Raw genomic sequence first — 72,089 nt, 5'->3', positions numbered from 1 at the left:
TCGGTCAGCTCAACTGCTGCCATATGCAGTTGAAGTTCAGATTGGAGACAAAATCACCATCCCAGAACGGACCTCACAATTCACAATTAAAGTAAAGATTAAAAGAGGACAGAAGCTGCAAAATCCTGACACATATGTTCACCTCAATGCCCATTTCCAACAGCAAGGGTTGGGGTTAAACCCAACACCACTAGTCAATACAGAACATGACACCATTCCAATACTGGTGGATAACAGCGACTTTAGGAGTATCACTCTGGGCGCAGGCACCATTATTGGAATGGCGGATGTGAGCAACATTTTTCCATAGATTTAGGTAATGAACTGGTAGGACTAATCCCCAATGACTGTTTTGACAGTGATGCGACAATGACACAACACCAGACAGGATCTTCACCCGGCATGGGGGGAATTTCCTGGTGTACTATTCCTGCCCTTATGGTAAGGAAGAGGTGACCTGTGACTTCAGGAGGGATAAGGTGATCTTTTAAGTTCACCAGGACTGCCTTCCCCACCTGAAGCCATCAGTCCAGGTCAGTACTTTAACCAGGGACTTCTCCACCCAGATGGAGGAGGCCGCTGAGATAGCCAAACCAGAAGTCTTTCCTGGCTTCAGGCAGGTGGTTGAAGAGAGAGTCAACATAGCTGATGCCTGTGGGACTCTGGAGAAAAAGCAAAAATTGAACCAAGTTTTCTTAGATTTTCAAGATCTCTTTGTAGTGGACTCCTATGACTGTGGTTGCACCAAAATTCATACAACAACAATTCCCATGGACCCTGGCATGACTCCAGTGTTTCTCAAGTGATACTGCTTGCCTCTCGCATCAATGGAGTGCCTTACAGAAATAATTAAAAACCTTGAGTCCTGTGGGATAATTCATCCAGATCACAGCACCTTCAATAATCCAGTGCTGGGGATTTTTAAACCAAACGGCCAGTGGAGACTCTGTGCTGACCTAAGGGAGCTGAACAAATGGGTCCACACTTCCCAATGGTCCCTTCCCTACATTGACCAAGGGCTGGCCCAGATCCAGGCGTCAAAGGTATACACTGCCGTTGACCTGACCAATGGGTACTGGACTGTACCTGTCAGTAGGGAGGACCAATACAAGCTGGCGTTTCCCTTCGGGGGGCACCAATACACTTGGACCCGGACTCCCTTCAGATACATCAACTCTGGCAATGAAATTAATATCTTTTTGCATAAGGCCATGCCTGAATTGCGTGAAAGGGTAACCTGGCCTATGTAGATGATGTTCTAATCAAAAGCTTAACTGTAGAGGAACACATAGCAGAGATCTGTTATGTTCTGACACAGTTGAGGGCTGCCGGAGCAAAACTATCTTTCCAAAAGGCACAGTGGTGCAGGACCCGTGTCAACTTCTTGGGTCATGAGATTACTCCTGAGGGCCTCTGTCCTCAGGAAAAGAAAGTAGAAGCACTCCAGAAACTAAAAGATCCCACAAGTCTGCGTGAGCTAAGGAGCCTCCTTGGACTGACTAATTACAGTAGAAATTTAATTGAGGATAAGGCAGAGATCACAAGACCCCTGATCCATCTGTTGAAGGGGGGTCAAGTGGGAGTGGGGTCCAGAACAAGCCGAGACAGTAAGACAACCCAAAAGAAGCCTCTCACAAGCGCCTTGCCTAGCTTACCCTGTCAAAAACAAGGAGTTCTTCTTGGAGACAGGATTCTCAAATACATGCTTGACTGCAGTATTATAACAAAAGCATGACAAGGTCAATAAAGTCATCTCCAATGTGAGTAAGACTTTATCCTCTGTGGAGGAGAAATTCAACGATTGTGAGAAGGCACTTCTGGAAATGGTGTGGGCATTGAAAAATTACCACCCGTTCATCCAGGGGGAACACATCACAGTGGAGACTCCAGACCAGCCTCTGCAATATCTTCAAAGTGACAGAATCCGGCCCGGAAATGTGAGTAATTACAAAATTACTTCCTGGATTCTGTCAACGCAAGGCTTTCCTGTGGAGGTCAGATATGGCCAAAACAAGAAGAGTCCCCTCGCGCAAGGTCTGGTTGACTTGCATGAGTGTGCCAGAGAAAACTGTCTCGAGGACGAAAGTCTTAAAATCAAGGACAACATGGAGGCGTACCTTAATTCCCCACACAAAGTCTATGAAGAAGACAAGTGTGAGGGAATGCCCACTGTCTATGGGGATGGATGCTCCTACCATGTTGACAACAACAGGGAAAAGGTACTTGTGGCCGGCGTGGGGAATGCATGGGTGAATGATGTCCCAGAACCCTCCGCTGGGTACAAAATCGGTCCCCGTAGTAGTCAAGTGGCAGAGCTGATGGCTGTGCATCAAGCGATCCTCCCTGCTGTCAAACACCAACTCCACGACCTGGTCCTAATCACTGATTCAGATTATGTACAGAATGGGTTCGTGGAGAACCTGGTTAATTGGAAAACCAGAGGCATGCTATGTGCTAACAATAAACCACTAAAACATGGAAATGAATACACAATATTGATGATCTGGTCACCTCGAATGGGATGACCATCTACTGGAAAAAGATTAGGGTCATTCTAAAGTGGAGGGACCAGACAAAACTGGAAATTACCCACCTGATGAGCTGGCCAAAACCAGAGCCATCCAAGGGGATCTACTTGACGTTGAGTCCCTGTTGGGGGAAATCCAGGTCACTGCTATCACGAGGTCCCAGACAAATGCTCTCAATGAACTTTCAACTGCCCAGAAAAGTAAGGAGACCCAAGATGCTGATCTGATTACGGCTCAAAATGGGGATCCAATAATTGTTAAGTTTTATCAACACATTGAGGATCCTGAGAACTTTCCCCTGATGGATACCGATTGCATTGGGAAAGAGGACCTCAGAGTGTTGATGAAATGTCCAAAAATGTTCCAAATCCAAGACGGTTTGTGGGTGAGGAGATCCATATCTGGCCATGACCAGTGGGTGGTCCCTACCTCATTCCAAAGCCTGATGCTAAGTCACGCCCATGATGCGGGCACAGCCGATCATCGGGGGTTTCATACGACATTAGAAATCTTACGAGAGGTTGCATACTGGCCATTCATGGGGCAGGACCTCGACCAATATTTGAAGGGGTGTCTTGTGTGTGCACAATTTCAGCCAACATCACTCACACACTGTGCTCCTGTCAGGCTGAGATCCTGGTGTCTGCAGAAGCTGCTGAGCCCCCGACAATCCACCCAAAATGTGGCACTCTGAGCTGATACTATAAACTGCTCAGTTTACCTCACTTCTAGGGGAAAGGGGGAAGGGACAAATTAACAAACACCAGGCTGGAAGCTAAGACTAGCTGGTTCTTCACCTGTGGTAAAACATAAACATATAATACACCTTGTTATTCATGGGGCACTATACTAACCTTAAGTATCAATATCCTTTACCAAATAAAGTAAAAACCATACCTGGAACTTCTCTACAAAATGCCCAGAGAAGTGATAAGCTGACTAGACTTCCTTACTAGTTGACTTGAATCTCAACGATCATTCAGCCTTCTTAGTAGGTCCATGAATGTGAAATTAACTTTGCAGGTAATCTTCTTTAAACTCAAGAAGCTTGAACAAAGTCTTAAGTTCATTAAAAGTAAATGGAAGTTCTAGTGTTTCTGGAAAGTATTTATATTTCTTCTTATTAATTTCTTTTTAGAGTGTTTTTACTTAAATAAACAGTTCTTGAAACTTGCGTCAAAAATCTCACGTGGAAATCTCTTGAACTCGCATAGGGATCCAAACTGAGTGAAGATCGCTGAAGCGCTGTAGATTGAACCGCAGGAAAAACCACACACGCTTATCCAAGGAGCGAGTAAACTCACACGCGCTGAAATCGAACCGCGAGAGAAAAAACCACACGCGCTTTGTCCAAAATGCGAAAACACTCACACGCGCTAAGTCGAAACCGCGGGAAAAAATCCACACGCGATTAAACAAAAACACGCACACGCGCTGAAGTTCAACCGCGGGAAATATCCACACGCGCTTAGTCCAAGATGCGAGCCCACGCACACGCGCTGACGACAAACCGCGGGTAAAAATCCACACGCGCTTAGTCCAAGATGCGATCACACGCACACGCGCTAAAGTCGGAACAGCGGGAAAAATCCACACGCGCTTAATACAAGATGCACACGTGCGGAAATCCAACCGCGGGTAGAAAAAACACACGTACAAAAGTATCACGCGACACCAAAGAGCTAGCGCTAGATACTCAAGCGAAGACTCTCACGCGCAGGCTTCTGTTAACGGAAAAACCAGCGCTTGATAGAAAACGTAGCGTAGCAAAGCCAAACATGCGACAGCAATATAGTTCTTAGTAAATATTTTTCATATGAACTTGAAAATCAGATTAAATCTTCTACAATGAAATTATAGAAAGAGTCTTGAGTTTTAAAAGGACTTATCTTGTGAAGAGTCTTTGAAACTTTTTTCTTTTTGGATAACTCGAAATCTTCTTACTCCTGTTCAGTGCCAAAATGAATCTCCGCAAGATTCCTGTTTGCTTTTCCAAATAAGCCGCTCGACCGCTTGAAACTTGAAACCCCTGAACAAGTTAAGCAGGAGCAGCTTAATACACGACCTCTCAGCTGGGCAAAGACGATGAAAGGCAGTTTAGAATGTTCACTGTCTTCCCTATAAACAATCACCAGCCAATCAGAACTTAGACTGAGGACCTCCATCTTGGCTTGGGGCATTCTCCATAGACTGCAATGAATGTTAAGAGCAAAATTGGCTGTTTTAAAATTAAACTCATAATAACTTCCAAAAACCTTTCTATACTAATTTTCCCCAGACCTAATGTCTCAGAATATGTCACTGTATCCTAACAGTACCTGAGAGTACCCCCCTTCTAACGCCCAGTCCCTGGGCCTTTTTTCAATGGAAATTTCTTATGGAATTTTTCAACCAAATGAGGAGCATGTACATCACTTGCTTTCTCCCAAGTGCGTTCTTCAGGACCAAAACCCTCCCAATCAATGAGATACTGTAGCTTTCCTCTCACTATTCTAGAGTCCAAAATTTTCTTAACTACAAATTCTTCTGAATCATCTTCCTCAAATACAACTGGTGAAGGAGTAGGTGTCAATCTAGTTCCTTTAACCACAGGTTTCAACAAGCTAACATGAAAAGTTGGATGAGTTTTCATATGTCTTGGTAATCTAAGGCGAACAGCTACTGGATTTATCACCCTTTCAACAACAAACAGCCCTACAAAACGAGGGCAAAACTTATTTCTTCCCTTAATTCTCAAAAATTTGGTTGATAACCATACCAAATCTCCCTCCCTATACTGGGGACTAGTCTTTCTTTTAAGGTCCGCAAATCTTTTATATTTTTGTTTACTCTCCACCAACACCCCTTTAGCCTTCTCCAAATTTCTTTTCATGATCTCTAGTCTCTTTTCCACTTCCGGGTTTTCAGCATCATAATCGATCTCTATACTAAGAAAACGAGGATGAAAACCTCGTCCCAAATAAAATGGAGACATTGAGGTGGCATCCTTACTACAGTTGTTATATGCAAATTCTGCCACCCACAACATATCTACCCACTCTTCCCCTGTCTGTAGATAACATCTCAAATATTTCTCCAACTCCTGATTTATCCTTTCCACTTGCCCATTGGTTTCGGGATGGTAACCGGATGATAGACATACCTCAACTCCCAATCTCTTACAGAAAGCTCTCCAAAATTTAGAAATAAATTGAGACCCTCTGTCTGAGATGACCTGACTGGGAATTCCATGCAGTTTAACTACTTCTTGCAAGAAACTGTGAGCTAAACTATCAGCGGTAACCTCTCCCTTCATTGGAATGAAATGTGCTTCTTTAGTGAGTAAATCCACTACAACCAATACTGATGTACACCCCTTATCTAGAGGTAGATCCGTGATGAAATCTAAAGACACTGAATACCAAGGCCGCGGTGGAACTGGCAACGGTTCCAATAACCCAGAAGGCTTTCCGATGAGGTTCTTAGATCTAGCACAAACTTCACAGGTCTTAACAAAATTAAGAGTATCTTGTCGAATTTTCTCCTACCAAAAATGTCTTCTGACCAACTCAAGTGTTTTTCGATATCCTGGATGTCCTGCCAGAACTGAATCGTGACATTCCTTCAAAATCTTTTCTCTAAGTTCAATAGATGGTAAATAGAGTCTGTCGTCTAGATAAGGTAAACCATCTTTAATCTTGCGAGCTGGATCCAAACGAACCCAATGTTCAAGTTGTCTCTCAGATATGGATTCTCGTACTTGTTTAAAGATTTCGTTTTCTTTCTCAATTCCAGCAAGAACAAAACGTTCTGGAGCGATCAGAGGAAGTGACTCACAAACCGACTTAACTTCACTTTCTGGAAATTGCCGTGACAGAGCATCTGCTTTTTTATTTTGATTTCCTGGCTTAATAGTAACTATAAAATCATAATCTGCAAAAAATAAAGACCACCTTAGTTGTCGAGGTGTCAGAGTTCTTGCTGTCTTCAAAAAAAGTAAGTTTCGGTGATCAGTTAATACTGTCACAGTGTGACGTGCTCCTTTTAAAAAATGTCGCCATTCTTCAAATGCTGCTTTGATAGCAAGAAGCTTGCGATCTGAAATGGTATAATTTTCTTCCGCTGGTGAGAACCTCTTAGAAAAGTAGGCCACTGGATGCAGTTGTCCAGTAACATTATGCCTCTGCGACAACACTGCTCCCATTGCCACATTGGAAGCATCAGCCTCTACAAAAAATGGCTTGGAAGTATCAGGATGAATCAAGATAGGAGTAGTTATGAATTTCTCCTTCAATACTTTAAAAGCCTCATTAGCCTTAACGTCCCAAACAAAAGGAACTCCTTTCTTCAAAAGTCGAGTAATTGGAGTCACCAAACTGGAGAAGCCTTCAATGAATCTTCGGTAAAAGTTGGCAAATCCCAAAAAACTCTGGATTTCTTTCACCTTCGTTGGAATAGGCCAATCACGAACCGCTTCCACCTTTTTCGGATTCATTTCCAGACCACTAGGAGTGATCACAAAACCTAAAAATTCCACTGAATTCGTATGGAACTGACTCTTCTCCAATTTAGCGTAAAGATTATTGTCTCTCAATTTTCTCAAGACCTGTCGAACGTGAATTTTGTGTTTCTCCAAACTTTGGGAAAAAATCAAAATATCGTCAATATAAACAATAACAAAAATATCAAGAAATTCCCGAAGAACCTCATCGATAAAAAATTGAAAAGCCGCTGGGGCATTGCAAAGACCGAATGGCATCACTTGGTACTCGTACAGGCCAAATCTGGTCTTAAATGCCGTCTTCCACTCATCCCCCTCTTGAACTCGTACAAGATGATAAGCCCCCCTTAAATCCAATTTAGAAAAAATGGTGGCACCTTAAATTTGATTTAACATCTCAGAGATGAGAGGGAGCGGATACCTATTTTTTACTGTCATTCTATTTACCGCCCTATAATCTATACAAGTTCTGAGGGAACCGTCAGATTTTGGCACAAAGAACAATGGTGAGGCAGCCGGCGATTGAGAGTGCCGAATAAAACCCTTAGCCAAATTTTCCTTTAAGTATTCTTTCAAATAGTCATTCTCTTTTTCTGTCAGGGCATAAACCCTACTGCTAGGTAAAATAGCTCCAGGCTCCAAATCTATCCTGCAGTCAAACAGTCTATGAGGAGGCAACTCTCCAGCTTCCTTTTCATCAAATACATCCCAAAAATCTTGATAACAAGTAGGAAGTTCACCCACTAGTGCTCCAACATCAAAACCTATTGCCCCTCTTTCTGCAAGTGAAAACGAAACAGAATTCACAAATCTTTCTTCCTCTCCATGACTTTTCCCTAAGAAACAATGTTCCTTACAAAAAGTTGATTCTAGGGATACAATTCTTGCACTCCAATGAATTCTAGGATTATGCAGAGTAAGCCAGGGCATACCCAAGATTATTTTCAAGATTGGAGCATCAATTAATTCAAAAGAGATAGTTTCCTTATGACCTCCAGTTAACTCCATCTCAAGTACCTCTGTATTATGAGTGATTGGACCTGAAGAAAGAGATGTACCATCAACTGCCCTTACTTGCTCAACTTCTTTCTTAGCCACTAAAGGAACACCTAAACTCTTTGCCAATCCTCTGTCCATAACATTTCCTGTAGCCCCTGAATCAATAATAATTGGCCCAGAACCTAAGATTTTCTTTTCAAACATTAAGGATACGTTCACAGTTATATGAGGAACAGCTGTCTGTATCGTGTTAGCAACTTGTTGTACTCTGCCTGAAGAATTGAAGATCTTCTTGGAGGTAAAAGGACAGTTTTCAAGGAAATGACCACTCCTACCGCAGTATAGGCACAAATTATTCTCCCTTCTTCTTGTCTTCTCTTCCTTTGACAACGGACCTCTCACCCGACTCTGCAGCTCATTTCCCTTTGACTTAACTTCCCTGTTCACCACCTCAACCTTAGATCTCTCTACTCTTCCTGGAAACCTAACTTCCCCCTGAGAACGTCTACGCTCTAAACGTCTTTCGGTTAAACGAAAATCTAACCGAACTACCAAATCAATTAGAGCATCTAAAGTAGTTGGTCGTTCCAAAACACCAGCCAAAGCATCTTTCAATTCATCTTTTAAGCCCCGATAAAATAAGGAAGCCCTCTTCTCCTCTGGCCATCTACTCTCTAAAATTAAAGTTCTAAAATGAGTGATATAAGAAATCAACTCCTTTCCTCCCTGATGCAGCTCCAATAGTTCTCCATCTACCTCTAGAGATACCTGTCTCTTATCAAACATCTTTTTAAATTCGGCCTGGAACAGGGAATAATTATTCAAAGCCAAACTCTTTTGACTCACCAAGAGACTTCCCCACGCAGATGCTTCTCCTGATAAATAAGATAATGTAAATGTGACCTTGGAAGCATCCGTTGAAAATAACTCAGGACGACTTAAGAAATGTAATTCACACTGAGTCTGAAAAATTTGAAACTTTCTCGGATCTCCCAAAAAACGCTCAGGAGCAGCCAAAGGAACTGGCATAACTAAAGTTCCTAAACCACCCACCACTTCCCTTGAAAGTCTATGTTCTTGTTCTTCCCCTACTCTCACCAACTCAGGTGGGTTTCCTGCACCTTCCGAAACTTCCACTTCTTTTTCTTGTATTTGTGTTAACTTTAAATTTAACTCATCTATTCTTTTATTAAGATTTGAGTATTCTAGATGAGCCACCCGTAACTCTTCTCTAATTTCCCTAACCATTTCTCCCAACGCCTCCATGGCTGTCTCGTCGGGGTTCATACAGCTTGGGCAGACTTTTTCTTTTTTTATTGGCCTTTCATTCTGTCAGGCTGAGATCCTGGTGTCTGCAGAAGCTGCTGAGCCCCCGACAATCCACCCAAAATGTGGCACTCTGAGCTGATACTATAAACTGCTCAGTTTACCTCACTTCCAGGGGAAAGGGGGAAGGGACAAATTAACAAACACCAGGCTGGAAGCTAAGACTAGCTGGTTCTTCACCTGTGGTAAAACATAAACATATAATACACCTTGTTATTCATGGGGCACTATACTAACCTTAAGTATCAATATCCTTTACCAAATAAAGTAAAAACCATACCTGGAACTTCTCTACAAAATGCCCAGAGAAGTGATAAGCTGACTAGACTTCCTTACTAGTTGACTTGAATCTCAACGATCATTCAGCCTTCTTAGTAGGTCCATGAATGTGAAATTAACTTTGCAGGTAATCTTCTTTAAACTCAAGAAGCTTGAACAAAGTCTTAAGTTCATTAAAAGTAAATGGAAGTTCTAGTGTTTCTGGAAAGTATTTATATTTCTTCTTATTAATTTCTTTTTAGAGTGTTTTTACTTAAATAAACAGTTCTTGAAACTTGCGTCAAAAATCTCACGTGGAAATCTCTTGAACTCGCATAGGGATCCAAACTGAGTGAAGATCGTTGAAGCGCTGTAGATTAAACCGCAGGAAAAACCACACGCGCTTATCCAAGGAGCGAGTAAACTCACACGCGCTGAAATCGAACCGCGAGAGAAAAAACCACACGCGCTTTGTCCAAAATGCGAAAACACTCACACGCGCTAAGTCGAAACCGCGGGAAAAAATCCACACGCGATTAAACGAAAACACGCACACGCGCTGAAGTTCAACCGCGGGAAATATCCACACGCGCTTAGTCCAAGTTGCGAGCACACGCACACGCGCTGTTGACAAACCGCGGGTAAAAATCCACACGCGCTTAGTCCAAGATGCGATCACACGCACACGCGCTAAAGTCGGAACAGCGGGAAAAATCCACACGCGCTTAATACAAGATGCACACGTACGGAAATCCAACCGCGGGTAGAAAAAACACACGCACAAAAGTATCACGCGACACCAAAGAGCTAGCGCTAGATACTCAAGCGAAGACTCTCACGCGCAGGCTTCTGTTAACGGAAAAACCACGCGCTTGATAGAAAACGTAGCGTAGCAAAGCCAAACATGCGACAGCAATATAGTTCTTAGTAAATATTTTTCATATGAACTTGAAAATCAGATTAAATCTTCTACAATGAAATTATAGAAAGAGTCTTGAGTTTTAAAAGGACTTATCTTGTGAAGAGTCTTTGAAACTTTTTTCTTTTTGGATAACTCGAAATCTTCTTACTCCTGTTCAGTGCCAAAATGAATCTCCGCAAGATTCCTGTTTGCTTTTCCAAATAAGCCGCTCGACCGCTTGAAACTTGAAACCCCTGAACAAGTTAAGCAGGAGCAGCTTAATACACGACCTCTCAGCTGGGCAAAGACGATGAAAGGCAGTTTAGAATGTTCACTGTCTTCCCTATAAACAATCACCAGCCAATCAGAACTTAGACTGAGGACCTCCATCTTGGCTTGGGGCATTCTCCATAGACTGCAATGAATGTTAAGGGCAAAATTGGCTGTTTTAAAATTAAACTCATAATAACTTCCAAAAACCTTTCTATACTAATTTTCCCCAGACCTAATGTCTCAGAATATGTCACTGTATCCTAACAGTACCTGACAGTTCCCCTCCAAAAGAGGGGGATGACACTGCCTTGGTCAGATTTGCAAGTCGATTTTATCGGGCCCGTGATTCGCTCCTCTAGGGGGAACAAGTACATGTTGACCGTGACATGCATGTTCACTAAATGGGTGGAATGTCTCCCGGCCCCAAACTGCAAGTCAGAAACAGCAGCTGCCCTGATGATCAACCACATCTTCTCGCGTTTTGGACTACCACAAAGGATCGAGTCAGACCGAGGTAGTCACTTCACTAGCGAAGTGATGACAAAGATGTGGGAGATACTTGGGGTCAAAAGGAAACTACACATTGCCTACCGGCGATCCTATAGTGGTGGAGTTTAGAGGTATAATAAAACTAATGTGAGCATATTAAAAATGTTTGTGGCAGATACTGGGCCAAGTTGGGATATTTGATTACCCCTTGTCCTGATGACCATCAGATCTACCCCTTCTTCTGCAACAAAAATGTCTCCATTTGAGCTGATGACTGGACGAAGGATGGTGCTACCCCAGCATCTGCTCTACAGAACCCAAGAGCAGACCTTGATAAATGCCTCCACAACTAATGAGTATGTTGAGAATCTGAGAAAACACCTTCAACATGCTTTTGCATATGCTCAGCGGAATCTAGAAAGATCTGCAGACAGTATGAAGACCCACTATGACCTTAAGACAACTAAAAATGAAAATCAAGTAGGAGACCAGGTCTACTTGTACAATTTCCAAAGGAACCAAGCCAAAGAACTCAAATTCCTCCCAAGTTGGCGGGGTCCTTTTGAAATTGTGGACAGAATCTCACCAGTCACCTACAGAATCCGCATCCCCAAGGGCAGTTTGACAGACGGGGAAGACAAGTGGGTCCACATAAACCAACTAAAGAGTTGCAATCCCAGGCATACTTTGCGGCAAATAGAGGAGCCAACTGGAAACCCAGAGTGGGAAAAATAATTATTAAAGGTTCATAGAGTACGTACTAGGAAAGAGTGTTAAGACCAGTATTAAACATAGGTGGGGAATATTGAAAATTGTAATCAATGCATGCATCTGCCCCACTACACCTTTGGGGAGTAGTAGTGGGGACATTTTCATAACCATGCTATGTTCTGTTTTCTAGCACTGGAACTAAAACTCAGCTAATCACCAAGGAGGACTCCTCGGGGACCGGAAAGGAAAAATAACCCAGAGCCCGGAGTGTCGCTCCAAATTTCCAACCAGAACGAGCAAGGAGAGCGTGTCGCATCTATTGCTGATGGGAGAAGCAACCAGATTTTTCCCATGAACCGAAAGAAAAATAATCCCACTTGCCCAACTCCCTGTAACGCTCACCTGGTATCCATGGGGACGTTACTCAGCCTGTTCTGACCTCTTACGACCTCAAACCCTTCCCTGGAGTCTACTCGACTGGAGACTGGGCCTGAAACACAGGATTGGTAGATTTTAACTCCCTATTGTCTCTGTCTGCTTGAACCCCTTCTTCCCTGGGGTCCAACCCTTCCCTTTGATCCATAGCTCACCTTGTTTTCTTGGAAAGTGTGCCTAGTTACTTCACTGGCAAGAGTCTGACAGGTAAGTATAATGAGTCTTTTGAACAGCTCTCTAACTTTGTTCCTTTCCTTCCTTAGATGATGGCCGGCGTCTGGGGATGGCGACGTGCTGCTGAGATGAGTAGCGCTGAAGGTGAGTGAGAGCGCGATGCGCAATGCGACCCTTTCATATTTGTATTGAACTGAGTTCTTTTTCTGTGTCTTTTAGGTGCCACGACATTTTCAGCGTGGATGCCGGTTATGAAGAAGAAATGCGGTGAGTAAGCGCGGTATGCAGCGCCTCTAGATGTTTCCATGCTAACCTGGAGTGTCTTTTGCCTCTTGCAGACGGATGAGAAGTTCCGGAGACAGAGTTCCCTCAGAGCGGCTGGGATTCAGGTAAGCGTTTGAAGCTTGTACAGTCTTTAAAAATAAGCAAAGATTTGCTGAATGCTTACTAATGCCTTTTTTCTGTTCTTTTCCCTTTTCCTTAGGAAGCGGCGTGCCGGCATGGGAATGACACCGCTGAAGATGCCCGCAGAACAGAAGAAGCGATGAATGATGGGCAGAAGCGCCACAAGGTAAGGCTGTTCCTAACAGTGTTCTTGTTCTTGCAGGAGCTGAGCGCAGAAGAAAGATGCAGGCCTACTGGGGAGCGATCCGAACACGGTGTGTGTCACGCTGCAGGTGCAAAAAACACAAAGCATGTTTCTCAGCCTGGGCGTGGCTTAAATAGTCTCTGATTATCCCAGGTATCTCTTGGCTGAACCACACCCAAAATACTAGACTGCACATGCAGTTCTGGGAAATGAAATATGTGGGGGCATCCATCTTGTCCCCATCAATAGACTACAAGTCCAATCCCCAATGTTATTCTATGGGAGTGAGTCAGTCTGGTGCCACAAGCACCAAGTCTGACTCCAAGTGGGTCTTTGGAGGGATGGAGAGGCCCTTGAGGGCCATGTAGGTGACCGTGGCCTGGCTCCAGCCTGACATCTTGGAGGGCTGGGGACATAAGGGGCAGGAATCATGCACTCCCCCACGACTGGACATCATGCTGTCGGGGGGGTATATGTGCAATATTTGTATCCACACCACTGCTCATACTGCACCCCTTTGCCAATGGAGAAAGGCAACTGTCAAAAATGGAGGCAATAACCCGTGGGCGCACTGAATCTGCAAAATTGTGCATGGTCCATAACCATCAAAGAGTGGCATACCCTGCCACATACACAGACAAAGTGGTGTAAAAGCAGGAATCACTGCTGTCATCTGTCATCTGTCAATTGGAACAACCTTCATGAGGGTTAAAATCCGAAAATCCCCTTAAACACAGCTCTCTAATCAATGGCATCCTTCAAAGTGTTGTTTTGGCACTAAATTCTGTCATCTTTCTAGTGAATTATTGAAAGGAAAAGGTGCTGAAACCAGGGATACTCCAGGCAGTCAGAGGAATCCAGGCATCACTGCCTGATGGCTGCCAAAGAAATTGGCTATTAAACCCAGTTTAAATGTACTTTCTTTGTCCTGAAAAATTGCAAAATCCACTATTTCAAGCATGTTTGTGAAGGGCTAATTCTTTGAAAATGTTTAAATCCTTTTTATAATCTGTGCTTATATTTTATATGGGAAATGAAAAGACTTGAATGCCAAGGGGACCAGTCTGGGACCAATCCACAATGTAATTCTGATCTCACAGCCTGGCCTGGGAAAACTGACATCTCAGCTTAACACTTCCTTGAGAACAGGAAGGCTAATGGCTGTTAATGGTTCCCGCATAATCCCAACAAGCCACACAATGGGGCCACATTAATTGTCTGCTGGTTAACCAAAGAAAAAGGACAGGCTGATGCATTGTCCTCTGCAAGGAGGGACAGGATGTGGAGGAGGTTTCTCAGTGAGCTTCAAAGGACTGGACACCTGCTGCCTGAAAGGGGGAGGTTTCCCAGGAGAACCTTGCTGTGAAATTCTTATTTTGATTAAAAATGGAAAACTCTTTAACTGAACAACCTAGAGAAGGAGAAATCTGAAACTTGGTAGACATTAAACTGATTTCAGCCTTGTGATTTGAAGACATTAAGGAAACTCGCACCATGTAAGGAACCAAAGTTATGAGAAATGTTTGATTGTGGCAAAACTATTAATGTTGCAAACTTACAATTGTAGGTACACAATCCACTGATAAGCGCCTAGAGATGTATCAAATTAGAAATGATTAATCCAAAGTGTTATGGGTAAATTTGATGAAAATCCATAGAATGACCAATACAGCTCTCACAAAGACGGGAAGTGAATGTAAATGTAGACAATTGAATATAAAGTATGTGTGTCCAATTTTATGAGGGTACATAATGGTATAAATGTACATTTGTGCAAAAGTATGTTTCGGGTAAAAATCCAGGTGGGAGTTCCTGACTCCTCTCATAAGATGACAGCCCTGTTAAGGCTGCCAACCAAAACAAAGCACGTGCCGGTAGCCACTTACAACCATGGGGGGGGGGGTTTGAAGTTCTGCCCATGCCATAAAATTTGTAATGGATAAATATAGGAGTTTGACTACACATAAACACACACTGCTTCCAGAACAGACTGCTTCCAGAACCCATCCAGATGTCCGCACAGCACCTTATTCCAGAACTCTTCAATTTATAGCTGACTCCAGAATTCTTTGAAAGATCCAGATTTCTTTGAAGAATCCAGACTCTAGCATTGCAAAATTATTGCTAGCCTGACCCAATTGCAAACATCCCAAACCTGAAGATATTTAATTCTGATTCAGCTTGGCTTGCTACCATTAAGGCTTGCCCGCTGAAAACTTGCATTCTGCTATCTACCGTGTCCAGTAACCAGAAGGGGCCCTTCCAAATCCAGTCTGAGGTGCAGTCCAAATTGACCAGAACCACCTTGCTGATCCAATCCCGCTAGAGGTGCCCTGCTGCCGGTAGACCAGATCCAATTAATTGAGCAGAGCTGACGGTCCAATTTAATAACTTCTTCTGTAAGTATTGACAGGAAGAACAGTGACCCATAGTATATCCGAATTGCATCATCCCTAACTCAACCCATCCCATCTTTAATTCAGAACTCCAGTATTGTTAGAATGTTTCTTGCGCTGATTGTCTCACCTGTGTTCAAAAACCATAACTCCCTAGTGATTTTGAATAACTAAAGTAAATTCCAGGAAGAAGTGGAGTATCCACAACAGGACGGGGTACGTTGATCACGTAACTGTAAGATCCATCTGTGGCATTCTCTTTTTCATAGTCATAATATAGTGTAATCAAACCCATCTGTCATTTTCAAAAGCGCATTTCTGTTTTCTTTTTCGCGCCTATTTTGCAAAAACACCTCTCACTAAAACCTCTCTTACTCCTTCAGTTTTAAAGATAGAAAATAAACTTTCTTCAATATCGCATAGTAAAAGTTTGCTGCAAATTTGCTATTTCAGCCAAAGTACACGTGGCTTTTGCCCATTTCAAAGTGCTTTTTCCATCCCATCCTAATCTCAAGTGTGTATTATTGTTTAAATTATGGTTCATGTATGTTAGGACCTGATTAGTGTTGCTTTCTTTAGAACTTGTCTCCAATTAAGCATTTCTGCACCTTTTGCAGTATTTCACAAAGCCATTTTCACCTGTCATTTTCAAAGTGTCATTTGCCAAAATAAGGTTTTCTCTCTTGATTGGGAGGGAGGATTGCCTATAACTCTAGACATTGTATTTCATTCCTGAAAACCTGCTGATTAGTCACATTGGTGTAGGATTGCTCATTTGTATTTAAACAAAACTTTGCAGGGAGAGCATTAACCGAAACGTTATCTGTGTGCAAAACAAACTGTTCTTTTTCCCTGTGTTTTCGATTTTGCCTCCTTATAAGTGAATTCAATTGCTTTCCCTATCTATCTATCTATCTATCTATCTATCTATCTATCTATCTATCTATCTATCTATCTATCTATCTATCTATCTATCTATCTATCTATCTAAGTTCTTTTATTGCGCCACAAACCCAAAGGCCCCAGGGCGCGCACAAAAGAGAAAGTAAGAGAAAGGAAACACATGAACAGTTAAACAAACAACAAAATAGAAGAATAGAAAAACATATAGACATAATAGGCTAAAGTAGGACTGCCAGCAGAGCCTGCACAAAATATCATGGATGTTATAGGAAGCAAAGTGAGAGAAATTGTTGCAGCAGTCTAGAGAGATTAGCCTTGATTTGCATCAAAGAGGTACGTTTTTAACAGTTTTTTAAAAACAGCATTTGAGTTACTCTCAGCCAGATATCCAGGAATGGAATTGCAAAAGGCTGGAGCCCACAGATTGAAACTAGCATCCCCAATTTTCTTCAATGAAGACAGGGGTTGGATCAGAGAGACACCATGATTGGATCGTAATGTACGACCAATAGGCTTCTTTTTTATCCTAGCTGTAAGATAGGAAGGGGCATCGCCCCGCAGACATTTAAATACAATAGACAGGCCCTTGTGCTGCAGCCTTTGTTTAATAGGTAGCCAGTGCAGGCTTTGCCTGGCCTCAGAAATATGCATGTTACGCTAGAGTCCGAACACTGCTCCCACAGCACTATTCTGAACCACCTGCAAAGATTTAAGATTGGCCATGCGATCTGCCAATAAAGCGACTATTACAATAGTCTAACTTGCAGTTCACAATCGATGCTGCAATTAGGGCAAGATTTCCTTTCGACAAGTAGGACCATATTTGCCAAAGAAGCTGAATATAGAAATGGCAAGAGGATTTCAGGTAACTGATCTGTCGATTGAAAGACAATTGGCGATTAAAAGAAGACTCTGAGTGTTTTCACACTTTTTGAGACTTGGATGAAATTTTGGCCAATCAGGAAATTCTCATATTTAGCATCCAATCTCTTTAGTCGTTGGGGGGTACCCAAGATGAGCAGTTCAGTTTTGGCATTATTGAGAGCCAATGAGTTTGTGGCCATCCAGTTCTGGATTTCCGTAAAGATATAATTAATACGCTCATGGTCTTGATAGTGGTCACCGGTTAACTTGATAACTATCTGCGTATCGTCGGCATAGTTTGCAAAATATATGCCTTAGCTGCCAGAAGTGCGCAGAGAAGACGAGAATAGATATCAAAAAGTAATGGTAAAAGGCAAGAACCCTGAGGAACACCACATAAGAGAGTAGAAGCGATGGAAAAAACATACATTTTTGTTACTCTCATGCTACGTGGTCCCAAGAAGGATTTGAACCAAGCAGTCGCTTCTTTAGAGCATTTGCCCACTGTACTTATTGTGTCCGCCAAGAGTTGATGATCAACGAGATCGAATGCGGCGGACAGATCCAAGAGTAGCAATAAAGCAGGGTTACCTTCATCCACCATCCCAGCAATATATGATTTTAAGTCCAACAACGCAGTCTCGGTTCCATAATTTGGTCGGAAACCGGATTGCTGCTCAGCTTGTATATCATGTTCTTCAACGAAGGACTGATATTGACAGTAAGAAATCTTCTCTAAGATTTTTAAGATGAAGGGAACATTTGTGATGGGCCGATAATTACAAGCCACTGCGGGATCCAGGTTTTCCTTCTTCAGTAAGGGTGTCACGCATGCCTCTTTGATACTTTCAGAAACAAGTGATTCACAGAAGGATCTATTAAAAAAGTAGTCACCCATGGAGCGAGAGTAGGATGGACTCTCTAAATAATGCAGCAGGGAAAATATCCCCTTTGCAAGAGGTGGATTTAAGTTTAGAGACCACATCAATTACCTCCTCCATGGAGACTGTTTTGAAAGAGAAGGCAGGGGGGTCAACGCTACTTTCTACATTCTTCATAATAGGGGTGATATGACCAGATAGTAATTTGACCTTTGCCTCAATATTTTTTTGGTGAGTTGCGGTTTTGTTAGAAAAACTATCATGAATATTTTGGCACCAGGAGCTATCAACGTGAGGTTAATCGGGCACATTACTGTCTTTCAGCTCTTGAAGGATTGCAAAGAACTCCTTTGGCCTGGATTTGGCTTTAGCAATCCTGGAATTCAGGTGTATCTCTTTAGCCTGAGCAATAAGCGTCCTATAATGTTTAACAGCAGGCCTATAGATAGAAAGGCTTGCCTCAGATGGATGCTTCCGCCATAAATGTTCAAATTTGCATTTTTGGGCCTGAGCTATCTTTCTGAATTGTATTGTCACCCTTTGTGTGATTGCTGTCCCATATATATCTATATTAAACCTATGTGTGATTAAATATTAAATAAATAAATACATATTTACCTTTACAAACTAGTCTGATTCCTGGTTCAGTGTGACCTGGGGGGTATTTTGAGAAGAGTGTGATATGCCCTTGCAGCTTATAATGGAATTAAATCCCATACACTCTACATAAAAAGGATAATGCAGGTCAGCTTGGAATTCTTTGACACCCTTGATGACTTGCAATATCATTGCAGCTTGCAACTGTGAGTGCTGTAACCTAGATATATATAGCATGCACGTTCTGAAGACACAATACCTCTCATGTAACCCACCTGGGGCCAGATTATCAAAGATGTGTACTGGTGCTAAAAAGTGAGCAAATGCTTTGATAATGCAAAATGGATCAAGCAGATTTTGTCAAATCCATATCATCTAAAAAGCTTTGGACACAGTCAAACATGAATCAGGCTGTTCTTTTGTACTGTGTTTGCTGCATAACCTACAACAAAAAGTGTCTACTAAATTTCGTTTTATTATGTTGCGCAGCACACATCATAAATAAAATGGCCTGCATCTATTTTCCCTAGGAGGAAACCTGTTGGATAATATTGATTGGGAAAAAACATTTGTGCACCCTTCGCTATTAACAAAGTAGCAAAATTGGCGCTAAATTCATTTGCTGTGCTTTTTTGCACAAGTTCAAAGCTTTGATGATGTGGCCTTTGATCGTCCACCACCTCCTTTACACCCCCGAGAGTGGTTTGATACTGGTTGGTCATCTGGTATTTCCGAATTTAGGGCCTAATTCACAGAACGTTTTCCTATGGGATTGCGCCATTATAAAAGGCTTCCTAGAATCAAGTCCTTAACGTCCACCCCTTTCTATAATTCTACAGTTCTCTTGGCTCTCAAATGTTTGTGCAATTGCCTTTGGAGCCCCTTCACTGGCACTACTCCTCCATCGCCTAAACCTTGAGCGTCTCCGCCCTACCACACTGACCAGGTAATATCTGCTTTCCTTTCCCTCTGCCCTCTCTCTGCTGCTTAAACCCGACTTCTACCTCTTGATATGGACATTTAGGCTGCAGACCCTGCTCCCCTCTGCTGACATATCCAGGCTCAGGACATTGGAATTCCCTCTTGTAATATACTGGTCAACACTATTGGGTAATTTGTAGATTTTCCTCTGTTATTATTTATTATTATATTTATTGAGCGTGGACCTAGCTCCGAGAAGCAAATGAGTGCTCTACAGAGGTATACAACAGCACAGATGCATAACTGAGTGCTTTTCAGTGGTAACAACAGAACATACAGCGGGGGTAGAATACAAAGGGACACAGAGTAGGGATACAGTTGTACCAGGGTACGGGGGGGAGAGAGGCGGCCGGTGTCTAGGGAGTCAGGTGAAGCGTGGGGCGACAGTATGGCCTTGGTGTCAAGGAGGAGAGACTCCTTGAAAAGGTGGGTCTTGAGTTCTGTGTATTCATGACTCCTGCTGCTTGAAAACTGAAATCACTAGCTTCTGTCACACCCCTCTGCATACGTGTTAATCTGTGTACTTCTAAATCACCTTTAGCTGTGATCCTGTCCAATGTGCTGCACAGCTTGAAAGAGACGGACTGCTAAACATGCAATGCATCTGATGGTGGCATTTAAACTGCCGTGTGGTACGCATGCTCGTCCCCTAAAACAAGGAAAGGGTGCTTTCTTCATGTGTAAAACAAAGAGATCTGCCTCCGTGAAATCTTAAAAATAAGTATTTTTTTTGCGTAATACAGGTTGCCACTAATGAGGGCTTTCAAGTAAAAAAGCCAAGCTATAGTAAAAGCCATAGCTCAACTTCACAGGCCGGAAGGTCATTCCCCAAGTCTATTTCTTGTATGTCTTATCTTTAATTATTTGGCTCAGGCAGACACGTGTAAAAGGATGAGTGCTAATGTCCCCTTTCCCTGACAAGTCACAGCTCACTGGGAAGGGGCCTTAAGCATTCCAAACTCTCATTCTGCCTATTCTCCACAGTAAATGTCTGCACCACAAAAGCCTGAAACAGTGTAATGTAGGGCAATACACAGAGATGTCTGGTTATTTTGGGCAGGTAAGACATTATCAAGGGTAAGGGTGTTGCAAATAATTGCTGACTCGTTGATTTCGAGAATAAGGTGTGTTTAAAATTAATGTTGAAAACAAGGAAAGGGGGTGTTTTAAAAAATGGAGACAATCATGGGTACAACTTTAAACTCAGAGTGCCACCACCGGGGCAATGCACCAGTTAATGACTACCAGAGGTGCTCTACCTGACTGCATGGCGCGACTTATGAAATGGGCAGTGCACTGTCCCCTTTCTAAAATCTTTGACAGCCTTTGATGTACTAGTTCTGTGCCTTTTCAAGTGTATTGTTCTGCTTGTAATATCACTGGTAGATAGATCTTCAGTGTGCCTGTGAATTACTGTGGAATGTGTCCCTTTTCCCAATGTATTCAGGCCCATAGTGCACCTTACAAGGAGCACTGCCTGTGACCTTCCGAGTGTGCTGCTCTGGCTGTAAAGTGTTTTAGTAGAATAGGCGTATTCAGATAACAAGCCACACCACACATGCCCAGGTGACACCCGATTGTCACCCTGGGAAATTCACCACAAGTTCAGAGCCACTGAGCAATGCATTGTTGATATGCAAATTATCTCAAAAGCATGTATTTTGACACAGAACACTGTCCTTGTTTTATAGGGAAATTCTATTGTTATGATAGCTGTTTCAACCCAAGGCAGACTGCTCTCAATGATGGAGACAACCACAAATGACTTTCAACATCATTACGGATAAATCAGTGTGGTACAATTGTGAGAAATTCGGCCATCCGCATCGCCTGGGCTTTTTTGAATTTTTAATAATGAAAAGGAATGATGGGAGACCAACCTCCAAGAACTGTATGAGGTCATTCCACACACAGTCCATATGCTTCCCGCACAAAACGCATAGTCACATGTACTCCTGCAAGACACAGGGCCTCATTCCGAGTATGGTGGTAGTCATGGCGCTATTTGCGTTACTGTTACCGGTACAGACTCCGGTTTGGTACAATGGGGATTTACCGGTCCATTCCAACCTTGGAGGGACTGGTAAGTCACCATTTACCATACCATTCCCCATTCCCATTTGAGCCCCCATAGGGCTCAATGTGAATGGGGAGGGCGCAAATAACGGGCTGGCGTATGCCAAGCCCGTTATTTGCGCCCAGATCCCTTAACTGGTCCCGTCCTTAACACCTGGTCAGACCAGGCGTTAAGGAAGGGACCCACTAAAGGACCTCGTAGTAGTGCGGTAAGAGATTACCCGCACCGGTCTCCTTACCGGTGCCCGGTATCCCTTACCGCCCTACTCGTAATGAGGCCCACAGTCTACAGGCACCGTCTTCCCCTGTCAAATTCAGCTAGAATGTGAAAGCCCCGGGTACATCAAAGCATCTCAAGGAGGGGGAAGGCACACCTTCCTCCAGCATGGGCAGCCTAATTTAAATATCAAAGGCCCCATGGATCTGCTTTCCTTTGTCCTCCGACTGGTGGCAGTGCATACTAATGAGAGATCATTGAAGCAAGCCTGAAGGGGCTTGGGTGCTGGAATAGACAACAGGAAAGACGGGGCTAATACCCCTTTGGTATGCAATGTGATAACGTGCAGCTAGTCCCACCCCTCTGTATGAAAGGCAGTGAAATGCATGTCTAGGTCGATTATTTACCATAGGCAAACACCTGCAGAGCTGACCCCTTTCAGAGGGGAGAAGTATGTAGTTTGGGGAAGTCAGGAAATCTGCTCCCAGCACAAACGTCAAGGGAACCCTGCACTTTAATCAAGAGTCCCAGAGGGCTCTAATAACCAGAGAGACACTTTGATCTACAACTGACAGGGAGATTGGTGGGACTTAGGTATATGATGTCACCCCCTTGTCTGTCCTGTTGCAGAGCACTCTGGTCCTGACCTCATGCATAGCAGAAGATTGTTGCTGGAGACCCAGGATTGGTTCATTAAGGTAGGCTTACCCTGAACTAATCACTGGGGCCCATTTGGCTTTAAAATAGGGCTGAACCCCTCACTTAGCAGATCATCTGAAGACTTCGAAAGGAGTAAGAAGAAGGACTAATTTGGAACCTGGCTGAAGGTACAGTCTACCTTACATATTCCACCAGTGAAGGAAGGCCAGGAGTTCCAAGAGGGAAGCAAGATCCCTCCCCTAAACATCTCCCAGGGAACAGAGGGAAATAGCGGACTCAGAGAACCCGTCCAGCAGCTCCAGAACCAGTACCCAGCCAGCACACAGCGTGCCCTGCTAGGTTCTGCCAGCAAGCTTCCTAGGTGGGAAGTGCCAGAGAGTATCTGAACTAAGGACAAGGCAGTTGCCTGCAAACACTCTCCTGAGCTATGAGCCATCCGCCTTCAAAAGACACGAGCCCTGCGAAGAAGCTAGGAGGAGAGCCACACAAGCATCATGCAGCATCCATCTTTTAAGGACATTTTCGAGACTGTTGAGTCCTCAAACCGCATCCGGCTGCACCGCTGACTGGTGTCACGCTGCAGTCACCAGAGCCATATGAGATGCCTCGACCAGAATTCCAGATACGCCAACCAGCACAAGACAACGATTCTTGGACCCAAGCCATCATGCCAGACAGGCTGCAGATGTCCGTTCAGCCTCGCTTGCCGAACTGCCTGCCGCCTGGTACCCGCAGCTGTCTCCCACCACTAACTCTGTCTCAAGGGCTGCAAAGTGCCCTGGAACCACTTCAATGCTGTCGAGCACCAAGAACTTCTTCAGCACCAGCTACATTGTGTTTCTGCCCCCCTGGTCCTTCTCCGAAGATCCTTAGAGATAGTTACGACCCTTCGCCCCTTTGGTGCTGAAACCGAATAACCTTGAACTGTAAGATTGATTACTTTACCAACTACCCTCCTGTCAGTATCCAGAGTGCTTCCCTTTCCCTCGTGAAACTGTCTGTCCTCTGTGTTCCTTTAAAGTGTGGGTTGTATTTTGTAGTTTGCTAGAACTGTCTGTTGTACTCATAATAAAGAAGATATTTGCATACAATTTTGACTGGACAGTCCCTTTTATCATTGGGTAATAATTGTATTTTCGCTGTGTTGCAACTAACCACAGATCCACAACCTTGCAGAGATAAGCCTGCCGTTCCGTCCACGTTACCAAAAATTGGACAATGAGGTCTTATAATTCAGTTGTATTCCAATCTGTTCGGATCTCTTCTAGTGTACTAGAGGTGTGGGGTGATTGATGGTTTAGAAACCAATATTCATCCCTGGACCACTGGTGCCCCAGAAGTTGATTTGTCACAACAATACCACACCCTTCTTTTTTTTCTTCTTCTTTGTGATGTCACCCAAGACAGACAGCTCACCAGGATGCAGCCAATCACAAACACATTTCATCTTCCCATCTTCTTGAGGGATCATCAATGAGCTGTAGCATGACAGCATTGTGAATGGTGCACTGGGGTATGTTTAGCAAATATCATCAATGTTGTGGTGGGTTTAAAATGTAATGAAAACACTCGTCTACCTAAAACGTGAGAGGAGAGTAGGCCTTTTCATCTGCCAAGCCACACATGCCACAGCACGACCCAGGAGCCATCCCTGGAAATGCACATGCAGTTGTGAAGCGTTGTGAAAGGCATTGGGGTATTGAAATTAGCTCAAAACCATGCACTTTGCACCAGAACATTGTCTTTGCCCTCTAAGGCAATACTATTGCATACATAGCTTTTATCAACCGAAGAGAGAGGCCTCTTAAGGGTGCAGCCACCCACGTAGGCTTTCACCATCATTAGGGGGTCAACAGTGTTGTGACATCCTTGTGGTTGGAGAATTTGGGTATGTTCGGCAAGCACCATCAACGTTATGTTGCATTTAAAAATGCATGCAAAAACATATACTTTAAACGTGAAAGATGAATAGTCCTTTTCAGCAAACAAGCCACAAAGGTGCCACGTCTGGAAGTTGGCCTGCAGTTCAGAGACACTGAGCAATGAATTTTGGGTATGTAAATTAGTGCAGAACATGCATATTTTTTGGGAAAACTGTCTTTGCCTGATAGAGTGTACGTAGCTTAATCTATCCAAATGCCAGAGCCCTCAAGGATGCAGATAACTGCAAATGCATTTCATCCCGATTAGGGATCATCTAAGCGGTATAGTGTGGCATACTTGTGAATGGAGAACTAGGGTATGTTCTGCAATTACCATCAGTAATTAAAATGCACGAAAAACCCATACAACTGAAATGTGAGGGTACACTAGGAATGTTCAGCTAACAGGTCCCACATACAACAATGCCACCCAGTGGTCATCCCTTGAAGTTCACCCCCAACTCAGAGCCTCTGAGCAATGCACTGATTAAGGCCCATAATAAACACCCATTTTATGTAGAAGTTTTTATTTCCATTCGTTATCAAAGCCACCATAACACTGATTTTGACAGAAAATACCCCAAAACGCGATTCGCTAGGATGTCATACTATACCACAGGGCATATGCGGTTGTCTGAATCCTTGTGAGCTGTCCACTTTGGGTTGAACAAGCTATGCCCTATCAGACAAAGGGTTTTTTTCTGGAGCAAAATGCATGCTTTTGTGCTTATTGCCATCCCAGGGATTACTACCGGGAGACACTCTGCCATATGTGGCCTGTTAGCTAACATAACATTTATGGTGTTTTCTAAGCATACCCCAATGCTCCAATCCCATGGATTTCAGACAATACCGTAATGTGTATGCCTAATGCTGGTGAACCCTTGAACCCTTGAGGACTGCTTTGTTTTGGGCTGACAGAGCTATTTATTTTGACATTTGTATAGCGCACCTAACCCGGGGGCATCTAGGCGCTATGTGTAAAATAACATTGGCATTTGAGAGAAAGGCACTTTCCGGGACGAAACATACAGGATTTGTGTGAAATGGCCTGCCCACAAAACATTGGCCAGTTGCTCTGAACTGGAGGTGAAATTCCAGGGCTGGCTGCTGGGTGACATTGTGACGTGTCTGGTTTGCTTGCTGATACGGCGCACTCTGCACTCACATTTTAGGTAGAAGGTGTTCGTTTTCATGCATTCTTCAACCCACCACAACATTGTTTTGACATCTCTTGGGCAGTGAAGACCTCTGCTTGTCCCAGCTCTGTAACTGTTATTCACTAATGGCTGTTGTTCTTGCCAGTGTGTGTGTGTTGCCTGTAACATTGTACGCATCCAGTCCCTCTATGTCCCTGCTAATTACCACTGGCCCCGTTCTTCCCCACTCTAAAGTGCTACTTGTGGTATCTTTGGCAACTACATGATAACTCCAACTGGCTGTGGTCATTTCCAGTTTTATGAGCGGCTTGTAATATCTGTGGAAGCACTCACACCAGTAGTTTTGACCACATGCATTTGTACATGGTAACGTGCAGTTTACCTCTGCTGTTTTCCCTTGTCTTATGACTTCTTGTCGGTGCTTCCTCCGTCACCTTAACCCCGGCGTTTATAGGGTCTGAATGCTGGATGAACTGTGCATTATCGCCACCTGTTGCCCCTAGTCTAAGTCTCTGTCTGGTTCCTCTTGGGGAGCCACAAAGCTTTATGAATATTGCAGCGGGTTCCTTATGACTCTCGGGAGGGTAGCTGAGGGGCAACATGCTCGCCTTGGAAGCAAGACGACACGGAGCAACACAAGTTCAACGCGTGCTTTGAGATCTCTGGATATTATGGGGCCGATTCATGGAACAAACGTGCGCCGAACATCGTTGCGCAAGCAGGCGCAAGCGCAAAGAAACAGGCGCAAGCGCACGCGTGCGATTCATGGGAGTCCTTGCGCGTGTTCACCTCGGGATGTGCGCCAAACCCGTGAATGGCGCACAAGTCACTGCAACATCCCGAAAGGCGTGCGTGACGCGCACAGTGAAAGCACAAACTCGGCGCATACACCAGAAAGTGGGCGGGACACGGGGCGTAACGCGCGGAATGGGGAACAACGCGCGAAAATAAGGGCGTAATTGGGGATGTAATGCAGGGAAGCAGACGGAACGCCCGCACGCACTCGAACCACACGTATTCATGGAATCGAATAGGGCAAAGCCACGCACAGCCAAAGACACGCACAAGCTGAAACACGTCCGCCACACGAAGGCAGGCGGTAGAGTCCCAGCGCATCACAAAAGTGGCAACATACAGCAATTGGGCCTGTGCGAGCGGGGCACGTGTATTGCGGGGGTGCGCGGGAAGCAACACACGCGATCGAGCGGGGTACGTGTATTTCGGGGGCGCGCGGGAAGTGACACACGCGATTGAGCGGGGTATGTGTATTTCGGGGGTGCGCGGGAAGTTACACACGCGATTGAGCGGGGTACGTGTATATCGGGGGTGCACGGGAAGTTAAATACGCGATTGAGCGGGGTACGTGTATTTCGGTGGTGCGCGGGAAGTTACACACGCGATTGAGCGAGGTACGTGTATTTCGGGGGTGCGTGGGAAGTTACACACGCGATTGAGCGGGGTATGTGTATTTCGGGGGTGCGTGGGAAGTAACACACGCGATTGAGCGGGGTACGTGTATTTCGGGGGTGCGTGGGTAGTTACACACGCGATTGAGAGGGGTACGTGTATTTCGGGGGTGCGCGGGAAGTTACACACGCGATTGAGCGGGGTACGTGTATTTCTGGGGTGCGCGGGAAGTCACACACGCGATCTCATCAGGGTACGTGTATTTCAGGGTGCGGGGGAAGTATCCCACGCAACATCAGCAGGGTACGTGTATTCCAGGGGTGCGCGGGAAGTTCCACACGCAATTCCATCAGGGTACGTGTATTACAGGGGTGCGCGGGAAGTTCCACACACGATATCATCAGGGTACGTGTATTACAGGGGTGCGCGGGGAGCAGCACACGTGAATTGCACGTGTGGGTCCTCCCAGGTGTTCCCTCTACACCCTCCACGGCCCCTGCAGGTGTCTCACACCACAGGGGCCTACCCAGCACATGTCATGCAGGCACCCCATCCACCATGGCCATGCCCACCAGCCAACCCACATGTCAACTTGCACTACTGCCCACCAACGCATGTCCCCCTGCACCCCCAGCCACCAGGGGCACCCTCCACCAGGCCCCCACCCATGTCTCCCACCACCCCCACCCCCCCAGTCACCAGGGGCAGCCTCCACCAGGCCCCCACCCATGTCTCCCACCCCCCCACCCCCCAGCAGTGCAGGGGCACCCACCACCAGGCCCCCACCCATGTCTCCCACCACCCCCACCCCCCAGCAGTGCAGGGGCAGCCTCCACCAGGCCCCCACCCATGTCTCCCACCACCCCCACCCCCCAGCAGTGCAGGGGCACCCACCACCAGGCCCCCACCCATGTCTCCCACCACCCCCACCCCCCAGCAGTGCAGGGGCACCCTCCACCAGGCCCCCACCCATGTCTCCCACCACCCCCACCCCCCCAGTCACCAGGGGCAGCCTCCACCAGGCCCCCACCCATGTCTCCCACCACCCCCACCACCCAGCAGTGCAGGGGCAGCCTCCACTAGGCCCCCACCCATGTCTCCCACCACCCCCACCCCCCAGCAGTGCAGGGGCAGCCTCCACCAGGCCCCCACCCATGTCTCCCACCACCCCCACCCTACAGCCACCAGGGGCAGCCTCCACCAGGCCCCCACCCATGTCTCCCACCACCCCCACCCCCCAGCAGTGCAGGGGCAGCCTCCGCCAGGCCCCCACCCATGTCACACACCACCCCCACCCCCCAGTCACCAGGGGCACCTGCCAGCAGGCCCCCACCCATGTCCAACTCATGTTCCCCACCACCCCCACCCACCAGCACTGTGGGGCACCTGCCAGCAGGCCCCCACCCATGTCCAACTCATGTTCCCCACCACCCCACCCCCCAGCCACCAGGGGCAGCCTCCACCAGGCCCCCACCCATGTCTCCCACCCCCCCCACCCCCCCAGCAGTGCAGGGGCACCCACCACGAGGCCCCCACCCATGTCTCCCACCACCCCCACCCCCCAGTCACCAGGGGCAGCCTCCACCAGGCCCCCACCCATGTCTCCCACCACCCCCACCCCCCCAGTCACCAGGGGCAGCCTCCACCAGGCCCCCACCTATGTCTCCCACCACCCCCACCCCCCCAGTCACCAGGGGCAGCCTCCACCTGGCCCCCACCCATGTCGACCACCACCCCCACCCCCCCAGCAGTGCAGGGGCACCCACCACCAGGCCCCCACCCATGTCTCCCACCACCCCCACCCCCCAGCAGTGCAGGGGCAGCCTCCACCAGGCCCCCACCCATGTCTCCCACCACCCCCACCCCCCAGCCACCAGGGGCAGCGTCCACCAGGCCCCCACCCATGTCTCCCACCACCCCCACCCCCCAGCAGTGCAGGGGCAGCCTCCACCAGGCCCCCACCCATGTTTCACACCACCCCCACCCCCCAGCCACCAGGGGCAGCCTCCACCAGGCCCCCACCCATGTCTCCCACCAGCCCCACCCCCCAGCAGTGCAGGGGCAGCCTCCACCAGGCCCCCACCCATGTCTCCCACCACCCCCACCCCTCAGCAGTGCAGGGGCAGCCTCCACCAGGCCCCCACCAATGTTTCCCACCACCCCCACCCCCCAGTCACCAGGGGCAGCCTCCAACAGGCCCCCACCCATGTCTCCCACCACCCCCACCCCCCAGCAGTGCAGGGTCAGCCTCCACCAGGCCCCCACCCATGTCTCACACCACCCCCACCCCCCAGCCACCAGGGGCAGCCTCCACCAGGCCCCCACCCATGTCTCCCACCACCCCCACCCCCCAGCAGTGCAGGGGCAGTCTCCACAAGGCCCCCACCCATGTCTCCCACCACCCCCACCCCCCAGCAGTGCAGGGGCAGTCTCCACCAGGCCCCCACCCATGTCTCCCACCACCCCCACCCCCCAGCAGTGCAGGGGCAGCCTCCACCAGGCCCCCACCCATGTCTCACACCATCCCCACCCCCCAGGAGTGCAGGGGCAGCCTCCACCAGGCCCCAACCCATGTCTCCCACCACCCCCACCCCCCCAGTCACCAGGGGCAGCCTCCACCAGGCCCCCACCCATGTCTCCCACCACCCCCACCCCCCCAGTCACCAGGGGCAGCCTCCACCAGGCCCCCACCCATGTCTCCCACCACCCCCACCCCCCAGCAGTGCAGGGGCACCCACCACCAGGCCCCCACCCATGTCTCCCACCACCCCCACCCTCCAGCCACCAGGGGCAGCCTCCACCAGGCCCCCACCCATGTCTCCCACCACCCCCACCCCCCAGCAGTGCAGGGGCAGCCTCCGCCAGGCCCCCACCCATGTCACACACCACCCCCACCCCCCAGTCACCAGGGGCACCTGCCAGCAGGCCCCCACCCATGTCCAACTCATGTTCCCCACCACCCCCACCCACCAGCACTGTGGGGCACCTGCCAGCAGGCCCCCACCCATGTCCAACTCATGTTCCCCACCACCCCCACCCCCCAGCCACCAGGGGCAGCCTCCACCAGGCCCCCACCCATGTCTCCCACCACCCCCACCCCCCCAGCAGTGCAGGGGCACCCACCACCAGGCCCCCACCCATGTCTCCCACCACCCCCACCCCCCAGTCACCAGGGGCAGCCTCCACCAGGCCCCCACCCATGTCTCCCACCACCCCCACCCCCCCAGTCACCAGGGGCAGCCTCCACCAGGCCCCCACCTATGTCTCCCACCACCCCCACCCCCCCAGTCACCAGGGGCAGCCTCCACCTGGCCCCCACCCATGTCGACCACCACCCCCACCCCCCCAGCAGTGCAGGGGCACCCACCACCAGGCCACCCATGTCTCCCACCACCCCACCCCCCAGCAGTGCAGGGGCAGCCTCCACCAGGCCCCCACCCTTGTCTCCCACCACCCCCATCCCCCAGCCACCAGGGGCAGCGTCCACCAGGCCCCCACCCATGTCTCCCACCACCCCCACCCCCCAGCAGTGCAGGGGCAGACTCCACCAGGCCCCCACCCATGTTTCACACCACCCCCACCCCCCAGCCACCAGGGGCAGCCTCCACCAGGCCCCCACCCATGTCTCCCACCAGCCCCACCCCCCAGCAGTGCAGGGGCAGCCTCCACCAGGCCCCCACCCATGTCTCCCACCACCCCCACCCCTCAGCAGTGCAGGGGCAGCCTCCACCAGGCCCCCACCAATGTTTCCCACCACCCCCACCCCCCAGTCACCAGGGGCAGCCTCCAACAGGCCCCCACCCATGTCTCCCACCACCCCCACCCCCCAGCAGTGCAGGGTCAGCCTCCACCAGGCCCCCACCCATGTCTCACACCACCCCCACCCCCCAGCCACCAGGGGCAGCCTCCACCAGGCCCCCACCCATGTCTCCCACCACCCCCACCCCCCAGCAGTGCAGGGGCAGCCTCCACAAGGCCCCCACCCATGTCTCCCACCACCCCCACCCCCCAGCAGTGCAGGGGCAGCCTCCACCAGGCCCACACCCATGTCTCCCACCACCCCCACCCCCCAGCAGTGCAGGGGCAGCCTCCACCAGGCCCCCACCCATGTCTCACACCATCCCCACCCCCCAGGAGTGCAGGGGCAGCCTCCACCAGGCCCCCACCCATGTCTCCCACCACCCCCACCCCCCCAGTCACCAGGGGCAGCCTCCACCAGGCCCCCACCCATGTCTCCCACCACCCCCACCCCCCCAGTCACCAGGGGCAGCCTCCACCAGGCCCCCACCCATGTCTCCCACCACCCCCATCCCCCAGCAGTGCAGGGGCACCCACCACCAGGCCCCCACCCATGTCTCCCACCACCCCCACCCCCCAGCAGTGCAGGGGCACCCACCACCAGGCCCCCACCCATGTCTCCCACCACCCCCACCCCCCAGCCACCAGGGGCAGCCTCCGCCAGGCCCCCACCCATGTCTCCCACCACCCCCACCCCCCAGCAGTGCAGGGGCACCCACCACCAGGCCCCCACCCATGTCTCCCACCACCCCCACCCCCCAGTCACCAGGGGCAGCCTCCACCAGGCCCCCACCCATGTCTCCCACCACCCCCACCCCCAGCAGTGCAGGGGCACCCACCACCAGGCCCCCACCCATGTCTCCCACCACCCCCACCCCCCAGCAGTGCAGGGGCACCCACCACCAGGCCCCCACCCATGTCTCCCACCACCCCCACCCCCCAGCCACCAGGGGCAGCCTCCGCCAGGCCCCCACCCATGTCTCCCACCACCCCCACCCCCCAGCAGTGCAGGGGCACCCACCACCAGGCCCCCACCCATGTTTCCCACCACCCCCACCCCCCAGTCACCAGGGGCCCCACCCATGTCTCCCACCACCCCTACCCCCCCAGTCACCAGGGGCAGCCTCCACCAGGCCCCCACCCATGTCTCCCACCACCCCCACCCCCCAGCAGTGCAGGGGCACCCACCACCAGGCCCCCACCCATGTCTCCCACCACCCCCACCCCCCAGCAGTGCAGGGGCAGCCTCCACCAGGCCCCCACCCATGTCTCCCACCACCCCCACCCCCCAGCAGTGCAGGGGCACCCACCACCAGGCCCCCACCCATGTCTACCACCACCCCCATCCCCCAGCCACCAGGGGCAGCCTCCACCAGGCCCCCACTCATGTCTCCCACCACCCCCACCCCCCATTCACCAGGGGCACCTGCCAGCAGGCCCCCACCCATGTCCAACTCATGTTCCCCACCACCCCCACCCCCCAGCACTGTGGGGCACCTGCCAGCAGTCCCCCACTCATGTCCAACTCATGTACCCCTTCACCCCCATCCCCCAGCACTGTGGGGCACCTGCCAGCAGGCCCCCACCCATGTCCAACTCATGTTCCCCACCACCCCCACCCCCCAGCACTGTGGGGCACCTGCCAGCAGGCCCCCACTCATGTCCAACTCATGTACCCCTGCACCCCCACCCCCCAGCACTGTGGGGCACCTGCCAGCAGGCACCCACTCATGTCCAACTCATGTACCCCTGCACCCCCACCCCCCAGCACTGTGGGGCACCTGCCAGCAGGCCCCCACCCATGTCAAACTCATGTTCCCCACCCCCCACCCCCCAGCATTGTGGGGCACCTGCCAGCAGGCCCCCACCCATGTCTCCCACCCCCCCACCCCCCAGCAGTGCAGGGGCACCCACCACCAGGCCCCCACCCATGTCTCCCACCACCCCCACCCCCCAGCCAACAGGGGCAGCCTCCACAAGGCCCCCACCCATGTCTCCCACCACCCCCACCCCCCCAGCAGTGCAGGGGCAGCCACCACCAGGCCCCCACCCATGTCTCCCACCACCCCCACCCCCAGCACTGTGGGGCACCTGCCAGCAGGCCCCCACTCATGTCCAACTCATGTACCCCTGCACCCCCACCCCCCAGCACTGTGGGGCACCTGCCAGCAGGCACCCACTCATGTCCAACTCATGTACCCCTGCACCCCCACCCCCCAGCACTGTGGGGCACCTGCCAGCAGGCCCCCACCCATGTCCAACTCATGTTCCCCACCCCCCAGCACTGTGGGGCACCTGCCAGCAGGCCCCCACCCATGTCTCCCACCCCCCCCACCCCCCAGCAGTGCAGGGGCACCCACCACCAGGCCCCCACCCATGTCTCCCACCACCCCCACCCCCCAGCCACCAGGGGCAGCCTCCACAAGGCTCCCACCCATGTCTCCCACCACCCCCACCCCACCAGCAGTGCAGGGGCAGCCACCACCAGGCCCCCACCCATGTCTCCCACCACCCCCACCCCCAGCACTTTGGGGCACCTGCCAGCAGGCCCCCACCCATGTGCAACTCATGTTCCCCAGCCAACATGTTATCACAATCTAGATCCCTGGTCCCTATGGTCATCCTCCAAATGCAAAACACCCACCCGAGTATTGCATCCACCCACTCATAATTTGCAATTACATCACAGAACACCAATTGCAAGTTCCGAAACAAACATATTTCCCTCACATACACCCAATGGGTGTCAGTGAATCTCAAAACACATATCATGAAATGCATGAAACCAAAGAGATACCACACATTGAAGTTCACCAAAAATAATATGTATTAAAGGAAACATCAATAGAATAAAAAATGAAGAAACAGAAACGTGAATGTACAAAAATGAAAAGAAGCATGTCCGTCCAAAAAAGCAAAACCAAAAATAAAAATCCAAAGTAATGTCCAAAGTCAATGTCCACAAAACAAAATCCAATGGGAAATAAAAAAGAAAGCCATTGCTCCATGGTTAAAAATAGAAAAAAAAATACAATCCAACTGTCAACTATGTACATGGGAACAATCCAGGGTCCATTATCCCAACAAAATAAAGGAAACCTATCTAACTACACTAACTAATAAAATAAACTATATTCAAAAATGTGGCCAATGTCCGAAAGGTCCAAATAAAATAAAAACAAAAATGAAACCTAACACTACCTAGAAACTATGTACAAGGGCAGCGGGCTAGTTTCACGGCTCACTTGTGGATGTTCCGGGCCAGGGCATCATTGAACTCCTCCTCAATGTCCCGGAGGCGGTCCTCCTCCATGGCCCCGAGGGTCCGCAGGGCCGTCGACGTCTCCACCTCCAAATCCCTGCGGAATGCCTCGAGGCACTCGGCCCGCCTCAGGGCCCTCCGCATGGAGTTCTCCGCACTGACCATTGTGAGCCGTGCCTCTTCCGCCCGCTGCCGCTCCGCATCTATGGCGTGGCCCAACCGCTGCCACACGGAAGACACTCTCTGTCCTGGGTCCTCCTGCCCTCCGGCCGATGCCTGCCTCTCTGATGTCCAAGGCCCCGAGCCTTCATGGCTCCCACCACGTTGCTGCTGCTGCTGTGCCTCTGCCCGTGCACTACCTCCTACTGCCTGCACATCCTCCGCCGGCTGGGGTGCAGTCGTAGATGTGGCCACCCCTGCTGGACATCTGACTCCCGACTGTGGCAGGGATGCCTCCTCCACCAGCCTGGCCGCACCGTCAGAGGCAGCTCCACAGGGCACCCAGGTGACTGATGGGTGGGAAGATGGCACAGAGGACGACTGGCGCGTAGGGGGTCCAGTTGAGGAGGGGGTCGGAGCAAGCCCCATCAGACGGAGGAATCCGGCCTGGGTGACCTGTCCCAGCAGGCTGACGTGGTCAACAAGCCATTCGAGATGACGTGCAGTCTCTCCCTGAAAAGACTGCAGGTTACCTCGCATGGCCCGTTGACGCAACGCCACACCAGCCAGGACAGGCTCAACCCGGACCTGGATAGCCACGTCCGCAGGCAGAGGAAGGCCAGTTGACGTGAGCTCATCCCCTGCCTGAAAACGGGTCTGGACGTAGGCATCCCTGCTGGTGCAAGATGATGCAGGGACAGGATCGGGGACAGGATTGCACACAGGCACCTCCGCGGCGGCCTATGCTGCCTCCTGTCCCTGGTCCTGCACTGCACCACTAGCACCAGTGGGATCCCCACCTCCAGACCCCGTCTCTGGTGCTTGCACGGCCTCCTCCTCCACCAAACCCCCCACCAACCTGGATGACTCTGTGCCATCTTCCCCTGTTGGGCCCTGTGGGGTCCCAGCTGCCCCTTCTGCTGCCGAGGAGTCCAACTCCAACCTCCGCCTCTTGGACCTCCCCCCGGCAGCTGCGGCCTGGGACGCGGCACCGGACTCCTCACTCCCCGACGAGATCACAACACGGGAGGGGAGCCGGGTCTTGGGTCTCCGGCTGGCGGTCGGATCCCCACCGCTGTGCTCCACAGCACCTTCTCCGCCCTCTTCATCAGTTGACGCTGCAGACAGGGAGAAACAAAACACAGGCATCAGGGCACTGTACAATGGACACATACACACATGACAGTTGTACATGAGTGGCATTGGTAAACCTCAGACATGTCATCACAATCCCCAACACACATGTCATTACAACTCGCACACATGAGCCATACCACAGCCATATCGCAACTGCCACCACCATCCATACACATACAACAGCATGAGCAGGCAAAGGTGAGCCAGACATCACATGCAACACAGGAAGTGCACCACACATGTACACACACCACCACACTTGCAAGCATGTGTACACCTCTGCCAAGTGTCGCACTGTTCAGACGGGCATCCATGTCACATCTGCCAATCAGGCTTCCACATACCGCTGTCACATGCATCCATGTTGCATCACTGTTGCACCCTTGTCAAATACACACACATGCACATGTACACAGTGCTGATACATGCAGCCGAAAACAACATACATGCGTGACATCACGGACATGTCTACTTACATACACATTCATCCAAACATGTGTGCCCACACAACTGCATTTGGCATGCAAGCCTACACACACAAGCACCATCCATGTCTCACACATTACAGCCCTCACATGTGTCAGCCCCACGGCCCTGTACACCCCCACCCATACTCGACCCCATACAAACAGATGTGCAACCTGCACACTACTGAATAATCACCACACGCACTGCTCACAATCAGGATGCATGTACACTCACCGCTCGACTCCAGACGGGTCTGCTTCTCAAGGACCTGGAAGTGGAGCGCTGGGGATATGCGTTCCAGGACCCTCATCTGTTCTTCCGACAAGTGGCCCCGGCGCCCCTTGGCATCCGCTGCCTTCAAGAGGTGCCGGGCCTTGTTCAGGGTCCTGGACCTGAAGTCCTCCCAGCGCTTCCTGACATGTTGTAAGTCACGGACTGCCACCCCCTCCGCGTTGATGGCAGTCACGATGTCAGTCCAGATCCGAGTCCGTCCTTCCTTGTCGGCGTGGGAACTTCCGAAGAGGGCATCATACTGCCCCAGGACTTGCTCCACCAGGACACCAACTTCGGTGGCACTGAAGCTGGTGCCCCTCTGCCTCTCTGGCTGGGGTTTGTCAGTGGTCACAGATGGTGTTTGCCCCGACATGACAACCCCAGAGGCAGGAGTGGGTGGGCAACTGGGTCCTGGGGCTGGGCTGTGGAGCGATGGAATCCCAGTCGGGAGTCTTCGGTTCCAGCAGGGGTGGTCACAGCAACAGCACCCCTGGCTGATGTGCAGGCAGAAAATGGCAGTGCACGTGGGCAGCAGGCAGTCAGGCAGCAGCAGATGGCAGGTGGGAGCGTGCTCAGGGCTCTGGGGGGCAGTAGTTTGGCCTTCTGGGCAGGAGCGTGGTCTTCCGTGTGCTTACGCGTGACCAGCTTGATACGGAGTGATTTGGCACGTGAAAAATCTGCACGTCAGCGTGTAATTCGAGGAAAGGCCCTTAGCGGGTAAGCGCGTCTGCACTTTCATTGGACAGAAGGCCCCTCAAGCGCAAGCGCCCCTGTGACGTGACGCGTACAGACGTGCATGGGCATTTCAGCGCGCGTGGAAAACTGCACATCCGCGTGTAATACGAGGAAAGGGCCCATGCGCGTAAGCGCGCGTGGAAAACTGCACGTCCGCGTGTAATACGAGGAAAGGCCCTTAGCGCGTATGCACGGCAGCACGCATATGCGATTTCATTGGACCAAAGGCCCTTAGCGCGTGAACGCGTCTGTGACGTGACGCGCGCAGGTGTTTCCCTCATTGCACGTGATGACAGAACACATGTGGATTTCCACCAATCGCGTGTGAAAGTTCCCGGCACCCCGGAACACACGTACCCAGGCTAATCACGTGTGGAAGTTCCCGCGCACCCCGAAACACACGTACCCAGGCCAGTTGCGTGTACGCTCACTCCCCTCCGATCACACGCGATGACACTCGGACCGTATCTGAATACGGGAAACCCGCGCACGGCAAAAGACGTGCATAGGCGTCAACCCATCTGCCACACGAAGGCAGGCGGAAGCGTCCCCGCGCACAGCATAAAAGTGCGCGCAAACAACAAACGCGTATATACAGCTACGATGAATGCCCCATTTGTCGCTGCACTGATCGTGGGACACCGCAGGAGGAGGAGAATAGCCAGGGCACGCATTTTCGCACCACGGACAAGCCTTTTTGGGATGCCTGACGAACAGGTATATGGCAGCTATAGGTTTCCACCCCATATCATCCTAGACCTGGTCAGAGAGTGGGAAGATGACCTCACATCCCCCACCCTCTGCTCCCAAGCATTGAGCCCCTTGGAGAAGCTGCTCAATGTCCTGCATTTTTTGGCCACTGGGTCATTTCAGCGGACCACTGCCATAGTGGGGGGGGTCTCACAGGCCACGCAGTCACGCTGCCTACACCAGGTACTGGCAATCATGACAGCGCGCCCCTCAGAACACCCTCAGAAAGGCACGCCATTGTCCTGGATTTTTTCAGGGTGGCACACTCCCCCAAAGTGCTTGGTGCCATAGATTGCACCCATGTGGCCCTACGTCCACCTAGGGCCATTGAGCACATCTACCGAAACCGCAAGCACTGGCATTCCATCAATGTACAGGTGGTATGTGATGCAAAGGGAATCATCACCTCTGTCTATGCAAACTACCCTGGCTCCACCCATGACAGTTTCATATACAGAATGTCCGCCCTGAGCCGGGCCCTGGAAGCTGGGCAGCATGGCGACACATGGCTCTAGGTCAGTACAAATGCCCTTGCACATGCATGCAAGTCACACACAGACAAATGTCCAAACCCTAATAATCTCAACTATTATCACCTCCCCAGGGGACAGTGCCTACCCTCTGAGCAACCACATGATGATGCCAATCCAGAACCCCACCACACCACCCCAGGTAAGATACAACGCCGCCCATATTGCAACCAGGGGCATAGTGGAGCGCACATTCGGAGTGCTCAAGTCATGTTTCCGCTCCCTTGACCGCTTTGGTGGGCAACTACTCTATGCACCACCAGTAGTGTGCAGGATCATTGTGGTAGCATGTGTCCTGCACAATGTTGCAACACGGCAGGGCGTCCCGGTGGACATGGTGGTGCCCCCACATCCCCAACCACAGGCACAGGCGCTGCCCATGGGAGGGGACAGGGCACGTGGCGAGGAAGCCTGGACCCAGCTTGTGGCCACATTTTTCACCTAAACTCCCACCCCTGCGGAGTGCACACAGGCCTGGCACATAGCAGGTGACAATCGATGATGACAAAGAGACAGTTAACTGTCACAACCCTACCACCCTGAGAAATTTGCCATGGAAGTGCCACATCGTCTGCATCCCTAGCTACTTAAACACAAGCTAACCTGTGTGACCAAAAGGCACACATATGACATATGACATGGTATGGGCCATACACAAGTATTCCAAGGCGCAATGAGGCAGGGAGGGGGGAACAAGGGAACACAGAGAACGGTACTACTAGGCCAGGTGTCATTGGGATCGTGCAAGTGCAGGGGTAGGGGGAATGGGAAAAGTGCAAGGGGAACGGTGGGGGGGAGTCCAGTACAGGGGAAGTAGCCCAAAAAAATAATACATAGGTCGCCTGGTGGCAACTACAAAGGTAAGTGCAGACAAGTGCTGGGAAGGGAGGGCTGTAGGGATAGAGAGACAGTACTGCAGTGCAGGGGTTGCCAGGGAGGCAGTGCAAGTGGAGAGTGGCTGGGCCAGGGACTGAGGTCGGTGAGAGACGCCCAGTTGCAGCTCCTGTGCAGTTCCAGTGGAGAATTCTGCAAGGGAGAGGCAGACAGTAAGCAGAAGCAAAGAGGAAGGTATTGAGGTGCTTCCAGAACTGGAGATGATTCCCCTCAAGTTCAAGTCAGGCCGGAAGTCTGTTCCAGGGGGAGGGCCCTGCTGCGGAGAGAAATCTACCCCCAGCTAGTTGCTCTGAGAAGCGGATGACAAGGACATGCAAGGTGTGCATCACACACACCTGCAAACCAGGCCATGGCCATCACTGTCATGTCACTCAAACCCTCCCAAACATAAACATGACATGGCACGCAATACCCATACACCAATGCAGTAACGATAAGGTACACATTGCCATGTCCTAAATGCACAGTGGCATCGGACACTGCGGCCTGACCCGGATCAGATGAAATGACAGACCAACAACCTCCCACCCAAAATAAGTAATTTCCAAATGCATTACAACAGTCGTAGACGTAACATCACAATGAATGTCTGTCTACATGCACATTATGCATTGCAAAATCAACACTGCAGCTCATGTGTGCAGTGTCCTACTCCTGCATCACATTGCTCAGAGCACAGCACAGTGAACAGCCATTGTGTGTGATGCACACCCTGAGCATCACATCTAAGTGACAGACCACGTCAAACATCAAATTAGGCATGTACTGGATCCATGATCGGTCACAGAACATGTGCTGCCGGGACACAGTGGGCACCAGAAGGCAAACAGTGTACACGTGGATATGCAAGGGTGGGAGTACATGTAGTGCATCAGAGTGCAAGTGTGTGGTTCTGCAAGGACATGCACTCCACATATGCATGTGCACTCAAGTGACTATCAGTGTTCCCTACACATCACATGTGAACATCCACCATGTGTACACCCCAGCATGTCAAACCACAACTATCCCCTCGCACCTGAAAGGAAAACACAACACATGAACAGGCATTGATCAGCAGAACACAACATGTACATAGGATACCACCATTACTATGTCAGAGTTCCCATCACACTGCAGGGCAAGGCAACTATCAACAACAACCCCCCCCTCCCTCACAAATGACCATGACCCACTGAACAACTGCACCTGGGTCATGGAGCCTCCAGACCTCATTTCCACCTGGCCACAGGATCACCTTTGCCCTTCGTCCCCATCTCCCACCTTGTGTGTAAAAAGATGCCTGAACCCTCAGAATCCACACTCATTTCCAAAATCACAAAATCAAAGGCATAAAAATGAACCCGAACACCCTCCAGTAGATGACTTGACGTAGCAGTACCTCACAAAGGCCAAGTACTACCACAATGATGCAACAACCAAGGTAGCACAGCAAAACAATGTCACGACAGGATGTGAGACATGTGTGGTACATGACATAGGATGATGCACCATGAATGGATGTGTACTGTCACAGGTCCCCTGTACAGGCGCGGGAGTGTCACGAAACAACCACCCCCACCATGTCCCGGGTGCATGCAAGGTCAAACTCACACAGGCCCCTGAAACCCTGGTGGGGAATGAGGTTCAGGGATATGCAGCCGGGACAGGTGTTGACACACTGGATGACTGGAATGAGCGGCAGGAGAGGGGAGGAGGAATGACACATGAAACTAGGGAATGCACGAAAATGTACAACCTGCATGAACACATACACAATCCAAACAAACCTGGACATCATTGTCATGGCCTTCTGTAGTCCAGGCTCAGGAGTGGTACGAACCAACCACCCCCTCTAGGGTTTTGGTGCCTGCAAGTTCGGGGCTTACACAGGCATCCACAACCCCAGTGGGGAAAGAGGGTCAGGGAACGTTGCTTGGATAGGCACGGGAAGCAGGAACACCGGGTAGAGGGTACAGGTTTCAAAATTGCATAGGATCACGGGTGATTAGGGAGAAAAAAACATACCAAATTGAACCACACATACATCCATGCATCAGTACACTCCCCAGCAAGCCTATGCAGAGCAGTTCGTAAGAAAAACAACAAGACACTTAGCTCTGGTTTTGAGTGCTGGCCTCCTGCCTGCGCACTCTCAGGTCCGGTTACAGGAGCACTGCAATGCTGCAAAGAGAGACACAGTCAACAACCTGTACGTCCCAATTGCACAAAAACACAACACCAAACATGCCCCATAGCAACAGACTACTCAACAAACAGACAATCTGTGGTTGATGCTTCGTACCCATATATAACATGTCACCTGTGACGGGTCATACACAGTCAATGCAGTAAGGCAGCCGCTGCTGGGTGCGTGGCAAATGGAACACCAATGTGTCACAATTCATACAACATGCAATGTTCCCTGGGTAAGCAGACAGACCCATATAGCAAGCCATGACTACAGAGCAAGTTGCGCACCACCATGACCGAAACAAAGTTGGCAGTGCATTTATCATTAAGTACGTGGAAAAGACATGCACTGCACCCGAGTATGTCCCTTGCTGTATGTCCCTGTGAGCTGCCCCTTTCCATGTCTCAGAAAGCTACATGGTTGATACAAGTGCCTCAATGGACCTTGGTGTACCGGAGGGTATGTGCCACTGCCCCTGCATGTGTCCCAGACAACCCTACTATCAGCAGCCATCAGTCCACAAACACATCTGAGCTGCATTGTGTGCTTTAACACCAATATTCGTCTAAGCTCACCCTCAGTGCTGTGACTAAGCCTGCATGTGCAACTCGCCCGGTGCAAGCTTTGCTGTGTCGTGGCCCCCCTGTGATGCTCACCTTGCCTGGAGTTCCTTGGAACATGTCAGCAGTTCTAGGATGTTGGTCTGCAATCACTGTGCCTCTGCTTCTGCACACATGTGCATGTGGGCACCAACAAACGGGTCCAGAATTCCGTCGTCCAATGGGCCATGTCTGCTGGCAAAGGTGCTCTGGAGGCTCATCCCCCTGCAGAAAGGGCATGAAACACATGATTAATGCTTCAAAGCCATCTGTGTGTGTCTCATCAGGGATCTCATTACTTGATCATGTCAGAGAGTCACATCACAAATCACACCATCAGTCCGTCTTTCACCTCCAAAGTGTGGAACACTATCTACAGCATGAATTGCAACAAGCACATGTACAGGAAATATATGAAACATACTACACAATGCATAGCAATCAATGTCCACATTAATCATGACACACCCCATCTAGCAAAAGCTGAACAGTGGACAATGACACCTAAATCATCCCCACTAGGGGTGTCAACACAAGTCACACAGCACCAGACATGGCACAGATATGACAGTCCAAAGCCCTTGTGTAAAATGCTGTAACACCGAACCATCCTTGCGAGCCCATGGATAAGGGAGGCAGGAGTGGCATATGTGAGTCAAGGAACCCAAGCAGCAAACACATACACAAGACAACCATGAAGGGCCCAGCTGGAACAGACAGTGGATGCCTTCAAAAGCCACAAAGCACCGCACCGTCACATGAAAGCACAATAGACTAGCAATTTTAAACTAAATCAACTATTAACTAATTACACTAACTATGGAAAACCTACATTACCTATTTAAACTAACTATCAAACAGAAACTTAACTAACTAAACTAAAAGAAAAATCAAAAATGGCCACATACGACCCGGGGGGGAGGGGAGGCACCCAGGAGGGGGGAGGTACAGGGTGCTGCTCAACATCCACATGCGATGATGCTGAGCCAAAAAAAAATCCTCCATGGGCTTAACGCCTGCACAGCACGACCTATGTGGGAGATAGATGGTCGTCCGAGTCTGGCTCATCCTGGAAAGGAGGACGTGGCACAGTAGCCTGGCCACGCCTAGCCGCAGCTTTCCCCTCGTCGGCAGCAAGTCTGCCGGACGGGTGAGCCTGGTTCTGTGTGGCGATGTGACATAGGTCTGCATGCAGAACCTCACCTGATACACGTGCTTCCTCTTGCAAGGTAGCACGTGTAACACGGAGTTCCTCCTGCAAGGCCTGGCTGGACAACCGCTGCACCTCCCGGCAAGCCTGTAGCTCAGCCGAGATGGTACGCTCAAGCTGTGCAAACCTCTCCTCTGCCTGCTGCCTCTGGGACATCATAAGGACACCCAGAGTGGATCTGAGGGAAGCATACTCCTCCCTCAGGGCATCCATGTGCGCCTCTGCGTGAGCAGCAATTGCTTGATGCAGAGACGACATTTCAGCCTGGCATGCCCAGCCTGAGCGAGCGGGCCATGGACCGTGCCGCCTGCTGCTGGAGAAGCACCTGCCTAGCAGTGGGGAGCACAGATCGGGCCACACGCTCCATGCTCTCAGCGATGTTCTCCATTGCTGCCCCTTCCGTTCGGAATTGGCAGTCATGTCTTGCTCCCACTCAGTAGACAGCGGTTGCGCGCAGCGACCGCGTTGCCGGGCTTGACCCCTGCGGGACCCAAGGACCGGGGGTCCTCGCTGTGTTGGCACCGCCTGCGGCTGCATGACTACATGCCCCCGTCGACGTGATGTCCCAGGCACATCAGTGACTGGTGTGGAGGGTGACCCTGCGTCCCGATCCACCACGGGCGGAGGAACCAAGACTGTCTGATCCCTCAGTGCAGGTGTCGCAGACAGAGGAGTGTCCACATCAGAATCACTCACCCCTGACACATGGACTTGATGCTCATCCAACTCAACATGGACGTCAGAGTCGTCATCAAGGCTGGACTCATAGGCAGCCAGAGACAAGATGGACTGCAGCACTTGGGGGTTTTCGTGGCCTACCACCCCACGACCCCCACTAGTGCCGGGTTGATGTGGCGTTACCAACCCTGTGTCTGGCATGACAACACCATCCTCTGCCTCCATTGCGTCATAACCTGAAAAATTGAGAAAAAAAGGTCAATACACATGTCAGAAGCACACGACACACACACACACCGACAGCAAAGGTATCCGGCAGACATGTGACACACAACATATGACCTGGCATGCATGCTGGGTATACTTTGAATAGCTTCTGTGATCAGACCTGTTGATAGGTGGCAGTTTCCATGGAAGTGGGTCTATGCAGTGCAGAAAATGTGTACGCCACTCACTACCTACATGTACAAGCACTACATTGTGTGTGCCAGGAAATGTGAAGGCAGTGCAATGTCAAATTCAGACATCACGTGCATTGTGCATTCAATGTGTACCATGTCTAGAAGCCAAGCACCCCTCCACCCCGGTACCAAAGCAGGGATGCCTAGCATGGTATCAAAAGGCTGACCATACACCTGTGTATTGACAGGCAGTGTTGACTGGCATCAACAGCTTAATGTGATTCAAATTACAACACTGCAAATGATGCTGGGACAGTGGGCAGGACACATGATGGAAACTCCGGAGGCCGCCCACGTGTGAAGAGGACACAACAAGAGTTGGACAGAGTCATTGGCCATTGAACAGGCTGAGGCCTGTGAGCCACACAGATTGTCAGAGCCTAAACATGTGTGCAACGCAGGACTGAGCCACAGTTGACATGGGAAGGCTGATGAGATGGCAGGCAATGTATGTAACCAAGGACTTATATTACAGTGATCATCCAGTCAAGGACACATAGGGGCATGCTTGCAATGCACATGGAGCATGAATGGGCACTCATGTCCCTGCGGGACATCTGAGCCATGCACAGTACAAGTGAGATACCCTGCATCGAGTACTAAGGCTGTACCACACGGCATATGTCTGGCAGATTCTACGCTGGAAGTTAGCATCTACACAGGACACATCAACAAGAAAGTACACATTGGCAAGATTGATGCAGACCAGTGCAAAGGTGGAACTGGGGTGCAGAGTGGCGGAGGAGGGGCAAGGGAGCATGCCTACATGGAGTCCTGCATGCAGGCAGAGGAGACATGCATGACGGTAGCATTGCATTACTTACACATCAGAACCATGTACATGTCACATGTAGCAGCAATCATGCACAACACATCCCACAAGTGAAACACACACGTCCTCAACAAACACGCATCAACACTCACTGGACTGGGCATCAAAGTCCAGCTTCTCTCCCACTCCTACGACCAATTCAGGTGGTATGAACTCCGCAACGAGAGCCTCATGCGGAGTGAGTTCTTCCTCCTCTGGTGCAGGCCCACCGCCAGTCACCAGAGTCAAGTTGTAATTTGAGGCACGCTTGGCCTTAGTGCTGCGCTTGATGTCATGCCAACGCTTTTTGCACTCCTGCGCCGTGCGCACCTCATGGCCGAATGAACTGACATGTTCCGCAACATGCTTCCAGTGGGTGTCACGTTGGGCAGCCGTGGTCTGACTATTGGCACCCACTAGCATGTCACGGCTGTGGCCCTGCACGTAGTCCACGAGGAAGTCCAGTTCCTGCTTACAGAAAGGCTTCTTCCTCGATGTGCAGGAGGTCGTGGCTGTGTGTGGGGTCCCAGCCTGTGCTGCAGGTGCAACCTTCCTCCTCTTGGACTGTGGCGCAGACCCTGGCTGGCTAATGCCACCCTGACCAGTATGGCCAGTGGGTTCGGTGGATTGAGCCAAGGGAGTGGCAGGTGGAGGGATGACCAAAGGCCTGACTTGTGTCAGTGGCAGCTGGGTGCCCACTTATGGACCCTGCGCAGCAACATCAGCTGTGGCAGGGTCGTTGGCCGCAACGGTCCTGGTTGGCAGACTCACAACCGGGGTGCTGTTGGGTGCATCTGCCCCTGCACTTGCCAACACCCGGCTGTTCGGGGCAGCAGATTACATGACTGCCCCAGGGACAAGTGTCTTGGTCTGAGCAGCCCAGCCTGCTGTCACGTCCCCCGGTTTCTTAGGGTATTCTTATGCCCAGGGGAGAAGCCCGTGGCGTTTAACTTGGCGTTTGCGGCAACGCCGACGCCACCGCCGGTAATCAACTACATCTCCCAAGAGGACGATGCCCGCCAGGAACCTTTGGAACGCTTTCTACTTCCTTTTGCGTGCGTTCCACGCCTCGATTGCATTTCTTCTACTATAATTGGCCACGCCCCCAACAAGCCGGTGCTCCTAAACCATTGCGTTACGCGAGCTACGTTCTTGGATTAAGTTCCTTCTCCCCTTTTTTCCTTGCCTTTCTGGTTCCTAAAATTCTATGCTTACCTTGGACTTTGGACCTTTGTTGTCGTCTCCTTGGTTCTGCCTTAGACCTTCGTTTGATCAACTCCCCTGCTCGACCACGGAATACACCTCGGACTGATTTTGGATTCTGCTTCTCATCTCTGGTTTCCGGCCCCCTTCAACCCCGTAGTCTTCAGATCACTCCTGGCCACCCGCTCCCCGAGTGGAGAACCTCACTTCTTGGTTATTGTTGGGACGCTTTGCTGTGCTCATCATTTGTGGGATTATTTGGGACGCTTTGCTGTGCTCATCGTTTGTGGGATTTTTTGGGACGCTTTGCTTTGCTCATCATTTACTCCGCCCCCTTGGATCTTGAGACACTTGGCTTCACTCCTTGGATAGTGGGACGCTCTGCTGTTTTCTTTGCCTATTTGCTCTTGGAACATTTGATTTTGTTTTCACTCATTGGAATGGGGGACACTCTACTCTTGACATCACCAATCCATTATTGAGGGAAGTCTATGGTCCCCCTTCATTCTAACCCTGACCTTCACGCACTCCCATTCTTGTGTATTGTCACAAGTAGGTGTTCCGCTGAAGGAAAAGAATACACAGGTAAGCTTGTGGGGCTCGGAGGGGGTAGAGGGACTGAATTTGTCAACAAACGGTATGTAATATTTGCTTTGTTTGTTTTCTTCCCTCTAGCTCCGCTGTGCGTTCTGCCTTTTTGCCTGAGCCCTTGGCCTGACAGGTGTTTCTTTTCCCTGCAAGCTGTGCTCTCAGGAAGGAAGTCTGGATTACTTTAGCGGCATCTAACCCAAGTGATTCCTCAGACTCATCGTGGAACCCTCGAACCGCGACAGATTTAGGAGCCTAATACTGGTGCCTGTCTGTCCGAGATGGATCCTAATGCAGATCCTATGGCTGCTATGATGCAAGCCTTTACCACGTTACGCACAGACATGGCAGCAGCACATGCCGCTTTGCACCAACGCATGGATGTCATGCAAAGCTTTGTGCAACCCTTGCCGGTGGATGAGGAGTTTGGGGATGTTCCCGCTCCTGTACCACCACCAGTTCCTCCGACACCCCCAGCCCCTGTGGTGTTGCCGGGTCCTTTTCCATTGGCACCACCGGAACGCTTCACGGGAGACCCAAAAACGTATAGGACATTTGTCAATCAATGTCGTTTACATTTCCTATGCCGTCCCTTGGCATTCCCTGATTCTGTAACAAAAGCAGCTTTTGTGCTCTCTCATCTAGGGGGTATGGCTGCGGCCTGGGCAAATCCGTTGTTGGAGTCCAATGACCCGGTCTTGTACGATTTCGATGCCCTACTAGTCGCCATGAATCTGGTCTTTGACACCAGATATAAGGCTCAGGCTTCGGATTTAGAGTTTTTGGCAATATCCCAGGGGAAACAACCTCTTTTGGCGTATCTAGCCCGATTCAATCAGCTGGCCGCAGAAACCTCTTGGCCTGAATCAAAAAAGGCGGCAGTCTTCTATAAGGGGTTATCAGACGAACTCAAGGACGCATTGTCCGTTGTCCCTTCTATCCCTTCCGTATTTCCTGAATTGCTTGATTTGGTGTTACAGGTCGATGCTCGGATGCAACAAAGGCGTGGAGAACGCCGTCACCTTGAGCCTCGCCCTGGCAGATCCGAATTAGGATCTTCTCCAGCCTCTGGAGAGGTAGAACCCATGCAAATTGGGGCAGTAAAAGGTCCCCTCTCAAAAGCAGAGAGGGAGAGAAGAATGCAAAACAATCTGTGTCTGTATTGTGGACAAACGGGACATTTCATTCGTGTCTGCCCTAAACGCCCTGTTAAATGGGCGGGAAACGCCACGACCCGTCCCTAAATCGAGCCGACGTGACGGGTCAGCCTTCCAATGGCTCATTCCTTCAAACAGCTGCCGCGCACATATATTTGGATATGTCTTTTATGTTGCCCAATTCTCAAGTCTTTTCTAGTCCAGTCATGATAGATTCCGGGGCAACAGGTAATTATATGGATGAACATCTGGCAGCAACCTATGGTATCCCGGTAGACCCTAAGGAGACACCAGAACTTGTCTATGCAGTAGACGGCTCCTGTTTGGTTTCGGGTCATGTTGTGAAACAAACACAACCCTTGCGGATGAGCACAACGGAAGGGCATGCTGAATACCTGTCCTTCGATCTCATTTCCACACCACAATTTGGGGTCATCTTGGGCCTCCCATGGTTGCGTAAACATAACCCTATCATTGATTGGGTGGAGCATACAGTGCTTTTTTCTTCTCCCCTGTGTTTGAAGGACTGCTTTCCACTTCACGGGACATCTCACCCATCTCCATGTAAGGCTCTGATTTCAAGTATCCTCACTTGTAATGCTACTACTAGGATGAAGGTGGAAATACCTTCTGCATATCAGGACCTGATGGAAGTGTTTGACAAAGGTTTGTCTGAACAACTGCCGCCACATCGGGAATATGACTGTCCGATTGATTTGGTACCCAATGCCATTCTCCCCCACGGAAGGATATATTCTTTGGCACGGCCTGAGGAAGAACTCCTAAAGGAGTACGTTGAGAAATCTCTGAGATTGGGCCATATAAGGCCTTCCCGTTCTCCAGCTGCTTCTCCGATTTTTTTTGTCCCAAAAAAGGAAGGGGATCTCCGGCCTTGTGTAGATTATCGTACACTTAATGCTGTGACAATAAAAAACCAGTACCCATTACCCCTCATTTCGGAGTTGTTGGATCGCCTCTCTACCGCCAAACTCTTTACGAAACTAGATCTAAGGGGGGCCTACAATCTGGTGAGAGTGCGTGCGGGCGACGAGTGGAAGACTGCCTTCAAGTGCAAATACGGCCTTTTCGAATACCTAGTAATGCCGTTTGGTCTATGTAACGCCCCCGCAACCTTCCAACACTTTGTCAATGACATCTTCCGAGACCTGTTGGATGTTTTTGTTGTGATATATCTGGATGATATATTAATATTCTCGGAAACGTTATCACAACATGAGAACCATGTCCGGACGGTGTTACTCCGTCTTCGGGAACATGGGTTATATGCAAAGGCTGAAAAATGCGTCTTTCATGTTTCCTCTGTGGAGTTTCTAGGATTCGTGATATCCTCTCAGGGTGTTCACATGCATGATGCAAAGATACGAGCAGTCCTTGATTGGCCTGCTCCGACTTCGCTTAAGGGTTTACAATCTTTCCTAGGATTTGCTAACTTTTATAGACGCTTTATAGCATCCTTTTCAGCCATTGTAGTCCCATTGACACGCCTTACCAGTCCTTCAGTTCCCTTTTGTTGGGACATTCAGGCTCAGGACGCCTTTCAGGCCTTGAAAGAGGCGTTCACTACGGCTCCGGTCTTGCTACATCCAAACCCCCTATTACCTTTCATCATCGAAGCTGATGCCTCTGCCCTTGCCCTTGTGGCGATCTTATCTCAGAAATGCCCCACGACTCGGCAACTACACCCAGTAGCCTTCTTTTCCAGGAAATTGACTTCTCCGGAGAAACATTATACCATAATGGAACGTGAGCTATTGGCTATTCGAGCTGCCTTTAAGGAGTGGAGACACCATCTACTGGGGGGTCGACACCCTGTCACGGTTTACACGGACCACCGTAACCTACAAGCTCTATCCACGGTGAAATGTACCAACTCTAGACAAATCAGATGGCATTTGTTTTTTGCACAATTCAATTTCACGGTTTCTTATCGACCGGGCCCCTTGCATGGCAAGGCCGATGCACTTTCTCGTATCGGAGTTGATATCCCCTTCGAGGAGACAGTCCTTCCTGTTTTGCCACACAACACGGTTATGTGTGTCTGTGCTGCAACCGGTTCCTTATTAGAACGGATCCGTCACTGGACTGCTGACCATGGGGAGGTACTTCAAGGGCTAAAAGCACAATTGATATCGGGATTACCTTACGTACAGGAACGTCTATATATCCCTGATGCTCGGACCCACTTACAGGCCCTAAACTGGTCCCATGATACACGCCTGGCGGCCCATCCAGGACAAACTAAGACAGCTGATCTTCTCCTCCGGTGGTGTTGGTGGCCCAATATGAAACGGGATGTGGCAGACTATGTATCTAAATGTGCCGTCTGTACACAATGCAAAACGGTGCCTGGAAAACCGGTGGGGCTTCTCCAGAAAATGCCCATCCCATCACGCCCATGGCACACTGTGTCACTTGATTTTGTGGTAGAGCTACCACCAGTCCAGGGGTTTACCACTATCTTGGTGGTGGTAGATGCCTTCACCAAGATGGCACGCTTTGTCCCCTGCAATGGTGTTCCTTCTGCTCCTACATTGGCCAAGTTGTTCTTCGAACAGGTGGTTCGCCTATTCGGCCTCCCTCTGATCCTTATCTCAGATCGTGGATCCCAATTCACCTCGCGTTTCTGGCTAGCTCTCACTCGATTCCTTGGCATTGACGTTCGTCTATCCTCAGCATACCATCCTCAGACGGACGGGCAAACAGAACGTCTCAATGCCACAATGGAGCAGTATCTCCGATGTTTGTGTTTACAATATCAGTCGGACTGGCTGTCTGTATTGGGGGCTGCGGAATTCGCTTACAACAATGCCTGCCATGCATCGGCTGGTTGTTCACCCTTCTATGCCATGTATGGTTTACATCCTCGAGTTCTACCATCCACCCTTCCTTCGGTGGCACGAGTACCCGCAGCTCAGGCAACAGCCCAGTCCTTACGATCTATCCGTGCCGCTGTGCTTCAGCATCTACGCCAAGCACAAGATCGCACGAAACGGAATGCTGATAGGCATCGCAGGACAGCCCCGGAGTATCACCTGGGGGACAAGGTCTGGCTATCCACTGTGCACCTTCGCATACCAGGAAAACGTAAGCTGAATCCCCGCTACGTGGGTCCCTATACCATCACGCGATGCATCAACGCCGTGGCCTATCGTTTAGGCATACCCTCGGCTTGGAAGATCCACCCCGTGTTCCACGTCTCCCTATTACGGCCTTATGTTGCCGGTACGCGTTTGGGTGATCGTCCCGCTCCCGTTGCGATTCAGGGGGAGGAGGAATATGAGGTTCAGGCCATATTGGATACTCGAGTAATCCGGGGCACCCGGCATTATCTAGTAGACTGGAAAGGCTATGGCCCCGAAGATCGTACCTGGGAACCTGCCTCAAATCTTCACGCTCCGCGTCTTTTGCGGGCGTTTCTCCGGTCTAATGGTTCGAGACCCGGGGGAGGCCCATCTTTGAGGAGGGGTACTGTCACGTCCCCCGGTTTCTTAGGGTATTCTTATGCCCAGGGGAGAAGCCCGTGGCGTTTAACTTGGCGTTTGCGGCAACGCCGACGCCACCGCCGGTAATCAACTACATCTCCCAAGAGGACGATGCCCGCCAGGAACCTTTGGAACGCTTTCTACTTCCTTTTGCGTGCGTTCCACGCCTCGATTGCATTTCTTCTACTATAATTGGCCACGCCCCCAACAAGCCGGTGCTCCTAAACCATTGCGTTACGCGAGCTACGTTCTTGGATTAAGTTCCTTCTCCCCTTTTTTCCTTGCCTTTCTGGTTCCTAAAATTCTATGCTTACCTTGGACTTTGGACCTTTGTTGTCGTCTCCTTGGTTCTGCCTTAGACCTTCGTTTGATCAACTCCCCTGCTCGACCACGGAATACACCTCGGACTGATTTTGGATTCTGCTTCTCATCTCTGGTTTCCGGCCCCCTTCAACCCCGTAGTCTTCAGATCACTCCTGGCCACCCGCTCCCCGAGTGGAGAACCTCACTTCTTGGTTATTGTTGGGACGCTTTGCTGTGCTCATCATTTGTGGGATTATTTGGGACGCTTTGCTGTGCTCATCGTTTGTGGGATTTTTTGGGACGCTTTGCTGTGCTCATCATTTACTCCGCCCCCTTGGATCTTGAGACACTTGGCTTCACTCCTTGGATAGTGGGACGCTCTGCTGTTTTCTTTGCCTATTTGCTCTTGGAACATTTGATTTTGTTTTCACTCATTGGAATGGGGGACACTCTACTCTTGACATCACCAATCCATTATTGAGGGAAGTCTATGGTCCCCCTTCATTCTAACCCTGACCTTCACGCACTCCCATTCTTGTGTATTGTCACAAGTAGGTGTTCCGCTGAAGGAAAAGAATACACAGGTAAGCTTGTGGGGCTCGGAGGGGGTAGAGGGACTGAATTTGTCAACAAACGGTATGTAATATTTGCTTTGTTTGTTTTCTTCCCTCTAGCTCCGCTGTGCGTTCTGCCTTTTTGCCTGAGCCCTTGGCCTGACAGGTGTTTCTTTTCCCTGCAAGCTGTGCTCTCAGGAAGGAAGTCTGGATTACTTTAGCGGCATCTAACCCAAGTGATTCCTCAGACTCATCGTGGAACCCTCGAACCGCGACACCTGCCCCTATGGTTTCCCCCCTGGCCTGTTGGAGATCTACCAAGGGCTCTTCAAGTGCCAACGCAGCCTGCGCTGGCAGACCCTGAGCCTGGGTGGTGGTGTCCACAGCTGCACCTGCAGCTACCACTACCCTTGGGCCCGTGGCAGTCGAAGGAACCGACTGCCGGGTCATATGGGTGCCAGTGCCAGATGCAGGAGCTGCATCCCCCGGAACCACAGGGGTGGTGGCATGGCTGCACCGACACATGGCACAACATTGTGCTCAAGTGGCGCACCCCTGCCTCTTCCCCCTCTGTGGCTGCCATGGACACCCTGGAGTCCCCCTACTCCCTGGTCACCACGGCCACGTCCCCGACCACGCCCGCCACGAGGAGTACGCCCAGCTGAGGCGCCCCTCACCTTTGGTGGCCTCCCAACCATGGCACAGATGTAGCAGTGCTGGCACAGATTGAGTGGTGGCAATGGGAGGTGTACACCACAATTGACCTGGGCAATTGGGGTGAAGGGGGTGGGAAGCAAGATGTTAACAGCACCCCTGCACCTGCAAGGCTGTATGAGACCCCTGAGATGTGGTGAAGGGTCACGCAACGCTCAGGCACCCCAAAACTGCAGTAAAACCGTGCACGCAACCCTGCAGCCTACGTGCGTGGATTCAACCTCCCGCAGTATGCGGTGGCACCCAGTAACACGAATAACGCGTACGCGTGGGACACGCAGGCTACTATGACATCGAAAATGGGTGCGATAAACAGGGGCACCCGCAGTGGGAAAAAGAGCGTGTGCGACTCACCGTCTGACTAGCGCGATGCAGAAAAACACGCGTAGTCAATACCCCCGCCAAAAGAAGAGATACGTCCTTGATAGCTGTGAAGTTGTGATGGCGCGCGAAACAACAGGAAGCAGCAACACACGTCGGTCTCCACGAAAGGCACGTACAGTGAACTGCTGGGCCCGCTCACCTTTAACCCGTGCTGAGGGAAACGCACGCGCGCGTCACTTACGCGCATGGGCCCTTTCCTCGTATTACACGCGGACATGCAGTTTCCACGCGCGCTTACGCGCATGGCCCTTTCCTCGTATTACACGCGGACATGCAGTTTTTCACGCGCGCTGAAATGCCCATGCACGTCTGTACGCGTCACGTCACAGGGGCGCTTGCGCTTGAGGGGCCTTCTGTCCAATGAAAATGCGTATGCGTGCAGACGCGCTTACGCGCTAAGGGCCTTTCCTCGAATTACACGCTGACGTGCAGATTTTTCACGTGCCAAATCACTCCGTATCAAGCTGGCCACGCGTAAGCACACGGAAGACCACGCTCCTGCCCAGAAGGCCGAACTACTGCCCCCCAGAGCCCCGAGCACGCTCCCACCTGCCATCTGCTGCTGCCTGACTGCCTGCTGCCCACGTGCACTGCCATTTGCTGCCTGCACATCAGCCAGGGGTGCTGTTGCTGTGACCACCCCTGCTGGAACCGAAGACTCCCAACTGGGATTCCATTGCTCCACAGCCCAGCCCCAGGACCCAGTTGCCCACCCACTCCTGCCTCTGGGGTTGTCATGTAGGGGCAAACACCATCTGTGACCACTGACAACCCCCGGCCAGAGAGGCAGAGGGGCACCAGCTTCAGTGCCACCGAAGTTGGTGTCCTGGTGGAGCAAGTCCTGGGGCAGTATGATGCCCTCTTCGGAAGTTCCCGCGCCGACAAGGAAGGACGGACTCGGATCTGGACTGACATCGTAACTGCCATCAACGTGGAGGGGGTGGCAGTCCGCGACTTACAACATGTCAGGAAGCGCTGGGAGGACTTCAGGTCCAGGACCCTGAACAAGGCCCGGCGCCTCTTGAAGGCAGCGGATGCCAAGGGGCACCGGGGCCACTTGTCGGAAGAACAGATGAGGGTCCTGGAACGCATATCCCCAGCGCTCCACGTCCAGGTCCTTGAGAAGCAGACCCATCTGGAGTCAAGCGGTGAGTGTACATGCATCTTGATTGTGAGCAGTGCGTGTGGTGATTATTCAGTAGTGTGCAGGTTGCACATCTGTTTGTATGGGGTCGAGTATGGGTGGGGGTGTACAGGGCCGTGGGGCTGACACATGCGAGGGCTGTAATGTTTGAGACATGGATGGTGCTTGTGTGTGTAGGCTTGCATGCCAAATGCAGTTGTGTGGGCACACATGTTTGGATGAATGTGTATGTAAGTAGACATGTCCGTGATGTCACGCATGTATGTTGTTTTCGGCTGCATGTATCAGCACTGTGTACATGTGCATGTGTGTGTATTTGACAAGGGTGCAACAGTGATGCAACATGGATGCATGTGACAGCGGTATGTGGAAGCCTGATTGGCAGATGTGACATGGATGCCCGTCTGAACAGTGCGACACTTGGCAGAGTTGTACACATGCATGCAAGTGTGGTGGTGTGTGTACATGTGTGGTGCACTTCCTGTGTTGCATGTGATGTCTGGCTCACCTTTGCCTGCTCATGCTGCTGTATGTGTATGGATGATGGTGGCAGTTGTGATATGGCTGTGGTATGGCTCATGTGTGCGAGTTGTAATGACATGTGTGTTGGGGATTGTGATGACATGTCTGAGGTTTGCCAATGCCACTCATGTACAACTGTCATGTGTGTATGTGTCCATTGTACAGTTCCCTGATGCCTGTGTTTTGTTTCTCCCTGTCTGCAGCGTCAACTGATGAAGAGGGCGGAGAAGGTGCTGTGGAGCACAGCGGCGGGGATCCCACCGCCAGCCGGAGACGCAAGGCCCGGCTCCCCTCCCAGGTTGTCATCTCGTCGGGGAGTGAGGAGTCCGGTGCCGCGTCCCAGGCCGCAGCTGCCGGGGGGAGGTCCAAGAGGCGGAGGTTGGAGTTGGACTCCTCGGCAGCAGAAGGGGCAGCTGGGACCCCACAGGGCCCAGCAGGGGAAGATGGCACGGAGTCATCCAGGTTGGTGGGGGGTTTGGTGGAGGAGGAGGCCGTGCAAGCACCAGAGACGGGGTCTAGAGGTGGGGATCCCACTGGTGCTAGTGGTGCAGTGCAGGACCAGGGACAGGAGGCAGCACAGGCCGCCGCGGAGGTGCCTGTGTGCAATCCTGTCTCCGATCCTGTGCCTGCATCATCTTGCACCAGCAGGGATGCCTACGTCCAGACCCGTTTTCAGGCAGGGGATGAGCTCACGTCAACTGGCCTTCCTCTGCCTGCGGACGTGGCTATCCAGGTCCGGGTTGAGCCTGTCCTGGCTGGTGTGGCGTTGCGTCAACGGGCCATGCGAGGTGACCTGCAGTCTTTTCATGATCAGACTCCACGTCATCTCGAATGGCTCGTTGACCACGTCAGCCTGCTGGGACAGGTCACCCAGGCCAGATTCCTCCGTCTGATGGGGCTTGCTCCGACCCCCTCCTCAACTGGACCCCCTACGCGCCAGTCGTCCTCTGTGCCATCTTCCCACCCATCAGTCACCTGGGTGCCCTGTGGAGCTGCTTCTGACGGTGCGGCCAGGCTGGTGGAGGAGGCATCCCTGCCACAGTCGGGAGTCGGACGTCCAGCAGGGGTGGCCACATCAACAACTGCACCCCAGCCGGCGGAGGATGTGCAAGCAGCAGGAGGCAGTGCACGGGCAGAGGCACAGCAGCAGCAGCAACGTGGTGGGAGCCATGAAGGCTCAGGGCCTTCAACATCGGAGGGGCAGGCATCGGCCGGAGGGCAGGTGGACCCAGGAGGGGGTGTGTCTTCTGTGTGGCAGCGGTTGGGCCAGCAGATAGGTGCGGAGCGGCGGCGGGCGGAACAGGCGCGGCTCACAATGGTCAGGGAAGAGAACTCCATGCGGAGGGCCCTGAGGCGGGCTGAGTGCCTCGAGGCAATTCGCAGGGGGTTGGAGGAGGTGACGGCGTCGTCCCTGCAGACCCTCGGGGCCATGGAACAGGACCGCCTCCGGGACATCGAACAGGAGTTCGATGATGCCCTGGCCCAGAACACCACGGAGTGAGCCGCTGGACTTGCCCGCCGCCTTTGTATATAGTTACATAGTTAGTGTTAGGTTTCCTTTATTATTTTTTTTATTTGGTTGCGATTGGACAATGCGCCACGTTTTTGTATGTAGTTCAGTTTTTAGTTAGTTGTCATAGTTAGGTTTCATTTGGTTGGGCTCATGGACCCGGGATTATCTTGTAAATAGTTCTTCAATGGATTTTTCTTTTTTATGGAGTTTTTTCATCGCCATGGAGCAATGGTTTTTGTTTATCATTTACCCTTGGATTTCTTTTCTGACTGTGACTTTGGACACCATTTATTTTGATTGTGCTGTGTGTTTTTGATTTTTTTCGTGGACATTCATCTTCTTTTGGTTTTTCTCATTTAATTTCCATTCAAGTTGATTTTGAATACATTTATATTTTCATCCTTCAATGTGTCGTATCATCTCATTGCTTTCATGCATGTCATGTTGGGTGTTTTAACATTCACTTGCAGCCATTGTGTGTGACAGACATGTGTTCATTTGCATTATTTACATTGGGTGTGTAACATGTAATTGCCTTTGATATGTGGGTGGATGTGATAGTTGGTTGGGCCTTTTGGCAGGGGAGGATGGCTATTACGGACATGATTGGGGATTGGTGGGACCCAGGTTCAGGGGGGCATGGATGGGACATGGGCGAGGGCCTGGTGGAGGGTGCCTTTGCACTGCTGAGGGGTGGGGGTGGTGGGAGACTTGGGTGGGGGCCTGCTGGCAGGTGCCCCACAGTGCTGGGGGGTGGGGGGGTGGGGAACATGAGTTGGACATGGGTGGGGGCCTGCTGGCAGGTGCCCCACAGTGTTGGGGGGTGGGGGTGCTGGGAGACATGGGTGGGGGCCTGGTGGAGGCTGCCCCTGGTGGCTGGGGGGTGGGGGTGGTGGGAGACATGGGTGGGGGCCTGGTGGTGGGTGCCCCTGCACTGCTGGGGGTGGGGGTGGTGGTAGACATGGGTGGGGGCCTGGTGGAGCCTGCCCCTGGTGGCTGGGGGATGGGAGTGGTGGGAGACATGGGTGGGGGCCTGGTGGTGGGTGCCCCTGTACTGCTGGGGGGTGGGGGTGGTGGGAGACATGGGTGGGGGCCTGGTGGAGGCTGCTCCTGGTGGCTGGGGGGTGGGGGTGGTGGGAGACATGGGTGGGGGCCTGGTGGAGGCTGCCCCTGGTGGCTGGGGGGTGGGGGTGGTGGGAGACATGGGTGGGGGCCTGGTGGAGGCTGCCCCTGGTGGCTGGGGGGTGGGGGTGGTGGGAGACATGGGTGGGGGCCTGGTGGTGGGTGCCCCTGCACTGCTGGGGGGTGGGGGTGGTGGTAGACATGGGTGGGGGCCTGGTGGAGGCTGCCCCTGGTGGCTGGTGGGTGGGGGTGGTGGAAGACATGGGTGGGGGCCTGGTGGAGGCTGCCCCTGGTGGCTGGGGGATGGGGGTGGTGGGGAACATGAGTTGGACATGGGTGGGGGCCTGCTGGCAGGTGCCCCACAGTGCTGGGGGTGGGGGTGGTGGGGAACATGAGTTGGACATGGGTGGGGGCCTGCTGGCAGGTCCCCCACAGTGCTGGGGAGTGGGGGTGCAGGGGTACATGAGTTGGACATGAGTGGGGGCCTGCTGGCAGGTGCCCCACAGTGCTGGGGGGTGGGGGTGGTGGGGAACATGAGTTGGACATGGGTGGGGGTCTGCTGGCAGGTGCCCCACAGTGCTGGGGGTGGGGGTGCCGGGGTACATGAGTTGCACATGGGTGGGAGCCTGCTGGCAGGTGCCCCACAGTGCTGGGGGGTGGGGCTGCTGGGGTACATGAGTTGGACATGAGTGGGGGCCTGCTGGCAGGTGCCTCACAGTGCTGGGGGGTGGGGGTGGTGGGGAGCATGAGTTGGACATGGGTGGGGGCCTGCTGGCAGGTGGCCCACAGTGCTGGGGGGTGGGGGTGCAGGGGTACATGAGTTGGACATGAGTGGGGGCCTGCTGGCAGGTGCCCCACAGTGCTGGGGGGTGGGGGTGGTGGGAGACATGGGTGGGTGCCTGGTGGTGGGTGCCCCTGCACTGCTGGGGGGTGGGGGTGGTGGTAGACATGGGTGGGGGCCTGGTGGAGCCTGCCCCTGGTGGCTGGGGGGTGGGGGTGGTGGGAGACATGGGTGGGGGCCTGGTGGTGGGTGCCCCTGCACTGCTGGGGGGTGGGGGTGGTGGGAGACATGGGTGGGGGCCTGGTGGAGGCTGCCCCTGGTGGCTGGGGGGTGGGGGTGGTGGGAGACATGGGTGGGGGCCTGGTGGTGGGTGCCCCTGCACTACTGGGGGGTGGGGGTGGTGGGAGACATGGGTGGGGGCCTGGTGGAGGCTGTCCCTGGTGGCTGGGGGGTGGGGGTGGTGGGAGACATGGGTGGGGGCCTGGTGGTGGGTGCCCCTGCACTGCTGGGGGGTGGGGGTCGTGGGAGACATGGGTGGGGGCCTGGTGGAGGCTGCCCCTGGTATCTGGGGGGTGGGGGTGGTGGGAGACATGGGTGGGGGCCTGGTGGTGGGTGCCCCTGCACTGCTGGGGGGTGGGGGGGTGGGAGACATGGGTGGGGGCCTGGTGGAGGCTGCCCCTGGTGGCTGGGGGGTGGGGGTGGTGGGAGACATGGGTGGGGGCCTGGTGGTGGGTGCCCCTGCACTGCTGGGGGTGGGGGGGTGGGAGACATGGGTGGGGGCCTGGTGGAGGCTGCCCCTGGTGGCTGGGGGGTGGGGGTGGTGGGAGACATGGGTGGGGGCCTGGTGGTGGGTGCCCCTGCACTGCTGGGGGGTGGGGGTGGTGGGAGACATGGGTGGGGGCCTGGTGGAGGCTGCCCCTGGTGGGTGGGGGGTGGCGGTGGTGGGAGACATGGGTGGGGGCCTGGTGGAGGGTGCCCCTGCACTGCTGGGGGGTGGTGGGAGACATGGGTGGGGGGCCTGTGGAGGGTGCCCCTTGTGGCTGGGGGTGCAGGGGGACATACGTTGGTGGGCAGTAGTGCAAGTTGACATGTGGGTTGGCTGGGGGGCATGGCCATGGTGGATGGGGTGCCTGCAGGACATGTGCAGGGTAGGCCCCTGTGGTGTGAGCCACCTGCAGGGGCCGTGGAGGGTGTAGAGGGAACACCTGGGAGGGCCCACACGTGCAATTCACATGTGGTGCTCCCCGCGCACCCCTGTAATACACGTACCCTGATGGAATCACGTGTCGAACTTCCCCCGCACCCTGAAATACACGTACCCTGATGGAATCGCGTGTGGAACTTCCCGCGCACCCCTGAGATATGCGTACCCTGCTCGCACGGGCCCAATCGCATGTGGAAATTCCCGCGCACCCCTGAAATACACATACCCTGCTGAAATCGCGTGTGTAACTCCACCTGCACCCTGAAATACACGTACCCTGATGGAATCGCGTGTCGAACTTCCCGCGCACCCCTGGAATACACGTACCCTGCTGATTTTGCGTGTGTAACTTCCCCTGCACCCTGAAATACACGTACCCTGCTGATATCGCGTGTGGAACTTCACGCGCACCCCTGAAAAACACGTACCCTGCGGAAGTCACGTGCGTAACTTCCCCTGCACCCTGAAATACATGTACCCTGATGATATCGCGTGTGGAACTTCACACGCACCCCGAAATACACGTACCCTGATGGAATCGCGTGTGGAACTTCCCGCGCACCCCTGAGATACGCGTACCCTGCTCGCACGGGCCCAATCGCGTGTGGAAATTCCCGCGCACCCCTGAAATACACGTACCCTGCTGAAATCGCGTGTATAACTCCACCTGCACCCTGAAATACACGTACCCTGATGGAATCGCGTGTCGAACTTCCCACGCACCCCTGGAATACACGTACCCTGCTGATTTCGCGTGTGTAACTTCCCCTGCACCCTGAAATACACGTACCCTGCTGATATCGGGTGTGGAACTTCACGCGCACCCCTGAAAAACACGTACCCTGCGGAAGTCACGTGTGTAACTTCCCCTGCAAACTGAAATACACGTACCCTGCTGATATCGCGTGTGGAACTTCACGCGCACCCCGAAATACACGTACCCTGATGGAATCGCGTGTGGAACTTCCCGCGCACCCCTGAGATACGCGTACCCTGCTCGCACGGGCCCAATCGTGTGTGGAAATTCCCACGCACCCCTGAAATACACGTACCCTGCTGAAATCGTGTGTGTAACTTCCCCTGCACCCTGAAATACACGTACCCTGATGGAATCGCGTGTGGAACTTCCCGCGCACCCCTGGAATACACGTACCCTGCTGATTTCGCGTGTGAAACTTCCCCCGCACCCTGAAATACACGTACCCTGATGGAATCGCGTGTGGAACTTCCTGCGCACCCCTGAGATACGCGTACCCTGCTCGCACGGGCCCAATCGTGTGTGGAAATTCCCACGCACCCCTGAAATACACGTACCCTGCTGGTATTGCGTGTGTAACTTCCCCTGCACCCTGAAATACACGTACCCTGCTGATATCGCGTGTGGAACTTCACGCGCACCCCTGAAATACACGTACCCTGCGGAAATCGCGTGTGTAACTTCCCCTGCACCCTGAAATACACGTACCCTGCTGATATCGCGTGTGGAACTTCACGCGCACCCCGAAATACACGTACCCTGATGGAATCGCGTGTGGAACTTCCCGCGCACCCCTGAGATACGCATACCCTGCTCGCACGGGCCCAATCACGTGTGGAAATTCCCGCGCACCCCTGAAATACACGTACCATGATGAAATCGCGTGTGGAACTTCCCGCGCACCCCTGAAATACGCGTACCCTGCTCGCACGGGGCCAATCGCGTGAGGTACTTCCCGCGCACCCCAGTGATACACGTAGCCCGCTTGCTGAGCTGGTACAGGGTTAGCGCAGCCCTTTGCGCTGGATTGGGTATATTGATGGCTTTTCCCTGCACGAGAGGCGTTCTTGGGGGCGTAACTGGCGCTGCTGCAGGGTCGCTGCGCCACTGTGCGCCACGGCTGGTTTTGGTGGCTGGAATCCATGAATACGCTGTGCGCGGAAATGGATTTTAGCGCACGCGGCTGGCGCAGGGATTTGCACGCGCACACTGTGCGCCAGCCGCGTGCGCCACTTGTGCGCTGAATTCTATGAATTACCCTCGAAGTGCGCTATAAATAATCTATCATATCACAATAAGCTCTGTCTGTTGTACCTGTCTCGCTGCCAAAGTGCTCCCATAATTCTGCCGGTGAGGCAAGACAGACGGTATTTGTAGCTTGTAATTCATCCGTTTCTGAAACAGTGTAGGAAGCATGCAATGAAAAAGGAGATTCAGGGCCTGATTCATAGAACCCTTTATAATGGTGCAATCCCATTGGAACAATTCTCCGTGAATCAGGCCCTTAGTTTCATTGTTTTTTTTTCATCTTTGAGGCTGACCACAATAACCTATCTACTCACTTATTTGAAACACAAAAATCCAAATAAGAAATAAAAATTTAAGGGAAACACGAGCCCACATTCCAGGGTAAAATCCGGAAATATCTTAATTACGCACACACCTGAGTTTATTTTATTGGACGTTTTGATGGTGCCTTACAACAGTGGCAACAGGCGCCACAAGGCAAGAAGGGGTGGGGGGGGACATGGGGAGTCATCGGAAAACAACAAGAGTACAAGAAATGGTTATATAGATCTTGTGACAATCCTACCGTGCAGATGCATGACAAGGTGCGGGGGAGGTGGTGGGGGTAAGAGGGAGAATTGCAATAGTGGGGGAGCCCTAGGGGTGGGGGCTGGTAAGTGCTATTAAGGCCCGAAAGGCAAGTGCCCGGGGAAAGACGGGGAGGGCAGGAAAAGTGTGGTGGACTGGAGGACTGGGTTGGGCTAGTCCGTGAAAGGGCGCCAGAGGGCAAGTGCTGGCAAAGGAAACAGGCAGGGACTGCCAGGGCGGGGGTGGCACTGGTCCCTGAATGACTCAGAGGGGACCAAGCCCCAGTTGCCGTGGAACGTGGAGAGCTTAGCATGGTAGGTGGATAGGGAAGGATGATGAGAAAAGGAAGGTCTTGAGAAGTTTCCCGAATTTAAGAAGATCCGACTCAAGTCTGGGGGGTGGGCTGTTCCAGAGGGAGGTGCCAGCCGAGGAGAGTGATCTACCACCCTCTCGCTGCTTTTCTGAACCCAAAGAAAAGCTTTTTTCTCAGAGTTTATTTTCATTTCCAGGCATTTTTACTTATCGGGGAGGGAGAAACATTAGACATCGCACCTGGGGCATGATCCTGAGGAGTTTGATATTGTTGCACATATTATACAAAAAACACTGGCAGGTTGGACGGGACTTGTCCTCTCTCTGTCAAAGATGGATTACAAAAGTAGTTGCCTTTTGGCTATCTGAAAGAAATTTGAGACTCGTAACCCGTTGTCTGCTTGTGCATGGCTATTCCACCACAACTCAACTTTAACACGGGCAGAAAAGAAAGTGGAGGGGCCCAGGTGCACAGAGTCAAGAAGTTCTTAGGCTACCCACCCTCAGACATGGACCAAACTAAGACCTTCTGAGGGATTGCACTTGCAGTAAGTGTTCCTACAGGACCTTTGCATTTTTGGGAATTTTCTGTTAGGGACTGCAATGTAAATCTGAGAACTAAAAGGCTGGCTCTTGTAGGAATGCACCCCCCCCTTAATGCTCACACCAGATTAAATTCAACCAGCTGGGGGAAAAGGCCCGCTACACCTCTTGCAAGGATAACAAGGTTTATTTCCACAAAAATAGATGTGCCAACAAAGTACTCTGCTGCTGTAGAACATTCTGCCAAAATCTGCACAGGCAGAACCTTATGAGGGTATAAATTGTCATCACTGATGTCATTACCAACAGTAAAAACCTGCGTGGCTGGTTGACGAGACCCTATACATGGGCGGCCTGCTCCATATGAGATGCCAAGCCATTGGTCTCAGCCCTGGCCGTCCATCTTCCTTCACGTGGGCGATGTTCATCCGTCATCAGTGCGAGGAATAGTAGTTGCCAATTTATTCACAAAACAAAACAATGCACCATGAGCAGATAGGGTGTGGGGGTAAAACTCAGGCCACACCAACTCACACACTTCACTCGATCCCAGGCAGACCATCACATCTCCAAGGTCTTCCACCCTCGTTTTGGGTTATCATTTCATCCCTCCCTGCACCTCACAGCACGAATCACATGACCCAGAAGTGAAGGCAACAGAACATTGCTTTCTGATCTTTCCTGGCACCTTGGAATTTAGGGATCTAAGGGCTATGGCATTTGGGTGCTATAACCTAGGATTGGGACTGGTGGGGGTCAGAGGCCCGTGCCCTCATCCTCATGGGATGGTATCATGCAGAGACACACAGCCCTCTTCCAGTGGCCTTTGAGGGCACATTCTTCCCAGTGCACATCGGCAACATTTTACAACAATGAAGGGTTTATCGGGCTGTGCAGCTCTGGCCTTTCTCTTCGGTGTGCGGGATACAACCTATTCCCTTGCTCATGTTCGCAGTCTGTGCTGACGTCCCAATATCGCTGCTAACATCCAAGATGGCGACTATATCTGTGTGTGTGCTACATCTAAAAGCATGCAATAATATTATCGTGTGGAGCCCGCAGGGGCACCCCTCTCCCCTTGGTCTCCTATATAGGCATCTCTGGTGTTTGCCTTATTCTGAAGCGCTTGGGGGTGTGGGAAGAGCGTGTCCTCTTCCCAACCCTCTGTCTTCCTGTATTACTGTAAAGTGCACAGTCCGTTCTTCTGGCACATTACTGCATTGCTCTGGGGAGTCTGTGAAAAGGGGCGGGTGAAATGGCTCAATTCCGTTCCATGGGAAAATTGGTGTATTGCAGGCAAAATTTGCTGATCTCCCTCTGTGGAATTGTCATTGTGGCCTTTTCCTGCTCAAAATTTCTTTTTTATGAAAAATGACATTTTGGATGTGTTGCCCCCTTAAATTACATTTTCTTGATATTTCGTTTTTGTGCGTGTTCCTGGCAGACATAGAAACGAAATGTCAGGGAAAAATATAATATCTGCACCAAAAAAAAAATGAAAAATACCAAAAGAAGTGGTGGAAAAGGGGGAAAACCACCCAAGCGGCAGAACGGAATTGTTGGGGAATTTCACCAATTCCGTTTTGCTGGCAGTAATTTTGCCAACCACTAGTAATGACATTGGCCTAGCGTATCTAATGTGTAATAGTGTGTAATATTTATTTATTTATTTATATATATATATATAGAGGGAGGAACAATGCTTTTTGGTCACAAAAAAATACAGTAGATAAGAAATCAGATTTGACGGGAAGCAGTTAGCTTCTTACAATGGGATGAGTTTAAGGGACATTCTGACCAGGTTGTGGAGGGGAGTAAATGGAACAGTAACCAGGGACCATACATAAATGGAGGTACATAGATTAAGGACAACCAATATTGGCAATTTTTCAGTGCAGGTAGGCGGTACGGCCTGCTTTGCTCAGGATGTGACTATGACGGGCAAAGTACTAGGGTAGAGTCAGAGAAAGAGCGAGACAGAGGCAGGTTAGATGCAAGGGAAAAATGTTAGCTAGCAGGCAGATGAGAGGTAGGCTAAGAGGGTAACTCTGAGCCGAGGAGGTAGGCTTTTCGTTTTGAACAAATCTGTGTGGACTGTTCCTATGAGGTCTGGGGAAAGAGAATTCCATGCAAGTGGAGCAAGAAGAGAGAAATAGCTGAAGCGAGACAAAGCAAAGGGAGGACGAGGAGCCACAAGGGTAGGCGAGGAGGCAGAGCAGAGATTACGAGAAGACTTGTAGAGCTGGATAGAGGAGGATAGATACAGTGGTGCATTGCTGTGGGGTGAGTGCATATGTTGTGTGTGCTCATGTAATGTTGGCTGCACAGTGTTGCTTGAATTATGTATTTCCTTGCTTTAGTGTATGTTGTCCTATGTAGGCAGTAATGGCGAGTGCATATGTTGTGTTCGGTTATGGCTGCTGTGTGTATGGTTGACTCGGTTACTGTGTATACGGTTGGCTTGTAGTTAGTATTTTGTCATTCTGCATGCATCATATATAGATATTTTTGTTTGAATTATGTACTTTGGCATGTACATACACAGGGAAAAATAATTATATAATGCTTAATGTTTAAGTTACTATTTGTCTCTTCAAATTGTATGCACTTCTACATGTAAACAATGTGAACAAATTGATAAATAAAAAACAAAATAAACTGTATACGATTGCAAAAATGTTTTTTTCCTCACTTGCATTCCATCCTTTTTTATTGTAAAACGATGTCTCCAAGTTCACCCCCAAAATAAACACCCAACAATCTGCCTTGCATTTCAAGAGTCCCGCTGGTTGCGTCTGCTTTTGTACTCATTCAACATTCAAGAGCCGGACTATGCAAGGATCAGGCTGCTCCTGCTGCAGTGAACATATTCTGATCAAGGAGCAGCCTAAGGATTTGGGCGCCAACTGCAAAAGGCCAACGCCACTCCTGAGGAGACATGCAGTGCTTAGGACTGGAGCACAGAGGTGTACTGGGAGGCCACCAGCAGCCCGGGCAGTAAGGGACTCCAGCCCATGAGAAAGATCATCAACTACTCCTCTGCTCAGCACACACAGCATGGTGAACTCTTTTGCACTCTTAAGCACTGCCACCATTGCTAACATGCCAGTGCCAGCAATAAATGGATTGATTTTCTTGCTAAGCTTTTCGTAATATTAGCCATTTTAATGGAGCATATTTTCTCACCAATAGAAAAAAATATGTTTGCCCTGCCTGGACTTGAGCACATTCTCTGCTGAGTAAGCACAGATTTAAACAATAGGCACCTCATGCAGAGAACTATAAGTCCTGCATGGAAACATCACTCATGTAGATGGAGATGCAGAAGAATGGTGCTTACCCCAAGGACCTTAAGAGGGAGGCGCTCTACATAGCGGTATCAGCCCCCATTGCCCCCCACCCCTCTATCGTAGGAGGGCGAGTACAGAACCTAGAACAGAACATACTAACCCAATAATGGACAGACACTAGTTTTACATTTTGGAAACAACAGGTCACAATTTATTGGAGCATAACAACACAGGGGGCAGTCCCAGCTCTAAACAAATCATGGTTCACAACCATACTTTTCAAAAGTGGTCCAGGTGGGGGGGACTGGAAAGAGACTGGGCTCCAGTCCCTCCCAGCCTTATTATATGTGGTCCCCAGGGCATGCCGGAAGCTCCTGACCTGGGGACGCCCCCCTCCTCCTAAAGGAGGGGTGAGGAGATCCTGACGAGGGGAGGCGGCAGCCAGAGGGGCGTCCCGCTGTGTGAGATGTCCCTCTAGCGCCCCCCGTGGGGGCTTGGACATCCCCATAGTCTCACAAGCCCTTTAGTTCTATTTAATTGCCTGATCTCTGTTGATGCGGCCCGTGGCTTGAGAGAGAAGGGGAATGGGTGTGAGCACACACAGTGAGGCAGCCTTAAATCAACACCAGAGCAGCCCTGGCATTGCAAAGAGGCTAGAACAGTGGCAAACGTCTGAACTAAGTAGTGCGCAGTCTGCTGGAGCAGCATGAATTAAGAAAGTTAACGCTGTGGTTGCACCTGTGCAAATACAGAAGCAAAGCAAGCCTCACGGTTACTGTTTAATGCTGTGCACTCAGCACCAGTTAGATGAGGATCAGAGCTCCTGACAAGCGCGTGGAATCTTTAACGGCACCCCCTACAGGCGTACTCTTTGGATGGCCCCGTGGATCGACTCTCCTTCCTCACCTTAAAGTGGCTACTTGAATAAAGGGGGGGCTTGCCGGGCGTTCCCCAGTGAAAAGTAGACATGTGATTACATTCTGGTCAATTTGGAAATGTGGAACCAGATTATTGAGTTTGTAGTACCTGGAAGGGTGGAAAGCGATCATTGCGTTAAGTGTGGTCCCCCAATTATTTGGGCTCATGGGGGCTAGAAAACCATTAGATAATGTACCATTAAGGACATCTGGTAATGCAAGAAAGGCAGTGAAATGGGCTAAAATTAATACAACTGAAAAAGTGCCTTTTATCTAGGAAACTATCCTCGATGTGCTGGAGAATGTTCTGCAAGATGATGGTGGGTCTCCACTTTGTCTCCCGACATTACATTCTATGCTTAGAGATGAGATGCGACTGTTGTTTCGGTCAATGCGAGACGGACTGCAGGAATGCATTAAAAACCAACCCCTGGTTTGATCAGGATTGAAGGAGGGCTAAAGATAATCTGATCAAAAGTGTGAAGGAGATCTCTCATGGGGGGAGGGAGGAAGTGCAAGCAGCCCGTTCACATTACAAGAGTCTGCTAAAACAAAACAAGGAGGAGCATGGTAGAGACGCATGGGATGCCCCTCTAAAGGCTATTTTAGAGAAGTCCTGAAAGAGATTCTGGAGTATTATATGGACGGGAAGTACTAATACCCAAATGTGTCTCTGGAGGATAGCGTATGGGGCAATGTGCTCGCTTTAGAAGCAAGTCGACACAGAGCAACACAGGTTCGATCCCCAGGTCCGTGCTTAGAAACTTCTGGGTATTAAGCGCGATATAAATAACCTATCATATCCAATGTAACATTCCTGAGTTAGTCTGGCATTTGCATTTTTCATCGTTGTATGCTGACTCCAGGGGTTTTATTGATACAACCCTTTTTTACGATGGCCGAGATTGAGGAACGTTTTGTCCCACTTAGACTAACATTAAATGAAGTTAGTACTGATCTTAGCAGTCAGAAAGCTGATAAAGTACCCAGTCTAGACTTTTATATATCTGAGTGTATGATTTGGGTCCCCTATTTTACTGCTGCTTTGTCAGCAAACTCTGTACCTCAGACCTGGACCCAGGCCAAGATCCTCCCGCTTTATAAAAAAGGTGGCAGGGAGGATCAAGGGAATTAACTCCCAATCTCCCTGCTTGATGCAGGGGGAAGGTTTTCGATTAGGTTCTGTTGGTCCACCTGGAAACCTGGATTGAAGACACAGATATCATTCACCATCTGCAGGCCGGATTCCAGGCACACATTAGTACAGTGGCGGCCGCTTACATAGGGCGGTGGGGCGTCGCCCCCCCAGTGGGAGCACAGAGTCTGCAGAGAACAGATGTTCATGTTCTGTTCTCTATTTCTGCAATCTGCATTTTTTTTTTTTTTTTTAGCAGCGCTGCGTGTTGTTAAATCCAAGGTATTTATTGCTTGGATTATCCAAGCAATAAATAAATAAACAATCTGCTGCTGCAGGCCCAGCTTTGCCGTCTTCATGGCTGGCTGGGCCTGCTGCAGAGGGGCGCGTCCCCTTTTACACATCTTTTTCCACTGTAGAGTGCGTGGAGCTCGTAGCTTCACGCACTCTACGTAACACCATGTCAATGAAAATGCTGGCGGGGCGCTAGAAGGGTAGACCCGCCAGTATTGTTCTGTGTGCAAACAGCGCAACTGTCAGGACCTCCTTGGCAATCGTGGAATGCCATTGGCTGCTTGTCAGCCAATGACATTCATGATTGTGTGGCTGGGTGTGGTGACGCCATTCGACAAGGGTTGATTGAAGGCAGCCCACCGAGACCAGAGAAAAGAAGATAAGGGTCCACGAAGGCCTGCGGCCTGCCTCCGGTAAGTGAAAATGACAGAGAAGTTCACTTAACTTGGTGCCCAGCCGGCTTTCATTCCCCCAGACAGTGCTCCCAGCCCACGACCGTCCTGGTCTTCCTCTGGAGCCCTGTCCTGGGGAATGCAGGGCCCGGCCCGGGCTAGTTGAAATTGCAAATGTTTGTGCTTGTGGGCGGCCCGCCATTCCCCAGGACAGTGCTCCCACTCCCAGGCCATCCTGGTCCTGGAGTCTTGCTCTGGGGAATGCAGGGCCTAGTTCTCCATGTAGATGCCATCGAGTGTCTGGCACCTTTCCTGGCATGTGCAAAGTGTTGTCTTTATTTTAAGTGGGCTGTAAAATTTATTTAAGGCGCACCGCTGCCGTTTGCACGACCTCCAGCCTGATCTGAAAGAGAGAGGATAGGAGTCCCCCTCTCTTTCAGATGAGGTTGTGGAAACGGTGGTGTGTTAGGTTTGTGGGGAGAGGGCATGTGTGGGGTGCATCGTGCAAGCTAGCAATCTGTGCTCACTGCGTGCACTGACGAAAAACTCATAATGTTGCATGAAAATGGAAATTGGAGAAAACATACACCCATACATGATGCCAGCATGCCACATGTTGTTCAGGAGACGTTCCTCTGTGGATGTTCTCTTTGCATTTTGGACATGTAGTTCTGGAGTTGTGATGGAACGAGCAACACAACATTTTGGCGTGTATGTGTTAGGGAGACTGGGACATTTGTTGACAAAAGGTGGCTGGCATCCCTTGTCGGGGAGCAGCATTCTGATCCCTGCATACTGGCTTCATTTCAGCAGATTGGGAATGTTTTTCCTGCACAAGATAAAAGCAGATACACTCCATTGAAATCAGCAGGGCACTGATAGCTACCATTGCACATTTCTGCTGTGCAAATGGGAGAATGATAGAGATACCATCAGACTCATTGCACGGTCAGTGAACGGCACGGAAACCTGTGCGTGTTTTAGGTTCCCATGCCTTTCACTGCAGCATGCATCTGTCTCCATCGTATGCAGAGTTGGAATAGAACATGTGTGAAGGAGCCTAACATGGCAGGCATATAGTGAATTGCCCGCCTGTCACATCATTCTCACTTCGTGACACTTTCCGGAATTGTATGACACCATGGGGGATGCGAGTATTGGTCAGGCTCAACACCATATTGAAAATGGTTTTACAGTGGGCTAAAGTAATTGTAACATTATTTTACGCTGATTGTGTGCGTTTGTCTCAGACCCATTGCTTAGGTGGCATCCATTAAGACTTGTTAAATCTAGGGTTAGGTATTTCAAATACCTAGCAATCCACAGCCTTAAATACAAATACCGTATTTATATTTAAGGCTGTGGATTGCAGGCTTTATGTTTGGAAAGGGTGCTGTACACATGGAGTTTTCGATTCATGCGCAGTGCATTGACTTCTTAAGAATGTCTTTTGCTGCATATGAATGCCAGTAACGGAGTGACAACATATTTTTCTATCATAGTGGATATGCATACAGCATAGTACCATCTATTCTCAATACCAGCTGCTGTAAAATACACCATCACACTTGCACAAGTAAGAATAATATACCACCATTAGTATGTAAAACCTTATGCTTTTTATGCCATATTTCTGTGCGTTTGGATAGTAAATTGCACATTTTGGAAGCCATTTTTGAAATATTTTCGTGTGCGAGGGGGGCCCCCGCATTCCCCTTGATGTGGGTTGGACTTGCTTGCTGTGCTCACTCGCTCACAATTTCGCTAGGAGAAATTTACGCCCCACCACCTTTCAAAGTCACCAGCCGCCACTGCATTAGTTCCATTGATCAATGCCTGAGATTGGGTCTATTGTGCGACAAATATGTTATTTTAAGAAAAATTAGACTATATGTCACATGGTTCCATGTAATTTTTCCAAAAGTAATTACTTTGAAGAAATTCACTTCGAAGTAATTACTTTGAAAAATCACTTCATTTTTTTATATTTGGTCCCCCCAAAACCCCCCCTTACACTAGTACCCCTAACCCCTGCCAACCCCTTTTGACCCCTCAACCCTCAACCCCCTATATAATTCAAAGGGTTTTCGAATAATTACTTCAAAGTAAATTACTTCGACGTAATTACTGTCGATAAAAACCACAGAATACCATGTCACATTCGTCGATTTAAAAACGCCTTTGACTTGGTGCCTAGGTCGAGTTTATTGAATATCGTAACAGATATGAACATTAGCCGAGCCCTTCCTTGGGCCATTTAAAATCTATATTCAGGGCATGAGGCTGTTGTAAGATGTAGCACTAATCGTAGGGCTACTAAGAATGTTTCCATCCAAATGGCAGTGCGCCGTAGGTGCGTTTTAGCCCCTAAACTTTTCCATCTTAATACGACAGGTATCATTCCCAAATTAATGAATTTGTCTTGTGATGCGCCTGTTTAAGTAGGTGAAAAGAGCCCAATTATAATGTTTGTGGATGATGCTGCACTTTTATCTTTGACTCCATCTGGCTCAAAGAAACAATTGCTTGCATTTGAAGAGTTCTGTGACACAAATGGGCTCTCTATAAATGTAAAAAAAATAAAGTTGTGGTCTTTAGGAGAAGTGCTACTTAAGGGAACAAACTGAGCCTGCTACTTAATGGGGAGCCTGTTGAGCAAGTCCGCCAGCATGACTGCTTGGGTGTCCGATTTACTGAGAACTGTAAATGGTCTTCACAGGTTGTCATGGTTGCCATGGCTGACATTACCCTTAATGGTTATAGCAGAGCCATTGCTA

This window comes from Ambystoma mexicanum, chromosome 7q, assembly GCF_040938575.1.
Source record: "Ambystoma mexicanum isolate Mex_15411 chromosome 7q, UKY_AmexF1_1, whole genome shotgun sequence".
NCBI lineage: Eukaryota > Metazoa > Chordata > Amphibia > Caudata > Ambystomatidae > Ambystoma > Ambystoma mexicanum.
Note: the sequence above shows the minus strand (reverse complement) of the source record.